Source organism: Henckelia pumila, chromosome 4 (assembly GCF_033568475.1).
Source record: "Henckelia pumila isolate YLH828 chromosome 4, ASM3356847v2, whole genome shotgun sequence".
Lineage (NCBI taxonomy): Eukaryota > Viridiplantae > Streptophyta > Magnoliopsida > Lamiales > Gesneriaceae > Henckelia > Henckelia pumila.
In genome coordinates, this window is record NC_133123.1 from 68787812 (window position 1) to 68851484 (window position 63673).

At 34.7% G+C, this 63673-nt stretch overlaps 4 protein-coding genes and 1 long non-coding RNA gene across 6 annotated transcripts; all 5 read right to left on the minus strand.

The window, feature by feature from the left end:
* Positions 1-30846: 30846 nt before the first annotated feature.
* LOC140861159 (serine carboxypeptidase 1-like) lies at positions 30847-33965 on the minus strand. Its single transcript, XM_073264169.1, has 8 exons — positions 33605-33965; positions 33414-33521; positions 33064-33335; positions 32720-32962; positions 32518-32636; positions 32336-32431; positions 31985-32090; positions 30847-30993 (listed from the first exon to the last, which is right to left on the minus strand). Exons 1-8 carry the CDS (start codon positions 33963-33965, stop codon positions 30847-30849), a joined length of 1452 nt encoding a protein of 483 aa, XP_073120270.1.
* A 1261-nt stretch (positions 33966-35226) lies between these two features.
* LOC140861160 (serine carboxypeptidase 1-like) lies at positions 35227-38081 on the minus strand. Its single transcript, XM_073264170.1, has 8 exons — positions 37724-38081; positions 37522-37629; positions 37172-37443; positions 36831-37076; positions 36631-36749; positions 36440-36535; positions 36027-36132; positions 35227-35373 (listed from the first exon to the last, which is right to left on the minus strand). Exons 1-8 carry the CDS (start codon positions 38079-38081, stop codon positions 35227-35229), a joined length of 1452 nt encoding a protein of 483 aa, XP_073120271.1.
* A 7888-nt stretch (positions 38082-45969) lies between these two features.
* LOC140866312 (uncharacterized) lies at positions 45970-50312 on the minus strand. Of its 2 annotated transcripts, none has more exons than XR_012144845.1 (6): positions 50035-50312; positions 48701-48858; positions 47952-48044; positions 47315-47370; positions 46518-46640; positions 45970-46420 (listed from the first exon to the last, which is right to left on the minus strand). It is a non-coding gene; the product is annotated as an uncharacterized lncRNA (long non-coding RNA). The 2 variants fall into 2 exon arrangements; XR_012144844.1 differs by having other exon boundaries at positions 47315-47394.
* A 568-nt stretch (positions 50313-50880) lies between these two features.
* Positions 50881-53062, minus strand: LOC140861161 (serine carboxypeptidase 1-like). Its single transcript, XM_073264171.1, has 8 exons — positions 52666-53062; positions 52467-52574; positions 52119-52390; positions 51788-52030; positions 51589-51707; positions 51407-51502; positions 51211-51316; positions 50881-51027 (listed from the first exon to the last, which is right to left on the minus strand). Exons 1-8 carry the CDS (start codon positions 53060-53062, stop codon positions 50881-50883), a joined length of 1488 nt encoding a protein of 495 aa, XP_073120272.1.
* Positions 53063-54437: 1375 nt separating this feature from the next.
* On the minus strand, positions 54438-56895 carry LOC140863928 (serine carboxypeptidase 1-like). The gene is made up of 8 exons (XM_073267728.1): positions 56429-56895; positions 56238-56345; positions 55876-56147; positions 55557-55802; positions 55368-55480; positions 55191-55286; positions 54845-54950; positions 54438-54742 (listed from the first exon to the last, which is right to left on the minus strand). Exons 1-8 carry the CDS (start codon positions 56787-56789, stop codon positions 54596-54598), a joined length of 1449 nt encoding a protein of 482 aa, XP_073123829.1. The 5' UTR covers positions 56790-56895; the 3' UTR covers positions 54438-54595.
* Between the last annotated feature and the right edge of the window lie 6778 nt (positions 56896-63673).

Here is a 63673-nt window from a genome sequence, read left to right on the forward strand (position 1 = left end):
TTATCAGTAGAGATGTGGTATTTAATGAGTCTAATTTTTATGCTAACAAAGTTGTTCCAGCAGCAGCCAGCTCTAAACAAGCTGAGCAGCCTTTTCACAATGAAAATCAGACTCAAACATCCAGCAATGCACTGTATAAGGATGAAGGTGGAGCTAACCAAGACTCACCCGAAGATTCTTATGATATATGTCACAATGAAATTCAAAAGTCAGAAGTCTCAAATGAAAACAAAGATGAACAAGATGTTGATACAGATTCTGAACACAATTTGGAAGAATATAAACTAGCAAGAGACAGAATAAGAAGAGAAATCAGGCTTCCCTCAAGATTTGCATCATCTGAGTTCACTGCCTTTGCTCTTAATATGGCTGAATTAATGGAAGTAAAAGAACCTACAACATATGAAGAGGCAATGAAAGGTAAAGATAGAGCACTCTGGCAGAATGCTATGCAAGAAGAGTATAAGTCATTGATCAAGAATGACACATGGACATTAGTCAATAAACCAGAAGATAAGAGGGTGATTGGATGCAAATGGATATACAAAAGAAAACCTGGAATCCCAGGAGTTGAAAAACCGAGATACAAGGCTAGATTAGTTGCAAAAGGATTCTCTCAGGTTGAAGGTATAGACTACCATGAAGTGTTTTCTCCAGTCGTGAAGCACACTTCTATCAGAATTTTGCTTGCCATTACAGCTATGGAAGATCTTGAATTAGAACAACTAGATGTTAAAACAGCGTTCTTACATGGAAATCTAGAAGAAGAGATTCTGATGACACAGCCTAAAGGTTTTGAGATTAATCCTCGAGCAGGACAAGTCTGTATGCTGAAAAAATCCTTGTATGGTCTTAAACAATCACCAAGACAATGGTATAAACGTTTTGATGATTTTATGCTCCAGCAAGGTTATGAAAGGTCCAAATTTGACAGTTGTGTTTATTTCAAGAAGCTTCATGATCAGTGTTTTATCTATCTGTTGATTTATGTGGATGACATGCTTATAGCATGTAAAGAGCTTAAGGAAATTCAGAAACTAAAGCAACAGCTTAATATTGCATTTGAAATGAAAGATCTTGGTCCAGCAAAGCAAATACTAGGAGTTGAAATTCAAAGAGATAGAAGGACAAGGATTTTGTGTTTGACTCAAGAAAGTTACATAAACAAGGTCCTAGAAACTTTCAATATGGCAGAAGCTAGATCAGTAACTACTCCTATTGGTGCTCATTTCAAGTTAAAAGCAATGAAGGAAGATCAAGAAGAGTTAGAGGCTTTGCATATGAAGAATGTTCCATATTCTAATGCTGTAGGAAGCATCATGTATATGATGGTTTCAACACGTCCAGATATTACTTATAGTTTGGGTCTTGTTAGTAGGTTCATGAGTAAACCAAGTCGAGATCATTGGAAGGCTGTACAGTGGTTACTAAAATACCTTAAGGGAACTAAAAGATTAAAGCTGAAGTATTCAGAACCTGCATTGAAACCATATGAAGTCACTGGTTATTGTGATTCAGATTATGCAGCTGATTTGGATAAACGGAGGTCAATTTCAGGATATGTGTTCACTTTTGGAGGAAATGTAGTGAGCTGGAAGTCAAATTTGCAAAGTGTGGTTGCGTTATCTACTACTGAAGCGGAGTATATAAGCTTAACAGAAGCTGTAAAAGAAGGTCTTTGGATCTCAGGATTTGTGACAGAAATTGGATTCAAGCAGAAAGGTGTTACAATATTCTGTGATTCACAAAGTGCTATACATCTATCAAAAAATTCTGTCTTTCACGAAAGGACAAAGCATATAGATGTAAGGTTGCATTTTGTAAGGGACATTGTATCAAAAGGATTGGTTAAAATTCTGAAAATTGATACAAATGTTAATCCGACAGATATGTTAACTAAAGTAATACCGGTTGGCAAGCTCAATCAAGCTTTGAGCATGCTACAGCTTGTGGAGTGATCTAATCTATGTTGAAATGGGAACTCATTGAATTCAATTTTGGGAGCAACGAATCTGTCAAAGGTGGAGATTTGTGGGATAAAATGTTGACTTGTTGACTTGAGCATTAGTTGTATTCAACGGCTTAGATCAGTCTAATGGAGTCAAGATGTTATTCAACAGATTAGATTAGCTCTGTTAGGGTAGTTAATTAGTTGAGTTAGTTTAAGTAGAGCTTGGATCTGGGGGTTAATCGACACAGAAAAGTAAAAAAGATCTGGGTGCTCTTCTCCTTCTTGATTTGTCGAACAGTTCTTATCCTTGAAGAATATTAGGGATCTTCTTCTTGATATTAGAGTGAAGATTGAAGGGTTCCTGATTGGAGCTGAAACTTCGGTGATTCTGTCTCTGCTGTTCTTGTTCGTTTTATGCCTTAATTACTTGTTTTAGTTTGTGGCATAACATCGATTGAGAGGATTGTATTGAACTGTCTTTTGTCTCGATTCTTAGTGAATTCTTTGGGAGTTTCCCAGAACCTTGGATGTAGGATTGATCTCAATCTGAACCAAGTAAATCGCCGTGTTGTTATTGTTTCTCTTGCGTGTGTTCTTATTCTTCGAATGTTGGATGGATTTTGGTGAATCGTCTATTGATAGTGGTTGCCATGAATGTTATAAATTGATCTCCTTGTGCTCTGAAATACAACATCGTCTCACATAATTAACCCATGAGACCGTCGGTCTCATGGAGTGTTTGTCTTTCAACAAAGGGATATTAGTTTATTTAATATAAAAATAAATATGTAACAAGAATCCAATTGTGGCAACTTACATATATACCACTTTCCCATACCTATAAACATGTATAACCCGGCCATGTCTATTTTGAGATTTCTTCCTTGATCTTCACCACTATTAATTTTTCAATTCAATTTATCTGGATTCGAGTAATTAAAGATCGATAATCTGGAAATAGACCTGATTGATTTTTGTTGAGCTAACTGAGGTATCCATAATTAATTTTCTTATCCAATGGACTAAAATTTGATTCACGTGTGATTTTGTCTTTTTGAGTAACACTCTTGTGAGACCGTCTTATACGTGAGACGGGTTAATCATACTCATATTTACAATAATAAGTAATACTTTTGGCATAAAAAGTAATACTTTTTAATGGGTGACCCAAATAGAAAACCCGTCTCACATAATTAACAATGAGACCGTCTCATGGGAGTGTTTGTCTTTTCTATGGGGTCTTAAAACTCTTAACACTTCAACTAACGGCTGGGACATTTGTAAAACATAATTTAAAAGTGACAAACACTCCCATGAGACGATCTCACGGGTTAATTATGTGAGACGGGTCTCCTATTTGGGTCACCCATTAAAAAGTACTACATTTTATGCCAAAATTATTACTTATTATTGTAAATATGGGTAGAATTGACTCGTCTCACGTATGAGACGGTCTCACAGGAGTGTTACTCCTTAAAAATTGAAGGGTATCATGAATTGCACACACAAAACTTGATGGCCGAAATTGAAAACGTGGCAAAATACAGGAATATAATTGTTAAACAGTTCTAGCTACCTAATACTTTTGGTCCCTAAATTTCATTTTTTTTAAAAAACAAAAAAGAAACGTGAAATAATATTTCTTGTCATTAAATTTTATGGTTTAATTTAACGATAGGGAATAATTTAGTGATCACAAAATTGAAATAGAGTGTTCTCCAAGTTAGTGCCATACAAGTTATTCGCATTGATTTAAAAAACATGCAATTTTCATTTTCAATGAATTCATTGGATTAAATATATTTTTTTATTTCAAAAGAAACAGCTTATTTGTGCAACACCCATGTACATGTACTATTGGGCTTTGGCCCAACTTAAATTTTAATTGTCCAGCCCATTTTCCTTGGCCCCTTATTTATGTTTTCCTAATCTGAGTGCGCCTCCTTCAGTGTGCGTTTGGCTTTCTGCTATGTGAGAAAGGAAGACGCCAGTGAGATTGAGAGAGAGTGAGGCGGCCGAGAGAGAACCATTGGGTGAATGATCGATTGAGTGAAGGTTACTTTGTGAGCTTCCTCCTTTTATTGACTGAGTGTCTTCTCCCCTTTCTCTTTGCTTTGTGCGTGTTGCTGCCCTTTCTCTCGTTCGTGGGTTGACCAGGGAATTCCTACTGTGTGTAGGCGTGAGTTGGGTTGGGAAGCCTTTGTGGCCTTCGCCGTGGATTGCCGGTGGTTTGGAGAGTCGTATCGTCTAAGCCCCAGAATCTCTCCTTTGTATTACTCACGTTATTATTGCCTTGTTGGTTTTCCTGTTTTGTTTTGTATTTTTGCAGGTGAAACGCATACAAGAACTGCGTCGGATCGATCGACGATTTTCCAACAGTGGTATCAGAGCAAGGTGGAGTCCGTCGTCGAAAGCTAGGTATTGAGTTCCGCCAGAGCCGCTGGACGCCGATGTCGATGCAGTCGTTGGATGCTAGGTGCTGTCCACCGTGCTGTCGTCTCTGGTTTGTTGGAATTGAAACTCTTGCGATGAGTTTCGCTCTGGTAAATTGGCTGGAACCGCTTTTTATCTCTTTAGTAGCATAACCGCTGGCCGCGGATTTATGTGTTGAGATTAGCATGTGTTGCTGGTAAAAGTCTAGGATTTATGTATGCGCATTTGATGCTGGTAGAATCCTAGGATTTTTGTGTGTTTGGTTACTGTCGTGTTTCCATGTTTTCGCGTCTCTTTGTGATTCATCCGCGCCGTGTCTTTGTTACCATGTGCGTCTTTGTGACTATGTGCATGTTTTCTGTGTGAAAATGTGTTAGCTTTGTGCTTATGTCTCTTTGTGAGACTTGTGTTTGTTTGACTATCTGATTTTTTATGTGTGAAATTTGTTAGCATGTTTTTTCTATTTTTCTGTGTGAAAAATAGTTATATTTTTTCAGAACTTGACTGGGCTCCAAGCGAGGTAGAGCATTTTCTTGGTTAGAGTCTTGTTTCTGAAAATGTTGAAAAGTTTTTTAAACTTTGATTTTTTGACAGATGTGTTCTGTTTTTCGTTATAGTGTTGTAGCTTACTTGGTGTTTGTTGCATATTGGTTTAAAGACTAACTTTGTGTTTTGTGTGGGGCGATGATGATGACTATAGGTGACTCTTGTAACTAGTGAACCGGCGTTGGGCCAAAAGGTGGAGATTGTTGGGCTTTGGCCCAACTTAAATTTTAATTGCCCATCCCATTTTCCTTGGCTCCTTATTTATGTTTCCCTAATCTGAGTGCGCCTCCTTCAATGTGCGTTTGGCTTTCTACTATGTGAGAAATGAAGAAGCCAGTGAGAACGAGAGAGAGTGAGGCGGCCGAGAGAGAACCATTGGGTGAATGATCGATTGAGTGAAGGTTACTTTGTGAGCTTCCTTCTTTTAGTGACTGAGTGTCTTCTCCCCTTTCTCTTTGCTTTGTGCGTGTTGCTGCCCTCTCTCTCGTTCGTGGGTTGGCCAGGGAATTCCTAATGTGTGTAGGCGTGAGTTGGGTTGGGAAGCCTTTGTGGCCTTCGCCGTGGATTGCTAGTGGTTTGGAGAGTCGTAGCGTCTGAGCCCCGAAATCCTTCCTTTGTATTACTCACGTTACTGCTGTATTTTCTTGGTTTCTCTGTTTTTCTGTTTTTGCAGGAACGGAACAATCAAAGAAGATGGTGAATCGAACGAGGTGGTTGGCGAATTCCCAATATGTACATATATAGTTCGTTAGAAAATAAAAAAACAACGAAGTTCGAATCTATTTTTTTTTTGAAAGTAAACCAAATGCATTACTTCAAAATGTTTGGATTTACAATACTAAGTAACTAAGGCTGTAAGGAATAATCGATTGCACATATACAGATTTAGGTATTATCACCAGGTGTTGACAACACCTTCAATAATATGCAGCAAAAAATATTAAAAGCGTGAATAAAATAAACTAGCAATAAAATAAATAGACTCATATATTTAAGCAAGAGTATACAATACTCTTGCAACGCCTCAGGAAAAAACTTTCACTAGAAAATAATCAAAGAGTTTACAAAACCCTAAAACTAGTGAATTATTATAAAAATCAATTTTCTCAAAACAAGTGAGAAAATAAAGAATAAAACATCTCATAAAAATTATATGCAAGATAGAATAAAGAAAATCAGAATAAGGAGATGAATCCTTGATGACTAAACATGAGAGCAACACAACGATCCAATTCTTCAATGCTCTCAAAATTTCCAAGTCGATCAAGTAAAAGAGCACGACCAAATGTTGTAAAATCAAGATTCAAAATATGATGTTGAATTATTTCAAGATGTACGCTCAGAAGCTCTTTTTAAGATCTTTCTTGGTCGGTCTTCTCTATCAAAGTGCACGTCCCATTTCCTTGATTTCCTTCACATATATAAAGCCAAATAATCCTCCTTATATTTGTTTTCTTGTAGATGTAGGATTCTTATTAAACTTGATCTTATTCCTTCTTGATCAAATCAAATCTACAAAAATAAGAAATAAAAATCAATTAGATATGAGATAATTAAATATTATGATAAAGACAATAATATCTCAAATCTACTAACTAAAGAAATATTTTAAAATTTATCTCAAGAAATTTTAAGTCCAAGAAAGACACAAGACTTTAAATAAATTTTTTTAAGCTTAAGGAATTTGTAGGAATAAATATTCCTTTCAAATGTGATATATCATTATTACACCATTCAACATAAGAAGAAGATTCATCGGCTTCAGGAATACAATGAGCTACTCTGTTTGCCGATCTTGATATATGTTGGACAGACACGAAAGCTCTTGACGAGTCCAAAAAATCTCTCGAATATATATCCATTATGATCACCCCATTTGGACCCAATTCGGTTTGCTGAACCATTGATAGATAGCCTTTATAGCTTGGAGCGAGCCAGAGAAAACACAAACAACTTTAGCACTCAATTTCAAGCAAAGCTCCATTCCATGTCTAATAGCAAAAAGCTCCACTCCTTTCACCGTTCCGGGATTACGGATTACACAAGACAAAGCACCACTAACCAGACTTTTTCATCTATGAGAAATGCCCTAACACCATACCTGTTTCTAGCTCTGTCAAACCCAATGTCAACATCTAGCCTCAATTTGTTAGGGGTTGGTGGTCGTATTAGTGTTTCTAAAGGAGTTCTTGTGGAGCATGTCATACTATTTTGTCGATGCAATGATGTGCTTTTAGGGATCATGATGAATCAGTGGAGTCTGTTAATCGTAGAAACTATATTGAATTGATGAAACTATTAGGAAGAATAATTCCACATGACAAAAAATGCCAAGGATACATCACTGACTGTCCAAAAAGAGATCTTACAAATTATTGCTGATATTGTAAGAGATAAAATCCGCAAAGAAATTGGGGATGCCAAGTTTGTATTCTTGTTGATGAAGAAGTTGATGAATCTAATAGAAAAAAAAATGGTTGTTATTCTCAGATGTGTTGATCGCAATGGGTTTATAAGAGAACCATTTTTTGAAGTTGTGAATGTCGAAAACACAAATGCATTAACTTTGAAGAAGGAGATATGTAATGTATTAAGTAAATACAATCTCTTGATTAAAAATTTAAGAGGTCAAAGATATGACGGTGCTAGCAATATACGTGGTGAATGGAATGGATTACAGGCTTTATTTCTTAAAGATTGCCCACATGCTTATTATGTTCATTGTTTTGCTCACAAACTACAACTTTCTTTGGTTGTAGTTTCTAAAGAAGTACATGATGTGTGTCATTTATTTTCAACTCTAAGCACAATTTCATATTTTGTTAGTGTTTCTAGTAAACGTCATTTTCAGTTAAAATCAATTTGAGAAGCTGAAGTTATTGATTTGATAGCATCAAGAGAAGTTGAGACTGGTACTGGAGCTAATCAAGGTTGTTCTTTGCAACGAGTTGGAGCTACTCGTTGAAGATCACATTTTAACTCTGTTTGGAGATTGATTGATTTGTTTGGTTCAACATTAGCTTCTCGAAGATATTATTGATAAAGTTTGAACAGTAATATTCGTGGAGAGGCTAAAGGTTTGTGTTTGAATATGAAATCTTTTGAGTTTGTATTTATCTTATTTTTGATGCGTGAATTTTTGGGAGTATCAGATATATTGTGTCAAAATTTGCTAAAGGATAACATCGACATTTTGAGTGTCGTGGATTTAGTCTCTACTACTAAGTTGGTTCTTCAACATATTCGAAATGATATATGAGAAAGTTTTTTTTTTTACCGTGATAGAGTTTTGTGAATATAATGATGTTGATGTGCTTGATTTGGACAACCATTATATGAAAGGTACAAAACGTTCATGTCAGCAGAAGAATGATATAACAGTACAAGATCACTATCATTTTCATATCTTCAATGTTGTAATAGATTTTCAGTTTAGGAACTGAACAATATATCAATTTCGGAGAGAACGATGGAACTTCTTACCCTTAGTAATGCATTGAATCCCGTAGATGGGTTTAAATCACTTTCTCCCTATGTTGTTTGTTCTCTAGTTGATTAGTTTTATCTTAAAGATTTTACTAAAGAAGAAAGAGAAGATTTGGAGAGACAACTGGATCATTATAAGTTTGATGTGCCTCATCATGAATGATTTCAGAAACTTGACTCGCTACCTCACTTGTGTCAAACATTGGTTGCAACCAGTAAACAATTTTTAAAAATTATTTTTTTTAAAAAAAATTTTAAATCTTATTTTAATATTTTATTATATATACACGTGATTATTTAGAATTTGTATTTCGTTAAAAATATTATTTTAGTATTATTAGAGTTTTTTTAATTAATTAATTATTTCTAAAAATATATAATTATAATTAATATTTTGAATATATTTATATATTTATTTAGTTTTCAAACTATGATAAATATATTTTTGTCTATTTATATACATCTTTTAGGTTTTTAAAATTTAAAACATATTATAATTATATTATATTATATAAAAGGTTTTTCGGTCCGACCGTTCGGTTAAAACGGTCCGACCGATTGAATCGTTTTTTCAAGGTAAACCGATTTGATTACCGATCCGATTATGAAAAAATTGCTAGTAAGTCACACATCTACCCCTTAATTGTAAGATTGATTCAATTGGTGTTGAGCCTTCTGGTTTCTACAAGAGCTACAGAGCGAGCTTTTTCGGGGATGAAACTCATCAGGGCGCCACTTCGTAGAAAATGGATAATGAGTTCTTAACCAATACCATGGTTATTTTTATTGTTAGAGAGATTTCTACTACTTATATTGAGTTCGTTATTGACAAATTTGATATTTTGAAGAATCGCAAGTTGCGACTCAGTAAAATTTTGTTATATATAGTTTTATTGTATGATCTTCATATTTTTCATTTTCATCCTTAATGTTAATTTAATATGCCGAATAATTTGTATGATTATAAGTGTGGTTTAAATGAAATTTTGCCCACCAGAAAAAAAGTTTCTGGCTACGCCCCTGCTTATTGTTACAATATTTTATTGTTTAACAATGCCGATGTTGCGTTTCGATCTCGGGGCGTGACATTTAAGTAGTATTAGAACTCGTCAGGTTCATAATTCGGTTGGGATTCCTTAAAACATTTTTGTCGTTCCTCATAATACGATCAATACTCATAGCGAAGTCCTCTTCGTGATGCCCAAAGCCTTGTTTTGGCACATCCCATCGTTTATACTTTCGAAACCGCACTTTTTCCATCTCAGAGAAGTTTTGAGACACTTATAAATTTTCATATGAAATTCGAAATAAAATTCCACCAACTATTTTGTGATCCCCATGAATCACGCTTTCAATCTATGCAAAGATCTCTGCAATTTATATTTTGAAAATTTTCGAAAAACCCCTCTAAACTCAAGTGATATGTCAAACGATCCTAGAACTTATTTTTTATGATTGTTTGATGTGATGACCATTTATCATTTTGAAACTATCTTGATGTCTTTCCATTTTTTTTATTTTATGAAATGGCTCAACGTGATCTCGCGTCCGTACTACCCTTCAAATACGTCATATTTCCTTAGGTAGCCATCAAATTAGGATCACTTGTTTAATAGCTAGGATTGCTAGTGAACGAAGTGAGACAGAAGGATGGAAAAATAAGACGAAGCATTAGAAAAAACTAGAGGTGATAACTCCAATCTGAGAAAAGACATTGGGCATCATGTCGGCCAGCCGGTCGAGGGAAGAAAGGAACTCAAAAATACAAAGGCTACATTAGAGACTTCCCTCAGCACCTATACAGGACTCGCCGAATTTAGTATTCATTTGACGGAACAATTCGACAGTGAGAGACATCTAAAATAACAATCAATAACTGATCTTGAGCAGTACCGCCAACAATCAGAAGCTTGAATTCAAGAACTTGAAAGCATTATACAAGTCCTTAATGATCGACACATGAAAAATGAAGCTAAACTCAAGAACTGCAAGACTCAATATAAGTCATCATCGATCAGAACCTGGTCCTACATGACTACACTGACCAATTGAAGCAGGCGTCAATGGACATTGAGAAAGAACCCGAGGAGAAACCGAGGAAGAGTCTGGAGAAAGTCTTGTGGAAAGAGAAGAAGAATTAAGAGAAGTCATAGAATAGGCTAGACTAGCTGAGTGCTTTGAGTAATTTTTCTTTCCATTAAGCTATTTATTTTTCGTTTTGTCCTTTCGAAAGTCATGTCCATTTTGGCCAGTGCCCGATTTCTTTGTATTTTCAAGTTAGTTGTTTGAATTTGCTATGTTCTGAATTTTATTATCAATAAAATAATATTTCGTTTACTCGTCAAATTTGACTTGGATTATGTAGTTGTTACCTCTTCATTTTTACCATCACACAACCATCGACAAATTCTTATAAGCTCTTGTATCTGTAGGATATGGACCGAGGAGAAAGGCGAGGCCGCAACCCTCGTTATAACCGCAACCACAATAACAATAATAAAAACGAAAACAATGGAAATCCACCTTCACCTCCTCCACCGGGATTCATCCTTAATCAATCAGATCTCATGGCCATAGCTACGTAGTGTCAACCACTCTTCAAGGAACGGGGATGAATCAACCGCCACCGCCCCCACCACCTGCTCAACATGGGATCAAGTATCACTATGACTAACTTAAGAAAAACCGAGTGTTGATGGAAATCCTGATCCAGAAGTCGGTCAGAATTGGATCAAATACATTGAAACCCAAGTCCGAATACTTGAGATTCCAGAAGAACATAAGGTAGATGTCGTAACACCATTCCTAGAGGACAAAGCAAGAAAATGGTGAGAGACAGTTTCACCAACTATGACAATAGCTGGACCAATTACGTGGCAACAATTTCGAGGAGCTTTCTTAAAACAATACTTCTCAGTGGAAATTTGGCTGCAGAAATTGATTGAGTTTGAGAACTTAGTTCAAACTCCAGATATGTCCGTGATGGAATATACATCCAAGTTTAATTCCTTTGGAACCTATGTCCCAACCATCATGACGAACGATATGCTTAAGATTCATCGTTTCAAGAAAAGACTGAGCATTCGAATTCAATCAGGATTGGCAGCCTATCAGCCCTCGAGCTTTGTTGATCTAATGGGAGCAGCCATCAGGGCTAAGACTGATATCAAACTGCGTGAAGATGAGCACAAAAACAAGAGACCTCTATTTGGTCAGGACAACCAAAGTGGACATAAATTTAAGAGGCAAAATAAGTTTAATGGTCTATCCAAAGGTCCCTCTTCGATCAACACAACTGTTAATTAAGCCATGCTCCACTTGGAACTTGAGACACACTGGTGAATGTCGTAAGAATACTGGTGCATGTTTCAACTGTGGAAGGATGAGACATCGTGCTGCTGATTGCCCCGATCCTAGGAATGTGGGAATGAGATCAAACACAAGTGCTACTCCAAGCAATCCGAAGAAAAACAAAACCAATGCTCGTGTGTTTGTCATCACTCAAGATGAGGTTAATTGTGAGACACCTATCCCACATGAGAAAAATGAAAGGTTTAAAATGAGTTTAAAATGTACTACAATGGACTTCTATAGCAACTTGGGTTAATCATTTTCGTAAAGCAATGACGAATACGAAGTAGTTGCTATAGGAGCCCATTGTGTGCAGTCGCGGGCCTGGGCCCGGGGCGTGATAGAATGGTATCAGAGACGGTCACCAGCCGACAGACCCCGGGAAATAAGTACTATGCGGGGCAAAGTGCTACATGCGTGGGAGCCACCTATTGAACCTGCGAGGTAAAGTGCTACACGACGGGAGCCACCTCTTGAACCTTTTGGAGCCACCTCTAGATTTTCGGTGCTGGTGGATCGAGAGTTCAGGTCGCGATGAGGACGTCGCATTCTGAAAGAGGGGTGATTGTGAGACCTATATCCCACATGAAAAAAATTAAAGATTTAAAATGAGTATAAAATGGGCTACTATAGCAACTTGGGTTAATCATTTTCGTAAAGAGAGGACGAATACAAAGTAGTTGTTATAGGAGCCCATTGTGTGCAGTCGCGCGGGCCTGGGCTCGGGGCGTGACATTAATTACGCAAATGAGTTCGTGACAGGTATCATCCCAATAATAAAATTACCCACTTATTTATTGTTTAATTGTGGTTCTACATGCTCAACTAGAAGAAGTTAGGAATCTAGAATGGAATTGGGGATTTATAGCTTGATTTTAGAAAGGATGTTAGTAATGTTATTAAACTATGATTCCTGGGATGAATATAAATGTGGTACCAGTTAGCTTGTATAGTGACTCGATTACAAATTATGGGCATGGTAGTTGAATGACAACTAGTTGAATTTTAGAGACAAATCAAATTCGAGTATGAAACTTCCAATAAGAATGGAGGGATGTGAGAACCCAATTTTCGAATAGGTAAGCCCATGCAAATTGGGACAATGAAAACCAAGATTTGAAACAAATTCGGCCCATAAAACCTAATTGTTGCAACCTTATTTTCAAAACTTGCATTCCAAGAAAAACGGAATTTTTGAAGGAAAAATTAAGTGTGAGTAAGCAGCCACGTTAATTTCTTGTTTAGGGCTGGTAATGGTCAAAAATTAAGGGCACAAATCCTCCTATAAGCAAAAAGAATCAAGGCTAATTCCTGCACATTATTCCGGCCCTTGTTAAACGTAATCAAGGTTGAAAAAAAGCTGTAGATTTATCTCCCCCATCAGTTTTTAATCACGTTCAAAATCTGCAAAGAAAATTCACTCAACCCTCAAGAAAAATTCTCAAAATTTGACACCTAGTATGCTGAAATTTCGAACTCCCTTTAGGCCAAAACTCTGCACAAGTTCGAGTACTAGGAGTTTCCTTTGATTTCATACCAAAAAGAGTAAGTGTGCTCATGTATATACTTTAAAATACTATGTATTTGCTTTAAACTTTGATCATACATCATGTAATTCGTGTCTTTGATATGTATAAGATTTATTCTACTCCATCTGATCCCTTCCTATGTTTTAATATGTTTGTTTCATTCGATCGTAATTCATGTGATTTCGTGTCCTCTGAATTGATAAGTTTCCTTGGACTCATTAGTCATGCTTTGAGATTTTGAAACGACGCTGTTATGATTTGATTTTGAAGTGGAAAGAAAACATGAAAGATAAGTTATGACCCTTACACGGTGGATATAAAACCGTTATATTGGCCTCTATATGATGGTATAAAACTGTTATATTGGTCTCGCCCCTTAGATGAGTAATATATAGGGGACAAATTGATATGACCCTTACACGGTGTTATACAACGATTATATTGGCCTCGCTCCTTATAGAAGTAACATATAGGAGACATAAAAACGAACCAAGAATAATGAAATGAAATTTCAGTTCCTTTCTGCATGCTAATGTTATGTTTCTGATATGACTTAATGCTTCGTTTTAAATTCTATCTTTGTCATATCTTGACTCATGCCGTGACACGTCTTATGATATAAATTAAGGGATATAAATGTACAAGCTTCAACTAACAGCTTCGACATTTATAATTACAATTTAAAAGTTGAGGGATATAAATTGCACAAGGGAAACTTGATGGAAAAAATCGAGAACAAGGGAAAAGTATAGGAATATAATTATTAAACAATTCTATCTACCTAACACATTTGGTCCCTAAAATATTTTAAATAATTATTTCTTGATGTTATATTTATGGTTTAATTTTAACGGCAGAGAATAATTGAAGAGTCAATTATGAATAAATCCCCAAACCCAAACCTTTCTTTCTCCCAACTCCCTCCCTTAAAGATTCTTTCTTTGCACTCCCTAAGGACCACAAACTTGATTATTTTAATATTTAATTCTTGTACTCAATATGGGTTGTTTTGTGCTTAGATCTGAAGGTTTTATACTTATATCTAAAGATCTCTGTGCTTATATCTCATGTTTTAATGCTTATTTTGGTACAAAGAATTATGTGCAAAATGGTATCAGAGCCTTAGGTTAAATATTCAGACTTAATATTATTCGTTAACTCATACTTTTTTTTGTTGAGGAGAAGATTTTTTACAAAAGATGACTTCAAACGAAGGTTTGAATCAAGAGGATTTTATTTATATGAAATCCTATAAACAAGTTAATCTGTTCACAATAGATTACTTACGACAGAAAGATGATTTCTAACTCTCAATTTTTAGAAATTACCCCAGATTCCTCTAAACTCTTCGGAGATCTTAGAAAAATTCAAAAGACGGTACAATATTAAAGCAATCAGCTGTATGAAATACCTCGGTAGATTGAAGGAATCCTTAAGAAACAAGAAGAAATTCTTGTAACCCTAAAGGATCTTCAAACTAAAATCACAAATCTAGAACAAACTTCAGGTTCTAGAAAAGAAAATACAGGAGGAAGGTTACCACTCTCGTTTGGTACCGAACCGTTGTTACATCAGAAAGGTAAAAATAAAATGGTTCAAAAACCTTTAACTGATGATGAAAGGATGATTAATCTTATAAAAGCAGTATCAGAGAAAAACACTATCTGATGACTACTTTAGAGAGATTAAATCTCGAGGATCTACAAGATCTTGCGGATTCTTTTGCGAATCTCAAAGTAGTAGATCTAAAAATGAACTCCCCTGAGGATGAACAACCCATAGGGAATCCCCCAAGATATGCGGTTAAAACAGAAGAACCACATAGTGAGTTTCAGGTTGGAGAAAATTCACATCCAGCAGGAACCAGATCAAGAAGGAGTAAAATCCCACTCCATCAAACTCCTTACGGAAAACTGTTTTAGATCCAATACATCCTTACGGGGTTATGTTAAACCTTGATGTTTTGGACTTCAAAAATAGAGAAGATCTTATAGATGATTGGACGTCAGCTATGAGAATTGCAGCAGGGACATTAGATCTCAATAAAGAAGGATACATTAAACTTCTAGAAATGGGTCTAATGGGATCTGTCAAGATTGCTTGGGAGATGACTATGCCAGATACAAAGGAATCAATCTTAGCAGGAGAATCCCTCAGCGAAATTGGAGAAAGAATGGCCACCCTTTTTAAAGCACAATTCATAGGGGTATACTATTTCAACAATCAAGATACAGAGAAAAAGAGAAGATATACTCAAACTCTGTATAGCCTCGAGTTACATGATATCTGTTTAGTTGATGAATACATTATGTTATTCACTAAATACAGATGGAATTCAGGAGTCGAGGAAAATGTAGCTATTCAGCTATTTTTCGCAAAAATGCCAAGTCCCTGGAGAGAAATGCTGATTAAAGAATACGTTCCAGGTCATCTTGACACTTTGGCAAGACGCGCGTCCTTTTTGAAAGGAAAATTGGCAGAATGGTGCCATATGACAACATTACAGAAGAACTACAAGAAAATAAGGGGTATAAATAAACGTACATCTTTATGTTGTAAAGATAATGATCTTCCAACGATCATTGGAAACAGATCACAGGGATTTAAAAGGAAGAAATTCAGAAGTAATCCCTACAATAAAAGAATGAGAAGTTCTTGGAAACCAAGAACATTTTGGTCCAAACAAAAGGCCAGATCTTATAGGTCAGGAAGAAGAAGTGGACCTACAAGAACATCCTCAGTAACAAGCTCATCACAAAGCAGGGGAAGAACACCATCAAGAAGAACTTTCAGAAGAACTCATACAAGAGCAAGTGAAAGTTTCAAGGATTGCAACTGCTGGACATGTGGAGCAAGAGGACATATATCTACAAATTGTCCAGAAAATGAGAAAAAAAGAGTTAAACTCTTTGAAGCAACACCAGATATGGATGATGCGGTCTTCTTTCAAGATCTAGTCCAAGTATATCAATTTGAGGATATCCCCTCAGATGAAAGCATATACGAAGAAGAGATATTGTTTAGTCAAGAAGATTCTGAGGATGGATCAGAATCAGAATCAGAATAAAGAAGAAGTGTTTCGGCATGAAACACATGAAAGTTTGGATGGATTCTTTAGCCAAACCACTATATCTCATAATATGGTCCAAAGGATTATGAGAGAAAATCCAACGTTACAAAAATACCAGGGATTTTCGGCAGGACAAGTAGAAAGAGTCTTAGGCAACCTAGGGCTTAGACAAAGAAGACATAATTTGATTTACAAAGTATCCAGAAGGGAAATGGCAATCCCCATGGAGTTAACAAGTAATCAAATAGAGATGCAGTTAATTCCTTTTGAAGAAATAAGAGAGGAATTGCAAAAGTTTAAAGGTGAGGTAGCAAGGACGATGTCTTGGATTCATATTGGAGCAATCCAAATAATGATCAAGGCAACTTTTAAAGAAGGAATAGATTCACCCATAGATATCGTAGTATGCGATAAAAGAATGGGGAATATTCAAGATGCTGTCCTGGGTACTATCTCAGGAAATCTTTGTGTAGGAAAAATTGTAGGAGTTATTTATCCAAGAATAGCCTACAATTTAGCTGACAGGGACTTTAGTCGAGCCTTGACGTTGCATCAAAACTTTAAGGAAAAGAGACTAATGAAGGAAGGTAATAGACAATATTCTATTACATATCAAATTTCATATGCTCTTTCTAATACTCATCATTCTAAATTATTTATTAGAAATGAGTTCATTGAAATTCCAGAGATCTTTGGGAAAGTTGCTCATGCAATATACCCAGAAAGAATCGAGTTTCCTTTAATTCAGGAAACAGACATTCAAATCCAAGACAGACCGGTTCTATACAGAGACCTTAAAATAGAACCTCGAAGGTTATCTTTTCAAGGAAACCGAATGACAAGTAGGAGATGGGACAAATCTCCTATTCAAGAAATTCCACCAGAAGAAAAAGAGTTTTCTATAATAGGAAAACTTAGATCTCCAGAAGGATGGAAAGAAGTGAAAATAGTATTCGATATTACAAGTCATCGGAACCAGTTCCCTTGTAACTCGATTTACTATTTGGAACAACATGAAAAAGGAACTTACCAAGGATTGATAAATATTGGAGAATTGGAAGTTCAAATATGTGGAATTCCAGGAAAAGAAGTGGATCAACACATTCTTGGCCTAGAGTTTTTGGAGGACCATAAACCATGGAAACGCCTTGAAAAAGGAATAGAGTTCATGACAAAAGAAAAGACTTGGAGGATTCAATAAGAATTCTTCGAAATGGAAAACCAAGAGAATTGGATAAGGGACAATCCCTTAATCAAATTCGAGAACTCTGTTTACAAACAGAGGAAGAAGCAGCTGTTGAAATTAGTAAGTCATGAACATGATTTACTAGATCGCATTGAAGAGGTAGAAAGGAGTAACTGTTAGAACCTAATGGAGGGGGATTTAGGTTCTATTGGCAACTTTAGCAATTTAAAGCGATTATGCAAGTACGCAAGCGGAAGACTTAAACAATCAAATAATAAGTGCAGTAATTAAATGCGTAATGTAAATAAAGCAGTAAAAGGGATAAGAGATGTTTATGGAAGTTCGACGATAAATTGTCTACGTGTCCCCTTCTTGGTTAAGTCGATTAACCAAGGATCCACTAGCACTTCGAACGTCTTGGCCTTGATGGCTCCAAGGATAGCCTTACAACTTGACACGATCACCGCGCCGATACAACTCAACACTCTTGGCCTTAAGGGCTCCAAGGATAGCCTCAACACAACACTTGGCTTCACACTCAAGTGCTTACAATGATAGCACAACACACTTGGTTTCACACTCAAGTGTTTACAACAATAGCACAACCAACTTACAAACTATTTTTACAAACACTCTCAAATATATCACACAAACACTTTGATAGTGAGAAATTGCTTGCAAAGGAGAGAAGAGATGAGTTGGGATGTCTCCAAATGAACTTGGATGGCCTCTATTTATAGTTGGCAAAGATTTGAATCTGATTTGAGTGCTTGGAGCGTGTGTTAAGAATTCAAGGAGAGACAAAAAAATGTTCGGCGCCGCTGCCATCTTTTTCCCAGCACTAAGCGGATTTTGTGGAAAAATCATATCTTCCAATCTAATCGTTGGATTGATCTGAAATTTGAACTTAAGCTTTAAACCATCCAGATATTCATTCTGAACGGTACAGATTTGATCTGAACGAGTAAAACATTTTCAGTAATTTTCTGAAGTCACTTCATCATGTTTTCGAACCTGTTCTGTGCAACAAATTTGAAAAATTCATATCTCTTAATTCATCCGTTGGATTGACCTGAAATTTGGAAAGAAGCTTTATAACATCATAATACTGAATTTGATTGGTGGAGATTTGATTTGGATTTCTAAAACAGTCCGTGTTATTTTCTGAATTCGAATCTTCATGGTTTCATTCCTTGCAGAAGTGGGTACTGTGCAGCATATATGGAAAAATTCATATATCTCATTCTAGCCGTTGGATTGCTCTCAAATTTGGACAGTACTTGTAAAACGTCTTTATCTAGATTATGACTGGTGGAGATCCGATTTGGAGTCATATAAAATTTCCAGTAATTTTCGGAAGTTGCTGCTCCATACTTTGGCTTCTTCTTGTTTTTTCTTCGTATCTCTTAACAATGTTCCATCCATTCAATGAGCAATACAAGACTTTATAAATACATGTATAGCTTCAAAATAACTTTCAATAATTTATTTTTCAATAAATCTAATCTGCAAAATCTCACTTTAAATGATTAGTAACAATTAACCGAGTTTTGTAATCATCAAAACATAATATTATGAGACTTGTTAATGCATTAAAAACATTAATCTCATAACACGAGATTTGTATGCGTTTAAGGCGTAACAATCTCCCCCTTTTTGATGATCACAAAACTTGGTTAAATAGGAGAAATAAATGTACAATATTAAATAAATAATTTAAATTTGCACAATATAATTGCATGAATAAAACTTCCCTAAATTAAACAATTAGTGAAGAAGAGTTTGTTTATCAAATAATCGATTTTAGTGAAGAAGAGTTTGTTTATCAAATAACCGATTTTATTCTTCATGCATTTAACCATACTAACTCTCCCCTTTAGTTAAAGTATTTAAGCAAACCAATTTCTCCCCCTTTTTGTGATAATCAAAAAGACTGGAAAAGTATGCAAAAACATGAGAATTGAAATATGATTTCTAAAATGCAACACATAAATTTCACATAAATAACAAAATATGAGCGTATAATATTGAATAAATACAATTAATTTGTATTATCCAAAATTAAGTTTCTCGAATTTTATATTAAGCTCCCCCTTAATATGTCATTATCTTTAGAATATGTCAACAAGTGATTACAACTCAATCATGCCAAGTTCACCATGCAAACGAATAAAAGTATTTTCATCTAGTGGTTTTGTAAAAATATCAGCAATTTGATTAGTTGTGTCAACATATTGAAGTTCAACTTCATTTCGTACGATGTGGTCACGAATAAAATGATGACGAATATCAATATGTTTGGTGCGCGAATGTTGAATCGGATTCTTTGTTAGACATATGGCACTAGTGTTGTCACAGAAAATAGGGATTTTTGAAAAAGAGACGCCATAGTCGAGCAATTGATGCTTCATCCAAAGAATTTGCGCACAACAACTACCGGCAGCCATATATTCGGCTTCGGTCGTTGATAACGCAACACAGTTTTGCTTTTTGGAAAACCAAGAAACTAAACAGTTTCCTAAAAAGAAACAAGTTCCACTAGTGCTTTTTCGGTCCACCTTATATCCACCAAAGTCGGCATCACAATATGCTTTTAAATCAAAGAAAGAATTTTTCGAATACCACAAGCCGAGATTTGGAGTATTTGAAAGATATTTGAAAATGTGTTTTAAGGCGAACAAATGTGATTTCTTTGGACATGATTGAAATCGTGCACACAGGAAAACACTAAACATAATGTCTGGTCTACTAGCAGTAGCATATAATAAGGAGCCAATCATACTACGAAAGGAAGATTGATCTACAAATTTACCATTTTCATCCTTGTCGAGTCTGATTGTTGTGCTCATTGGTGTGGATGATGATTTTGTGTTCTCCATCCCAAACTTCTTTAGAATCTCCTTGATGTATTTGCTTTGGTTCACAAAGAACCCATCTTTGCACTGTTTGATTTGCAATCCGAGGAAATAATTAAGTTCCCCCATCATGCTCATCTCAAAGTGATCCTGCATCAACTTAGAGAATTCTTGACAAAGAGTTTCATTAGTAGAACCAAAAATTATGTCATCAACATAAATTTGCACAATTAATAAATCATCTTTGTCATGTTTGGTAAACAAAGTAATATCAATATTTCCTCTTGAAAAATCATTTGAAATAAGAAAAGTTGATAGTTTTTCATACCAAGATCGAGAAGCTTGTTTCAAACCATACAAAGCTTTATTTAGTCTATACACATGATCAGGTAATAATGCATCAACAAAGCCATCAGGTTGTTCAATGTAAACCTCTTCTTTCAATTCACCATTAAGAAATGCACTCTTGACATCCATTTGAAATAACTTGAAATTTCTAGAGCAAGCAAAAGCAAGTAGCATGCGAATAGATTTTAGTCTAGCAACAGGCGCATAAGTTTCATCATAATCTATGTCTTCTTCTTGACTATATCCTTTAGCAACAAGCCTAGCTTTATTTCTAGTTATAGTTTCATGCTCGTCAAGTTTATTCCTAAACACCCATTTAGTACCAATGATAGATCTATCATGCGGCCTAGGAACAAGAAACCAAACATCATTGCGTTTAAACTCATTCAACTCATCTTGCATCGCAATTATCCATGCATCATCTAACAAAGCATCATCTATGCATTTAGGTTCAACATGCGAAACAAAGGCAAGATGATTACAAATATTATTAAGAGAAGAACGAGTGGCTACTCCCTTCGAAGGACTTCCGATGATAAGATCCATTGGGTGATCTTTGTGAAGCGTCCAATCCTTCGGAAGTGGTGTTTTCTCAACGGAAACATCTATATCATTTATGCTTGAGGAAGCCAACTCTTCTTCGAGTAATTCTACATCATCAATCTTAGTGCGAACAATAGTAGACATAGATTCATCAAAAATAACATGCATAGATTCTTCAACAAGTAAAGTGCGTTTATTAAAAACTCTAAAGACCTTACTTGAGGTAGAATATCCGAGAAAGATACCTTTGTCGGATTTGACATCAAATTTGCCAAGGTTGTCCTTACCATTGTTATGTATGTAGCATTTGGAACCGAAAGCTCGAAAGTAAGAAATGTTAGGCTTTCTCCCTCTCCATAATTCATATGGAGTTTTCTTGAGAATTGACCTTATTGATACGCGATTGATAATGTAACAGGCATGTTCATTTCTTCAGCCCAAAAATATTTTGGTAGAGAATGCTCACATATCATGGTCCTCGCAATCTCCACAAGTGTCCTATTTTTCATCTCAACGACCCCGTTTTGTTGAGGAGTCCTTGGACAAGAAAAATTATGACCGATGCCTTTCTCTTCACAAAAGTTTGAAAAACTCTCATTTTGAAATTCAGTTCCGTGGTCACTACGGATCTGCTTTATTGAAAGATTTTTCTCATTCTCAACACGTTTCACAAAAGTTTTAAAATAATCAAAGGCATCATTTTTGTGGGCTAAAAACAATGTCCACGTGAATCGTGAGAAATCATCCACAATGACAAATGCATAAAGCTTTCCTCCTAGGCTAGCGTTCCTCGAGGGACCACATAGATCTAGGTGAAGAAGCTCAAGGGGCATAGAAGTTGATATAAAATTTTTGCTTTTAAAAGATTCCCTTGTATGTTTGCCAAGTTGACATGCATCACAAATAGAATCTAATTTTAAATTGAGTTTTGGCATACCAACAACTAAATCAAGTTTAAAAAGTTTTTCTATGGTATTAGGACCAACATGACCTAGTCGTCTATGCCAAAGAATGTTGTCATCAACATTCAAGGATACAAGACTTTTAATATTTGATAAAGATAAATTGTTTAAAGAAATCTTGTAAACATTTTCACTTCTATATCCTTTGAAATTTATGGATTTGTCAGTCGTGAGTGATATAGTGCAGTGTTGGGGAGTGAATTTGACTTCATAACCTCTATCGCACAATTGACTTATGCTTAGTAGATTATGTTTAAGCCCTTTCACTAGGAGTACATCATCAATCAAGCAAGATTTAGATATACCTATTGAGCCGATTCCTTCAATGATTCCTTTGTTGTTGTCTCCAAAGGTTACAGTTCCCTTCTCCTTTGGTTTGACTGATTGAAGTAGCTCTTTGTTCCCCGTCATATGTCTAGAACATCCACTATCTAGATACCATATGCTAGGGAGAACAATTTTCCTATTTCCCTACAAAAAGAGATTTTGGTACCCTTTAGTTCTTTTGGGTCCACAGTGTTAGAAAAGAAAAATACAAAACAGATTTTCAAGAGTTCAGTCTCTCATAGCGACATCATCGCCACTTTCTAAAAGTGCTCCCAGTAGTAGGTAGGGCTATGCCTCTTTAACAACCTATTTTCTTGGACAGAGCAGCGTTCATCAGGAAGACCAGTCGCATCAAGGCAATTTAAACCGGTCTATGATGAACTCCCTTAGATCATGATCTCATAATGCCAACTGATGAGTTGTTAAGTACTCTTAGGCCTCCATTTCATATAGCTCTTTTTATCATATTGATATTTTAAAGATCTATACTTATGTCTAGCATGTCCTATTTTACAACAGTAAGAACATGCAGAGGGTGATCTCATTTTTGCTTTAGCAATTAGACTAGTGAAATCTATAGATTTCTTTCCATACCCTATTCCACCCTTATCAAAACTACATTTTTGCATACTTAGTAAATTATTCAAGTTATTACTACTTACATTGAATTTATCAAAATATTTCTCTAAGTGAGCTATGTCATCCTTTAATCTTAGGTTTTCATGCTCCTTAGTTTTTAATTCATGTTTGAGCTTTCTATTTTCTTTTCTAAGAGATTTAGCCATATCAAACATGTTTTTATATTCATGTAGTAGTTCGTCATAGGAAGGTACCTCATCATCATCGTCGGAGACGATGTCATCACTTTTAGCCATGAGGCAGATGTTGGCTTCCTCCTCGTCATCGTCGCTATCGCTCCAAGTGGCTAGAAGTGCTTTCTTCTTTCCCTTGTCAACTTTCTTCTTAAGAGGACACTCATTTGCATAGTGGCCTTGTTGTTGACAGTTGTAGCAAGTAACTTCTTTGTCCGGCTTCTTTTGGAATTTGTTTCCTCGCATGAATCGTTTGAACTTTCTTGCGAAGAGCGCCATATCATCATCGTCATCATCTTCTTTGGATTGGCTAGATAGAGCAATTCCCTTTGCCTTGGTATCTTCTTTCTTTAATTCCTTCCTTGTTGATAATTCCAGCTCATGGGTTTTTAGAGTCCCATGTAGTTGATCAAGATCGTAGGATGCAGTGTCGCCTTTGTTTGACTCGATGATGGCCGTCCTCTTGGCATCCCACTCCTTGGGTAAGGCGCGTAGAGCTCTCCTCCACACTTGTTTGGTTGGATATTGTTCCCCGAGTTGGGCTAGCTCATTGATAATTTGAGTAAGCCTTCGGAACATAGTATCTACATCTTCGTTTGATTCCATCTCGAATGTTTCATATTTGAGTTGGAGTAGATCGATCTTCGTCTCTTTGACTTGATTAGTCCCTTCATGGCATATCTCCAACTTGTCCCATATCTTTTTAGCGGATGAGCACATTGAGATCCGGTTGTACTCATTCATATCTAAGGAACAATGAAGAATATTCATGGCTTTAGCATTTTGAGAAATTAATCGCATGTCCTCCTTGGAAAAATCGTCCATTCCCTTGGGAATTTTGACACCCTCAACCTCTTTAGTAGGTATGTAGGGACCTTTTACAGTAACTTTCCAAAGATCATAATCTACGGATTGGATATATAGGGACATTCGGTTTTTCCAATATCCGTAGTTTATGCCATTGAAAAGAGGAGGACGATTTGTTGATTGCCCTTGAGCATAGTCGCTCGCTAGATTTGCCATAGAGCCTTTTTTGAAAATATTTTGTAAAAAAGTGGCTTTGATACCACTTGTTAGAACCTAATGGGGGGGGGGGATTTAGGTTCTATTGGCAACTTTAGCAATTTAAAGCGATTATGCAAGTACGCAAGCGGAGGACTTAAGCAATCAAATAATAAGTGCGGTAAATAAATGCGTAATGTAAATAAAACAGTAAAAGGGATAAGAGATGTTTATGAAAGTTCGACGATAAATCGTCTACGTCTCCCCTTCTTGGTTAAGTCGATTAACCAAGGATCCACTAGCACTTCGAACATCTTGGCCTTGATGGCTCCAAGGATAGCCTTACAACTTGACACGATCACCGCGCCGATACAACTCAACACTCTTGGCCTTAAGGGCTCCAAGGATAACCTCAACACAACACTTGGCTTCACACTCAAGTGCTTACAATGATAGCACAACACACTTGGCTTCACACTCAAGTGTTTACAACAATAGCACAACCAACTCACAAACTATTTTTACAAACACTCTCAAATATATCACACAAACACTTTGATAGTGAGAAATTGCTTGCAAAGGAGGGAAGAGATGAGTTGGGATGTCTCCAAATGAACTTGGATGGCCTCTATTTATAGTTGGCAAAGATTTGAATCTGATTTGAGTGCTTGGAGCATGTGTTAAGAAGTCAAGGAGAGACAAAAAAGTGTTCGGCGCCGCTGCCATCTTTTTCCCAACACTGAGCGGATTTTGTGGAAAAATCATATCTTTCAATCTAACCGTTGGATTGATCTGAAATTTGAACTGAAGCTTTAAAACATCCAGATCTTCATTCTGAACGGTATAGATTTGATTTGAACGAGTCAACATTTCCAGTAATTTTCTGAAGTCACTTCATCATGTTTTCGAACCTGTTCTATGCAACAAATTTGAAAAATTAATATCTCTTAATCCATCCGTTGGATTGACCTGAAATTTGGACAGAAGCTTTATAACATCATAATACTGAATCTGATTGGTGGAGATTTGATTTGGATTTCTCAAACAGTCCCAGTTATTTTCTGAAGTCGAATCTTCATGGTTTCATTCCTTGCAGAAGTGGGTATTGTGCAGCATATATGGAAAAATTCATATCTCTCATTCTAGCCGTTGGATTGCTCTCAAATTTGGACAGTACTTGTAAAACTTCTTTATCTAGATTATGACTGGTGGAGATCCGATTTGGAGTCATAGAAAATTTCCAGTAATTTTCGGAAGTTGCTGCTCCATACTTTGGCTTCTTCTTGTCTTTTTTTTCATATCTCTTAACAATGTTCCATCCATTCAATGAGCAATACAAGACTTTATAAATACATGTATAGCTTCAAAATAACTTTCAATAATTTATTTTTCAATAAATCTAATCTGCAAAATCTCACTTTAAATGATTAGTAACAATTAACCGAGTTTTGTAATCATCAAAACATAATATTATGAGACTTGATAATGCATTAAAAACATTAATCTCATAACACGAGATTTGTATGCGTTTAAGGCGTAACAGTAACCATACTCTACCTTCTGAAGCCTTAGGAGGACTAAAGGTTAATAGTCTTAATCGGATTACTGAGTTACAACACAGTCTGTTAAAAATGGCAGGGCCATTTAGTAATCCCTTTAAAAAATGACAACAAGTCCTTTCTCCATATACATTCCGATAGGGATGTTGTATGAACAATATAAGGCTGAATACTTTGCAGCTTATATTGATTCGGGAGCAGGAATTTGTACAGCAAAAAGAGGAGTCTTCCCTGAAAAATGTGAAGAAGATTTGCTGGACGAGATTTCTCTCGAAGAATTTTAATTCTTTGCAAAGGAATAAAACAAGCAGAGATCCTTATAGGAGGAGCAGGTCAAACACCTTGGTACAAGGTAAAGACACCACCAATCTATTTCCATGATACAGGAGCTGATATCCTGTTAGGAAATAACTTCTTACAAATGTTTAAGAAGTACACACAAGACAATGAGTCAAGAAGACTTATGTTCACTACAATTTGTGATCATAAAATTATCGTTCAAAGACTCAAAGTTGCTTTTTATCGACAATTGCCGATAATATTTCGTAGCCAGCGTGGTGATAAGGGACAACTTTTTCACCCAAAAATGAAAGATCCAAGAAGGTTTGGAGAAACCATGTTGAAAATAACAACAGAACAAGAACTCCAAACAGAGGATATGGAGCTTCTCAAGGTAACTTTAAATCATAGAGATATAGAGTTAGAAAATAAGGTATCCCTTGAAGATGTCAAAAAGAAGCTCAAAAAAAGTTATAATGAGCATCCTTTGGCATGGTGGGATAAAAATCAACTCAAAGCCAGTCTTACTCTATAGGAAGGCAAAGAATAATAATTCGTCAGATATAAGCCTATCCCAATGAACATAACAGATCAAAGGGATATGAGAATGATTATCAAGGAACATTTGTACCTTGGTCTAATCAAAGAAGGAGTTTCACCATATAGTAGCCCAGGTTTTCTGGTCAAAAATCATGGTGAAATAAAAAAAAGGGAAACCCAGGTTAGTTATTAACTACCAAGGTATTAATAAAATCCTGGAGTTTGACGGGTACTTCATACCTAGTAGAGAACATCTAATTAGCTATGTACGAAATGCTAGAGTGTTCTCAAAATTTGATTGTAAGTCTGGATTCTACCAGATAAGAATGGAAGAAGGCAGTAAGAAATTCACAGCCTTCTCTACTCCACAAGGACACTATATTTGGGAAGTTATGCCTATGGGATTGGCTAATGCACCCCAGATATTTCAAAGAAAGATGGATAACCTTTTTAAAGATTATTTCAACTTTATGTTTGTTTATATTGATGATATTCTTATAGCATCAAAAAATATAGACGATCACGTTAAACACTTAGAGATTTTCTCTAAAATTTGTAAACAAGAAGGACTGGTGTTATCTGAAAAGAAAGCAGTCATAGCAACAAGAAAAATTGAATTCCTCGGTATTGAGATTGATGAAACTGGAATAATTCTACAACCCCATATTGTGGAAAAGGTAAAGAATTTTCCAGATAAACTCAAAGATGTAAAACAACTCCAGAGTTTTCTTGGAGTAGTTAATTTTGCAGGGATGTTCATTAACAATCTAGCAATGTACAGAAAGGTGTTCAATCCTTTGTTAAAAAAGGATGCTAGGTTTATATGGACCGATGACCATACTAAAGGGGTAAACCAATTAAAAGAGATATGTAAGAATCTCCCAAAAATGGCTATACCCGTAGATGAAGATGATCTGGTATTATTTACGGATGTCAGTGACGATTGGTGGGCGGCAGTCCTTACCAAAATCACTCCAGATGGGGAAATACCATGCAGATACTGTAGTGGTCTTTTTTCAGAATCTGAGGCCATTAGATGGCATATCAACGAGAAGGAATTTTATGCGGTTAAAAGGGCTTTTGAAAAATGGCCATTATTTTTACTTGCTAAAAAATTCACTCTGAAGGTTGATAACACCCAGGTAAAAGCTTTCCTAAAGAATAAGATTGAATCTAAACCTGAGAAAGCTAGGTTATTAAGATGGCAAGCATTATGTCAAAATTATATTTTTGATATTGTTATTATTAAATCTCATGAAAATATTCTTGCTGATTTTTTAACAAGAGATGGAAGGCAGTGACGTTGATTCCATCCTGAAAATGCAGAGGCATCTCAGGGAACACCTTGGGTTGCTTCAAAACGAGTTCAACCAGTTAGCCATTAATGCTGAAATGGCCGGCAGGTTACAACAAGCTGATCGGATAAAAGTATCTAATCGAATTACAGGATGTATGCAAGCTCAAACACAACTATGGGCTGCTATTCAAGGGCCAATTGTGAAGGCTATAGAGAAACCATTGGTTTCTCATAAACAAGATATACTAAAACCATTGGTTTTACAAGAACAAGAAATACAACCACCGGTTGTGAAACAAGATGTTGAGGAATCTAAAACTCAAGAAACAAGAGCTAATCTATCATCAGCCTTTGATGATCTGGATGAAGCAACAATTGATGAGGATAACTCATCAAGTAAACCCTCCGCCTCTGGGGTAAAAGAGGAAGAGATCAATTTTAGGCCCAACACTGACAAGGGCAAATCTAAGATTGATACTAATCCACCTATTATTTCTCCATTCCAGGTTTATCAACAGAAGTGGGAGAAATTGAATACAAGGAATGAAATCAACCCGAACACTTGCAGGGTTGATGTTGCAGAAATATATCCAAGGGTTTGGCTAAAAAACAATATCAATCCTAAAGATGTAAAACTCTGGTATGAATTTGGGGCTTTGGCCTCAGTTTATACAACGTCACCAAGCTTTCTGGAGATATCACAGTTACCAAAATGGATTCAGGAAGCAGTCCAAGAAACATGGGCAAATAATGATCATTTGTCCAGAGGAGATGTGCTTGAGTTATATTTTTTCAGTGCAGCTCCAGAACCAACAGTGAAAGGATCACACGAACCCTTTCATTTTATCAAGCTGAGGAGACCTGATATAAACAGTCATAAATTTATCACGGATCCTAAAACTAAAGAAATACCCTTGGTGTCCACTTTCGGGGAAAATGAGATCTCAACCAGAAGGGCATGGGGTATTTGGGTCTGTCTTACTGAGATGGACAAAGTCAAGTTTCCATTCAAATTTTATCATAATTCTGTGAACGGATCGTTCCTGTTGAACACAATGACAGGAAAAACTACAGCATTTGCGGAAGAACTCTTCGAAAAGAAGAGAAATCTTTTGTGGAACAACAAGCTGCCGGGGAGTAAAGAAACTCGCCGAAAATTTTGTAACATGGCTCATATTGGACGATGGTCAGAGAATATCTGCCCAGAATGCCCAAATCAGAAGGAGCCAGAATTTGGAAAAACCTTTAGATCCCGAACGGATCGAAAGGATTTTTCCGAGACAAGCAAAGGTGGACAAGGACCACCAAAGATGCGTTTTCACAGGGGTTTACTTCAAAAGCAAAAGATGCCCCGACAACAATAAAGCAGGCATGTGAGGAGAATAAAGCCAAAAGAAAGTGGCAGGCATGTGATTCCTCCACTAGTAAAAGATGCCATCAATAATGGCATAAAAAATTCAAGACAGCTGCCTCCTCCACTAGTAAAAGATGCCATCAATAATGGCATAAAAAAATACAAGACAGCTGTAAGATTCCCTGAAGTTTCTCGGTGAAACGAGTGGAATTACAGCTATAAATACAGGCATTTGAGGAAGCTGAAGACATCGATCATTCCCTTCAGTTTTCTTACGAATAAAATTGTTGTAATATTTCTCTTTCTATTGTAATAAGTTTTCGTTTATGTATTTCAAGAACGAGGCTACTATGAGTAGCTAAACAAGTTGTCTTCTCCTCTTCAAAGGAGTTGTTTTATGTAATAATATTATGTCTGAATAAATTTTCTAAGGTCTCTTGTTCTTTCATGTTCATATTTTATAATTAAATTTATATATCATACGCCTTAAGGTAGAAAACGAATTAAGGCTGTGCTGGGTGTCGTTGAAGGAGCTTGTGTAGAAACCATCTGTTGCGACTGCGTGGTTGGAGTGTGAGGAGCACCTCGTAAAATTCGGCAGGTATGACCCGACGATATTATGGTCAAAGAGGTATTTAAATTTGATTTACTTTACGGAAGCATGTTGGACCCTAATCTAAAGTATATAGGCTGGAAACCTTGCGCAACCAACAGTTCTTCACGACATGAACTGGTTCGATAGGTAAAACAATGCCAAAGTACAAAAGATTAGTTAAATACTTGTTTAATCAAAATTGGGGACCACTAGGGAGTGCAAACTAAAAAATTTGAATGTAGGGAGTTAGGAGAAATTTATGTTTAGGTTTAGGGATTTTAAAATAATTACCCCATAATTGAATGAGCTTAAAATAAAAATATTAGGGTATTCTCCATGTTAGTGACATATTAATGATTAGTAATAGTATTGATTCAAAATAGGAAAAATTGCTTTTTTGGTTTTTTTATGTTTGTCACTTTGCGATTTCAGTCCTTTATATTTTCAGATTTCAGTTTTAGTCCGCTATCTTTATTTTTTTGGCAATTTTAGTTCTTTTTTCGACGTGGCGCTGACGTGGCACCGATTCAGTGCTGATGTGGAGCTGGCGTGTGCAGTTTCATGTAAGCATTTTCTAATAAAAAGGAACAAAATTGCAAAATGACAAACATACAAGATCAAATTTACAGTTTTCCCTTCAAAATATGTGCAAATGTCATTCTCATTCATTGGATCAAATAATTTTAGTTAAAAAGGAAATGCTTGTTTGTACAAAGCACGTGTACATTCTCATTTATTTAAAAATATAAAGCTGAAGTTTGAAAAATAGATTATAAAACGATGGCATTCCCCCAAGGAGATCATGAAATTCAGTCCTCTGCTTATCCATCACTTGGAGGAAGCTTTCCTTGGAGAAACGTAGAAAACAAGACAAGTGCACGTTCGGGCTGGTAACTTGGTACAAAATGTCCAGCTCCACGTACTGTCACAAATGTTACATTCTCATATTGCACCGCATAACCTCCCACCTGGTAAGTAATTAACAAATAAATAATATTATATTGGAATTAAACATTCAATGATAATAAATATGTTGAATTGTGTGTTTGTCAGTTTGCGATTTTGATTCTTTATGTTGTCAAATTTTATTGTAGTTTGTTATCTTTGTTTTTTTTGGACAATTTTAGTCCTTTTTTCGACATGATGCTGATATGATATCAATGCAGCGCTGATGTATGTAGTGTCACATCAGTTTTTTGACAAAATAAGACTCAAATTACCAAAAATCGAAACATGCATGACTAAAACAGAAATCTAAAATATAAATGAAATCACAAAGTAAAAAAAATATAGGACCAAAATTGAATTTTTTCCTAATATATATATCATCAACTTTTCAAATATCTGGAATTTAGTTGAAATGGTTTTTATATTAACATTTCAACGTGTGCTCGACATAAGATCTTGGTTTTAGGCTTACGACCAAACACCATATTTCTATATTTTATTTTGTGTTGGTCTCTTATGGTACGATGTCATGAATTTTTATTCGTGACACAGTTCAAACTCACCTATATTTAAAATAAAGTTTATATTTTTTGCATAAAAAAATAATACATTTCATGAGTGATCCAATTAGTAGATCCATCTCACAAAATTTACCGTTAGACCGTATCACAAAAGTTTTTGTGATTTTATATCTTTTGGCTCTTGAAATAAGATTATAAAGTATGAGATGATAAGATAAGGATAACATAACTAATTTTTTTTCTCAAATTCTTATAAAACTTGAGTCAAATTTGAAATTTGGGACGAAACAAAGACGTTAAATATCTTCTTTTTTAGTCTCTTATTATCATCATCGTTATTCCAAATTAATAGTTTGTGTGTAACGAAAACTAGTTTCAAGTGGTATCAACATCAATAATTATCCAAAATATATCGATATGAAATTAATAATATTTATTTCGTTTTTTTTAAAAAAGAAACAAAACCAAAATAATTTCATTTTTTTCTTACCTCGCCTTGGTTGTACCATGGATACCAAGGAGTCTTGACTGATGACCCGAGCCTCGGCATGGAGTAACGAGTGGTTGTAACTGGTATCACAAGGTCTATATCTCCACTGCAGACGATAAACATTTCATCATCTCTAACGGGTACAACTTAATTATTTATCTTAAATTACAAATTAATCTAGATAATATATATACAAACCATAAACATTTCATCATCTTGAATCTTTTTTTTTTAATTGATTGTAGATTATCTAAGTCAATGGGTATATATCCCAAGGAACATGATGGATATTCAAGAAAATCACAAATACTGATACACATGCAAGAAAAATTATGTCACTTAATTTTGTACCTATAGATCCAAACTCTTATGCCACTATCCATCAATTCCTTAATGATAGGTAATATAGTAGATGGCCAATCCTGCCAGTTAGAATTTATGGAGAAGCTGCATCAAAACCAAAATAATATCATGAGAAAATCTTTAAAAATTTAGACTAAAAAAGGAAAACTTTGAGTCATCAATCATAGTACTTGCAATCAGCCCAAGGTCCCGGAATTCCGGTGACATTGGCATGAAGAGCCTTCTGCACTTCAGGAGTATTCAAGTACACAGAGACATAGTTATCTGAGCATGGATCAAATCCAGATACCTATTTTTTAGTTTTATCACAAAAACAATAAGTAATATGGTTATGTTACACGAAATAAATAACGCATATGAATTAGCATATACCGGTGGAGAATTTGAAGATGAAGAGCACAGCGGAGCGTAAATGTTGTAAGGGTAGACATTGCCTACGGCATTATCTGCTTGATACACATAATCTAAACACACTTGTGTCACATTGGCGTCATACGACATATTACAGTTATCTACAATGCCCTGGTGGATCTCGTCGGATATGAGGGCGTGCGTCCATAGGAAATCAACCTGTCCTTTTTCTGCATCTTCACTATCAATTAAAGCATTTCCAATCTGAAACCAATCACATTCTGTAAGATTCTTGAAGTAATTTATGTTTTCTTTCTTCATTTTTTCTTTTTACCAAAAATGTGATTCTCTGTCAGACTACTCACCGCAATCCCCTTCAATTTTATGATAGTTTGGTTTGTTATTTTGTTGTTTTTAAGGATTAAATCAGCAAGTTGAGGTACGTAATGACCGGCATAACTCTCTCCGGTTATGTAGAAATCTCGGGTTTTATACTCTGGGAATCTTTCTAACCAGTTGATTAAAAAGGTGTAAGAATCTGCTGCTGTTCTTTTGTCTCCTGTTACATAATCAGACGATGTATTCGAGTACGAGAATCCAACTCCAGCAGGAGATTCCAAGAATAGGATATTTGCCACTGCATGAAATTCCTTCAAATTATAGTGATCATAAAGAAACACAAGAAATTGAAAAGAATAAACAGAATAGTACTTACGATTGTTCCAAGCATTATTGTTATACCATAGAGTTTTCCCATCTGGATTTACTCGAAACGGTCCGAGTTCTGTCATTGCTCCGGCTCCTATAGAAGAGCATCCAGGCCCTGGAATTTCAACAGTTTAGTACTCACTCAGTTTCTTATGAGAAAAAACAGAGAATCCAAAAGTTTAATACTGTTCCACTAACCTCCATTTAGCCACAACACTAGAGGCTTGGTAGACGAGTCTTCGGACTCTGTTAACCAATAAAACAGGGCTCGCCCTGCAGTGGGATCGACCGTGACATAGCCCGAATACTGAGAAAAGTTCACCGCCGGTTGACCAGGCAGCGCTAGTATTCGATCAGCATCCTTTAGTCCCTCCTGATCAGGTGCTACATATACGGGTGAATATTCAGTAGAAACATCTTCAAAATGGTAATTTTTCGAAACTTTCGCCCTCCTAAAGTTGATGAATGCTTCGACAACGTCTCGTTGCACCCCACCAGAGCATTGCACCGAAGCCGATAGATACAGAACAGATAGGAAAACAACGAAAACTCCATTCATTTTTTGCTGCGAAACAACATGCAGAAGCCTTGTTTCATTTTATATATATGCATTCATTGAACAAGAATATCATTGTTTGTTATTGTTTGACTTGTCTTTGATTGGTATCACACCTGGACTTGAAGACCACAGCAGGCCGCCCGTCTTCCCCAAATTAATATATATTGTTTTAAGTTTCTCCAAAAAATGTAAGTTTTGTCCCGTAATATACATTAGGTTCCATTTTGGTTCTTGCAGGCCTGCCATGCCATTGTTAATTTGAAGAGTACTTTCTTTTACATATTTATATTAAAAACAATGGCAGGCATGTCGTTTATTCGTCCTGTTTTTTAATTTTAAAATTATATATTTTTTAAAAAAATTGGAAATTTATTTATTTCAATTACCGTCTCATGTCGTATATATATACAGTGGCACACACGATGCGTGTGCATAAAAAAACCGCTGCTCGTGAAAAAAAAATGGACAATGAAACATTTTTTTTGAGAATATAAAAATCAAGTTTATCAATTTAGGAAAATGAAATCGGTAACTGCATAATATTTATAAGCAAATTGATAATCGGTTAAAAAAGTTGAAAGTAGAGTGCCAAGCAATGGCGGAGCCAAAAATATAAATTTACCCGGGCTACAATTTTAAGCTCTCCAATACTTTAATTTTTTGAATCCAGCTACCCGGGCTAATATCAAATTAATCCAAAATTATTGAAAATTAATATATTAAATTTTTTTTAAAAAAATTTTGCCACCCGGAATATGTGGCTCCACCACTGGTGCTAAGGGTATTTTTGGAACAAAAAAAAGTTTCACCAAAAGAAGTTTTTAAAAAGGACTGTCCCTCAATTAATAGTATATATATATTAATTTGGAAATGTTGAATAATTAATTTTGGTTCATAAAAATTTGAAAATGTTGAATAATTAATTTTTGTCGTTAAATTTTATGGTTTAATTTAATGGTATAGAATAATTTAAAGAGCATAAAATTAAAATCATTAGAGTATTCACCAAGTTAGTGGACATATCATGAGTGACTAGCATTGATTCAAAATATAAGCAATTAATTATCATTTTCATTCATCGGATTAAATATTTAAGTTCAAAGAGAAATGCTTGTTTGTACAACGCACTTGTACATTTATTTATAGTTCATTTAAATATATAAAACTGAATTAAGTTTGAAATTAGATTATTGAATTGATAAAACGATCGATGACATGATTAATTCCCCCATGCAACCATACAATTCAGTCCTCTGCTAGCTTATCCATCACTTGGAGGAAGCTTTCCTTCGAGAAACGAAGAAAATAAGACAAGTGCACGCTCGGGTTGGTAACTTGGTACAAAATGTCCAGCTCCACGTACTGTTACGAATGTTACATTCTCATATTCCACCACATAACCTCCAACCTGATAAGTAACAAATAAATAATATTATATATATTATAATATTAGACTCGGACAAGTCCTTAAATAACATTTTTATAAAAGTTTTTTCTACAAATTTTTTAAGAATAAATATGTGTTTGGTCAAATATTCTATAAAACTATTTTTAAAATATATATATATCCAAACGAAACTTATATCATTAGCATTTCAACATATCTGGATCGAATTGAGTTGAAATAATGTTTATATCAAGCATTTCAAGGTGTACTGGACATAATTAAGTTCTTGGTTTTAAGCTTATGACCAAACAACGTATATATTTTTATATTTTACATCTTTACCACATGTCTCATGAAATGAGAGTATGAGATGATAAACAGAAAGATAAGTATAACATAACTATATTTTTAGTCAAGTTAATATAAATTTGAGTGAAATTATGGATGAATCAAAGATGTTGAATATCATCTTTTACATCAAACATGTAATGTTTTATCATCATCATTAATATTCCAAATTAATAGTCTGTGTGTCACGAAGACTAGCTAATTTCAAGTGGTATCAATATCAGTTTTATCCAAATTAAATATCTCAATATGAAATAACATTTGTCGCTTAAAAAAAAAAAAAGAGAAACAAAACTAAAATAAGTACGTCCATAATTTCTTCTTACCTCGCCTTGGTTGTACCATGAATACCAAGGTGTCTTGACTGATGAAGCCAGCCTCGACATGGAGTACCTAGTTGCTGTAACTGGTACCACAAGGTCTATATCCCCACTGCAGCCCAATTCAAATCATGTTACTTAATTTGTGAATATTTGAATATAATTACTCATACAACTCAATTCACGAATTATTAATTCTCGATAAATATACAAATTCCATGCATAAGCATTTCATCATCTCTGATTTTTTTTTTTTAAAAAAATTGATTGTATGTTATCTAAGTCAATGGGTATATATCACAAGGAATATTCATGTACTATAGTGAATAATACATAAACTTAGAATGTCTTGTTTAAGCTAGATCACATGTACAGATGCAAGAAAATTATTTATGTCACTTAATTAATTTAATTTGTACCTATAGATCCAAACTCTAATGCCACTAGCCATCAATTCCTTAATAATAGGTAACACTGTAAATGGCCAATCCTGCCAGTTAGAATGTATGGAGTCACTGCATCAAAACCAAAATAATATCAAGCTACATAGCCTTAGCACTTGAAATTTAGGCAAAGAAAAGAAAATTTGAGTCATGATTAATGATAGTACTTGCAGGCAGCCCACGGTCCCGAAATTCCGGTGACATTGGCATGAAGAGCCTTCTGCACTTCAGGAGTATTCAAGTACACAGAGACATAGTTATCTGAGCATGGATCAAATCCAGACACCTGTTTTCCAGTTTTATGACAAACAATTAGTAAGTAATATGGTTCTGTAACACGAAATAACGGGTATGAATTAGCTTATACCGATGATGAATTTGAAGAAGAAGAGCATAACGGAGCATATATGTTATAATGGTAGATGTTGCCTGGAGCAACAATATATGCTTGATACACATAATCTAAACAGGCTTGTGTCAAATGGGCGCCATATGACATATTACAGTTTTCTACAAGGCCCTGATGAATCTCATCGGATATGAGGGCGTGTGTCCATAGGAAATCAAACTCGCCTTTCCCATGATCTTCACTGTCAATCAATGCATTCCCAATCTGAAAACAAACGCATTCTATAAGATGCTTGATATAATATATGTTTTTTTAAAATACTGAAAACGTACGTGCTTATATATTAATATCAAACTTACCGCAATCCCCTTTAAGTTTATGACAGTTTGGTTTGTTATTTTGTTGTTTTTAAGGATTAAATCAGCAAGCTGAGGTACGTAATGACCGGCATAACTCTCTCCGGTTATGTAGAAATCTCGGGTTTTATACTCTGGGAATCTTTCTAACCAGTTGATTAAAAACGTGTAAGAATCTGCTGCTGTTCTCTTGTCTCCTGTTATGTAATCAGATGATGTATTCGAGTACGAGAATCCGACTCCAGCAGGAGATTCCAAGAATATGATATTTGCCACTATATAAAAATTCTTTCAAATTATAGTCATGAAATGTAGAAAAACAAGAAATTGAAAAGAGTAAACAAAATACTTACAATTGTTCCAAGCATTATTGTTATACCATAGAGTTTTCCCATCTGGATTTACTCGGAACGGTCCAAGTTCTGTCAGTGCTCCGGCTCCTATAGAAGAGCATCCAGGCCCTGGAATTTCAACATTTTATGACTAATTAAGCTTAATATAAAAGCAAAATATAGTGACTCCAAAATTTTAAACGTCTATATTTAATTTATTAACCTCCATTTAGCCACAACACTAAAGGCTTGGTAGCCGAGTCTTCGGACTCTGTTAACCAATAAAACAGTGCTCGCCCTGCAGTAGGATCAACCGTCACATAACCCGAATACTGAGAAAAGTTCACTGCCGGTTGACCAGGCAATGCTAGTATTCGATCTGCATCCTTCAGTCCCTCTTGAGGTCCCACATATACCGGTAAATATTCAGACGAAAAATCTTCAACGTCGTAATTTTCTGAGACTTTTTCCCTTCTAAAATTGATGAATGCTTCAAGAGCGTCTCGTTGTACTGCGCCATAGCAGTGCACCGTAGCCGATAGATAGAGAACATAGAGGAAAAGAACAAAAGCCCCTTTCATTTTTTGCTATGAAAACTCCACAGCAGAAGCCTTGTTTCATTTATGTGCATGTTTCTTGGGCATTTTCTGAACAAGAATATCATTGTTGTTATTGTTGGACTTATCAATGATTTATGGGATAATATAGCCAAAATGCATGGTCCATGAATTTGCTGATTTTTTTGTTTTGGTTCAGTAAGTATCTGTATTATAAATTAGGTTGTGTTTTAACATTTAATCTTTGTTATAGAGGCGGCGTCATATACGTAAACATTTTTCGATGACACATCAACATTATAGTATCACATTAACATTTTTCGGTGCCACATCTTCAATTCAGCAAAACCAAATGCCAAAACATTATGTCACTTAAATGACCAAAAACCAAATTTGAATACTTACATGATCAAAATAAAAAACAAACAAACAAACTTAGAGGACCATTTTGACTAATTTTTTTTTTTTACACCAGCTGGACTTGGAGACTAGGGGTGTATATGAAAAAGTCTATTCGTCATCTTTTCGAGACGGCTTGAAAAATATTTTTTCTTGTTCGAATTATTGAATTCAAGTTAAACTCGAACATGTTTGAACTTTTTTTGAGTCGAACTTGAACCCAAATTATTTTGTTCGATCATTTGGGCGCTTTAATATTTTGTTTATATCATATAATTATCTCAAGCCTTTAGTTTCGAATAGTTCGTGAAGTTACTCAAATATTTCGAGACTCAAACTCGAGCTCGAATATATCAAATGCACGCAAATAGAATTCAAGCCTTAAAATTTTCTTCATTATTTCGTTTACACCCCTACAATTGAGACCACAGTAGGCAGGTCCGCCTCCCAAATAAGTAGATATTATATGTAACTTTCTCTATAATTTATAAATGTTAGTTTCGTCCCGTAATTTACAATAGGTTTCTATAAATGTCGACTTGAAGAGTCTTTTTTTACATATTCGTGTTGTAGTGCCTTCGGTAAATACCTTCGAGGACATTCAGAAATATTGACACAAGTCCAAAGAGGGTGTACGGTGGCAGGCTTGCCGGTCTTGTCCAGTTGTTATTTGTTTAATTTGAACCAAATTATGACAAGAAATATATATTTTTATAAGAGTAAAATTTAATTTGGTACACGAACTATTAGTTAAATGTTAAATTGGTACACAAATTTTTGTGTAATGGCTTAATTGATACATGTTCGCCGGATTCCGATCAATTTCTGGTGACATTTATGTAAAATGTCCAATTTGCCCTTTATTACCAAAAAATTCACATTTTATTTTTAATTTTAATTAGATATATTTGTATATTATATTTTATACGTAAAAATTGATTTGATTAAAAATTTTATTTTTACTAAATATTTATTATATTGGATAGATTAAATAGATTATATATTTCAAAAATAAGAATTAGATAAATTATATTAAGGCATACAATATTTAAATAATTGTAAATAAATAAATTGATATCACAAAAATTAAATAAATATTTTTTAGCTAAAATTTTGATTTTTATATACATAATTTTTCTCGATAATATTTTGAAAAAAATATTAAATAAATAGTGATTGTGATAAAATATTTTTTAATATTTTAACTATGTAAAAATTTATTGAATATATTATTTTAATAAAAATATTAGGTAAGTTCTACTAAAAATTAATTTCAAATTTCAAATTATATTTATAAGAAAAACTCATCAAAACACCAATTAAACTTTGCCATAACGTGCCATATGTTTTATAATAAAAAAATAAAAAATTGAAAGTTATTTAAACACAATAATTTTATAAGAGAACATGATTAATAAAAAATTGAAAGTCGTTCTCGGTTTTTCTGACGAAAAAAAATGATGAAGCTGGTTTTGAAACTAAAATAATATTATTGTTTTAATTAATTTGTATTATCAAAATACTATTATAACATTTTCTTCATCATAATTTGGTCAAAATCAAGTGGACATGTATCAATTAACCCATTAACAAAAGTTCATGTATCAATTTGACATTTAACCAATAGTTCATATACCAAATTAATTTTTACTCTATTTTCTCATTGATCAAGCATCCACTTTTAGTTTCAACATTTATTTACAAGGTTTCATGGATTTTAATGAAAATGTTTTTATGATATATCTTAAAATCATGACGCTCTACTTAATTGATAATAAATAAATCCATTTTTATTATGGTTGAAATTTTTAAATTTGTATTTCAATTTTAAAACTTTATATTTTTTGGAACTTGAAAATTTATTCATTTCATCTTCAATAGTGAAAATTGCAATTTCTATCTTGTTTGTGTGGTTGCTCTTTTGTGATATTTTTTTTGTTTTTTGCATTGTCGAATTTCAATTTTAGCCATTTATCTTTTAATTTAAAGCAATTTTAGTCTTTTTTTTCATATAAAATGTTGATGGAACATTGTAAATATAAACGTCATGAGTGTGAGAACCCGAAATTTCAAAACTGAACTGGGGTAAACTGAAATGAGGTAGAATGAATTGAGGTAAACTGAAATCACCAGTTGATCAAGACCAGTCTAGCTTCACAAGACTTATGAGTAGCTAAACTGAAATTCCAGAAGGCAGTTACTCCAAATTTGTAACTGATGCATTAACTCGAAATTATGACAATTAAGGGCAATAAATAGGAAGCTTAACAGTTAGAATTCTACTTATAAATATCAGTCAAATTATGAGAAAAGGTTACACAAACTCTAACAAAAAACACAGCATAAAACGAGAAAATAGACTGCCAAGATATTTAGTCGAGGGAGTCCAATTGAGCGTTCAATTGGGCAAGTGAATAAAAACTCCAAGGCAACCGAAATATTTTAACAATATCCTGTAAGTGGGCGTTTTAAAGTATCAAATTTTTATTTATATGTTTTAAAACTGATTCCAGCGTGTTACTGTATACAAAATCTTGATTTTACAATTACTGATGAACTACTGATTTTTGATGCACTGAATCTTGTGAATTAGTGATAAGAATACGTATTCTAAATACTACCGATTACTGATTATAGATTAATGACCTCACTCTTTAGAGGTTAACATATAAGAGACTGATATAAATTAACCACAAATTCATAATACAGTTTAGTACATAAAACCGATTTCTATCATTACCGATGAACATCGAATTTCTGTTCTGTTTTATTCTGTTTGGATATATTTTTGTATATGAGACTACTTGTAGTAGCCCGTACCCTAATTGAGTAATTAAAGGATTAATGCTAATTAATTGAATTTGGTATTGGACGGATCGGAAGCTCCGAAGGCACGATCGGAAGCTCCGAACAGGATCGGAAGCTCCGATGAGCGATCGGAAGCACCGATGTTATTACGTCAGGCATGACGTGTGGTTGGATCGGAAGCTCCGATCAGGACCGGAAGCTCCGATCACCCCTATCCGGAGTCAACAAGTGATATTTTGACACGTGGCAGATCAGGATCTTCGGAAGCTCCGATGGCAGGATCGGACGTTCCGATCGAGGTTCGGACGTTCCAATCAAGAATCGGAAGTTTCGATCGTTGTCTATAAATAGAAGGCCGAGACTTCATTTCTCCTTGCCAATTCCGGGATTTCCTCTCTATTTCTAGTCATATTCGAGTTGTTCTAGTCTTCTTAGGCTTGGTCCGGAGGTCGGAGAGGCGTTCGGTAGTCGTAGCGGAGTTGTGCCCAAGTTCTGGAGGCATCGACATCAAAGGGCTAACGACGGACGAAGGTATAGCTTTTGCTTCCTATAAATATTTAGGAGTATGCAATAGCTTAGTTAAGGCTTTTAGAGCACTTTAATGATAGTAGTATCATTTGGCAGTGTAGAGCAGACTATAGGCGTGGACCTAGAGTTGGTAGAGCTTGCACTGTATTGAGGTACGAAAGTACTGTTCGAGATATCCTGACTGAGTATGCATGTATTATGTGACTTCATGATTTATATGCCATGATATTATGCTGCATTCATTTGCATCTTGCTGTATCTCCTTCGAGATGTCTGTTAGTAGGGTTGTACCCTATCCTGTTAGTGGATGGACTTCCATCGATTTGGGTCCGGCGTATCCACGGTTATCTCGGTATGGGAGCCACCTCCTGAAGCGACGGCACAGCGTGCTACATACCAGGGCCCGGTCTGTCTCTGTTATCTGATCCTTGACCTCGAGTCTATAGGGAGTTCACTTTGCATGCATGTATACTCATACTCTCGTGCTGAGCGTTTTATGCTCACGTCTCGTACTCTGTATTTTCTGGACACCCTATTCCATGGGGCAGGTTTGCGATTGGACGAGGAGGGTGGATCCAGGAGGGGCTAGTCAGCGGTTGGCCGGCTGGAGCTTCGCTTAGGTTTTATTACTGTTGTTTGGGTTTATACAGCTATTCGATTTGGTTGTATATTATTGGATAATTACAGATTCCTTTACTTGGGATTGTGTAATGTTATTTGGATTTCGCAGTTTCTTTCTGATATCTGTTTTATTAAGTTAATTTCATGCCTAAGTTCTGTTTAGTAGGTGATCCGGGTAAGGGTCACTACACTACTGTTAAAATGATTTTAAAAGCTGGGAAGATTTTTCTCATTTACTAAGTGACACCTATATCACTCACCCACCCAAAACCATATCAGATAAGAACGAGAAAGAACTAGATGAAGATGAGTAAATTCATTTTTGGGCTGGTGAAGAAGAGGAAGACTGATTAGATTAATTTTATGTCCGCTGCCTTAAGACTCAGTTATTGATCAGTTATGGATCGAATTATGTTATTCGTTTATGCATTGTAAAGATATTATAAATTCAGTTTATGAATGACAATGCATTTCAGTTTTCATGAATGAATAGACTGGTAATTTATAATTTAATGAAAACCGAGAATTGTTGTTTAATGTAAAAATGTTAAATAACGACAATGTCAACTTGACCCAGTTTCGGGGCGTGACAATGAGTTCGTTTGGACAAGTACTTTAAAAGTTTTATAAGTTAAAAAAAACTTAAAGTATGTGTTTGGATAAAAAAAATTTAAAATATTTTTGAAAAATATTTTTTAAAAAAGAGTTTTTCAAGTGTATTTTTTAAAAAATAAACTAGATTTGTTTTATGTATTTTTAGAATGTAAAATAATTATGGAAAACAAAACATACTACTTTTAAATTGTAAAAACGTATTATTGAATAATTTTCCAAACACATTTATTGATTTTAAAACAACTTTTAAAATATTTTATAAGCATTTGCCCGAATAGAACACATATGTCATGGTGCTTCAGTAAAATTAAATAAGTAAAAATGCAAAAGAAATAAAAACAAAAATAACAGACTATTACTTAAATTTGACAACATGAATGACCAAATTAAACCTCAAAGAGTCAAATACACAATACCATAATTGTAATATTCCCTTTTAAATTTGTGGTTATATTTATATCTATACTAATTATAAAAGTGTGAACCAATGTCAAAGTTTTACATTGTGTATTGTCAACTTTATCATTTATTTATACATATTTGAGATATTTGGCGAAGATATTTTTGTAAAACAACTTATTATGATGATGTCAAAATTATCAAATTACGTGCATACTAGATAAGGATCCAATTTTCACTTGAAATTAAAAAAAAATTTGGTTTTTAATTATTGTTTGTAGATGGATGAATTGAACAGATTTTTGTGAAAAAATCTTAATTAATTTGAAAATATTGAAATTCCAAAATTCGTTGGGTTTTTTTTTTTTTTTTGAGAATAAAATTCGTTGGCTTTATTTGCTTGTAGATGAAGTTAAATTAAATTTTCACAAAACACCTTAATTTGTAGGAGATTGAAATATCGAAATCCTTTTGTTTTATTTGCTTGTATATAGAGTTAACATATTTTTTCCAAAAAAACAATTTGTTTAAGGACCTAATGTTAATATCCTTTATTTGACATGAACTATGATTAATTATTTTAAAACGGTGAATTAAAATAACAAATTCAAATAATTAAATTGTGCGTTACCCAGGTTGGTGCCATGTTAAAGTTTGACAAGTATTTACATTTCACTAAAGTGATACATGTATAATCGGATATAAAAGAGAAATAATTCTTATAAATACTTCGTGAGTATTTATTTTATCTACATTTCTTTACAATAAAAAAGAGAGTCAAATAACATATTTCAAAGGCTTAATTTATTATATAATTTAACAATATATGATTGAATACATATAGTTTATTAATTTTAACTATTTTTCTTCTTTGTAAAGACCAAAAACTATTACGGTTACTTCATGAGGATAATCTTATAACTAACGAATTGAATGAGTATTTTTACAAGACATAAAGATGGACAAAAAGAGAACGTCCAACAAATGTATCGATCATAAAGATATTGACATAGAAGAAACAAAGACGATAACAACAAAAGAATATACATTGAGAATAGTAAATTTTTTGCTACTATTACAAAAAAAGATTTTCAGCATGAAAAAAGCCGCCCAACAAAAGAATCACTACAACAAAAATTATAGATATAGTGACATTTGTGGGATGATATTTTTTACATAATGTTAGCAAAAATTCATTTTAATGACACTTGTAAAATAAAATTAATTTAATAAAATATGAATCATAATAACGTATCTATAGTGACATTTTTACCACAATGTCATTAAATAATTCGCTATTCAACTTTTTATTATTTTTCCCTCCTTTGTTTTCAGAGTTCTCTCCACCTTTTCTCACTCTAATAAACACATATACATTTAAAAATAATGATAAAGGTATAACAAATATTTTGTACAACAATATTTACAATAATAATATCGTGATATTTGCTATTTGATCGCGAGATTTTGTGTTTAATGTATCGTGAGATTTTGATAAATTAATCTCTGTATTAAATTTTTTGTGTTGTAAGATTTGGTGTACCAACTTCGTTGTACATGTAGCATCACTCATACATTGTTCCAGCAGACCCAAGCCTTGAAGCTTTTGATTATGTCCTAATCTCAAGAAAGAAGCTCGAAAGTATATATACCCTTGTATCGCGACTGAAGCGACACATTTGCTTCCCCATTCAATAACTTACGTTCAATTCCACGTCAGTTGAGGGCGTAGTCACTCTCACTCTGGAAGGCGATGGTCAACCAACCGTCTATTTCTCTATGTTGCTATTTTTTTCTAAGGTACAAATCCTTTTAATCTTTCTGTTCGTAGCTTTATTTCGTTGAAGATTGCAGCTTTTCTGCTTAATTTTACTTTTCAGACGGGATCGAAAGTTTCGATCTCTCCTTCTTGTAAAAAAATTCAAATTCAAATTTGATGAATACCGGAAGCTCCATTTGTGGATCAGAAATTCCGATCTCACCCGATTCAGCACTATAAATAGAGGCATTCCGAGGCCATTTCAAACACAACACAACCATCCAATTCTCTCAAGCATTCAAAGCATTATTTGAGCGTTTATTCAAGAATTTCAAGCCTATTCAAAATTCCTCAATATATATATCTTTGTATCGAGTTGTATAAGTGTCGCAGCGTGCAAATTAGCTATCCGCAGCACGCATCGCATGCTGCATAGCAGTAAGTTGTTGAAACTCATGGGGTATCCGCAGCTCGCCGTGCACGCTGCAGAAACTTACATCCGTTGCGCGCAATGCATGCTGTGGAAACTAACATCCACAGCGTGCAGGGCAAGCTGCGGAAACTATCATTGATGGCGTGCAAGATACGCTGCGGATATATTATTGACAGCCTACAATGCACGCTGCGGAAAGAATTTAAATGCTACAAGAATATTTTCCACAGCTCAACGCACGCCGCAAAAAAAAATTCAACCAAATAAAAAAAAAAGAAAATGAAATGAAAAACTAAACAAAATATTCCAATTTCATTTATGAAAACAAGGAAAATAAGATCTTTACAACATACTGCGTGCAAATTTAGCTCCAATATATACAAAGTTAATAAAAACAACTTATTTGTTCATCTTACCAACATAGAAGTTTAAATAAGATACGAAATCCCTCATAAACTAACTACATATGAAAATGTGTAGACTTTCAATCCACGTAAATCGGTAGAATGCATATCAATCACACAAGACAATAAATTTAGATAACCAAGCTACCGTACTTCCTATTGCATTCTCGAAAAAACGCATTCATGATTTGGTCGAATCAAGTCCACCTTCTCCTAAAAAACATATCAACCCAAACTTTCCAACAAGATCCACCAAGAACAACATGATGCACTTTTGCATTTTGATTGTAGATGCAATTCAACCTTTTGCAACAGTTAATCCATCAACACACCAATTAAGCAGCTTACATTTAGTACTATCACGAATTTCTCCACGACAGACATTCTTCAAATTGGACTATAAATAAAAAATAAAAAAATATCAATTCTACCATGCATGATATATTAACTTTGTGGTTTAGAAATACATAATTTAAAGATATATAGTTTGTTACCTGAGCAATAGCTAGATGTTTGTTAAAATTACCAAAATCACCATTTTTTTTGGCACCAATGTTGTTATCACTACTGCTACCAAATTCATTCTCACCACCGCTACCAATGCGACCACTAGCAACCTAAGTTTACAAAAAAATTGTGTCAAACAATGTCATCATGATATATATATATTTAAGCTCAAACTGCAATTTCAGTAACCCATTTGTCACCAAAAAATCAGGGTCTATTAGTAAGACACTGTTAACTTTCCTGCAAGTTAATTAGAGGCAATTAAAGAAGAAACAACTATTAAAAAAAAAAAGAAATAAAGAAATAAAGAGAACAGAAGGGAAAGAGAAGACTATAAATTATTATCATGGGTTCTTCCATGGACATTTATTAAAGAGCGTAAGAATAAAACAAATACTCATATTCTAATTTTTATATTAGAATAACAATATTTATAACCCCTTAAAAGAAGATTTAAATTGTTTGTATCGTATTAAATTTTTTCTGATTTTTAAATTAACCATCTTACATTTAAACAATCTGCATCAGTTATGGATTGAGATTAGAAAGTCATATGCTAAGAAATGAATGGATGATAGGCAATAAATACTTGAAATAAATCTTATCAGATGGAAAAAGGTAATAACAACACATTGAAAATATAGACAAAAAAATCAATCATATTTTAAAATAATTTAAAACACAATGCTTAACACAAATAATAATAATAAATAATAAATTAGAAAAGTATTAAAATTAGTATAACACCGAGAAATAAAAATTACACAAGGCAAAGTAATCGTACCACAAAATAAATATATGTCGATGATGGTCTTTGCTAATTGTTTTGTGCTCTGGACCCTGACATCAATTAGATAAATATGGCTGAAAATATGTTAGAAGTGTGACCAACATAAAATCTCTAATCCTTGATTTAAAACCAACATTACATAATTACCTGAATAAGAGATGAAATTGTGTAAAATTGTACTTTTCCCATTCCCATTTTGGAGAGGATAAGCAATTATGCGCACAAATAAGATGAGAAAAGGTGACATGTACACTAAGAAGTTAATTCAACCATCTGAGCCACGTTTTTCGTTTTCTATTTTTGGGTTAAAAGAAGACATTTGTGGGAGGATATGGGAAGGAAAAAAATTAATTACCACACTAAAATTTATTATTTTGTCCTACCTTGAATGCATAGGAAAGCAAAAAAAAGGCAAAGATAAGATCCGAATTTTTATATATATATATATAAGTCATATTAATCATACCAAACAATTAGTAGAGTAGCAAGATCTTTAATAAAATAGAAAATATATAGAAATATATATATATATATATATATATATATATATATATATATAAATGGTTATACACAAAATTCAAATGATGTATCATTGCTTAAAAAATAAAATTTTGAAAAAAATAATATTTACCATAATGTGAGCCAAATGAGCATAACCTCTTCTGCTCATTGTATGAATGTGGTCTTGTTTTACCCTCATTGCTCTAAATTTGGCACTCTTTTCCTGATATTTAAAAAACAAACCAAGACATTAATATAGAGATTACAAAAAAATATAATTAAAACTGAAATATGAAAATTACTTAGTACCCAGTACCCATTCTTGAACTCTATAATCATATTCCAAACTTATTGATAAATGTATAAAATAACACTGGAATATCAATTTCCCTTTTTAAAAAAAGACAAATATTTAATTTAAATAAGCATCCAACTTTGTGTTTGACCAACTATATCGGAATTTCAAATGCGCAGCCAACTACTTTGAATCTGATGATGTGGGGACGGTATGTCCAATAAACAGGAAATTGGTGTAGTTTATTGAAACACAAATGCCTCAAAACAGTACAAGTAGAATATGTATTCGATAAAAAAAAAATATATCACATGTTTTGGCTCCAAACATTTATCTTAGTGTTACTTTAGGACACAAAATCAATGAAACCCCAAATGCCTCAAAAGCTATTAAAAATATATCAGATAACAATGTCCTACTGTAAAAAATATTGAATTTTCTACAGTGAATCAATATATTGACAAAAATAGATGTTTAATGATATAAAAAACATTATTGGTCAAATAAATATATTTTGGATTTTCATTTAATTAAATAACAAATTTGTTGTAAATAAGAGAATAAGGAACATGTAGACTCAGTACTTGTATCTGATAAATTCTGAGAATTAACTTCAGATCTTGCTTGCCTCATTTCTTGATCAGTAAATGAGGACAAAGCTGAATTTGAAGGTGTGATCTTCCCTTCTTCCTTCTTCTCTTCATTGCGAAATTGGAAACATCAAGGGATTAAACAAATCCATCTGCGAAAAAAGAAAAAGAAAACCTTCTTGAAGATATCTTCAAGGCATCGTTGCTTACCCCAAAAAACAAAACAGAGGAACTCAAAATTTTAATAAAGTAGGATTTATTATTTGTTTAAACTAAAGTGTGAAGTGTTGATAGCACAATCACGTTATTCAAGCAAATCTCCATTCATATCATAGTTGAGTTAAAAAATATAAAGAAACCATCGGTCGTGCCATCACTGGTTCTGGTTCAAGCTATAAACGGCAAAGTACGATGAAAATTCGTACCATACGAGTTAAAAAGGTCGGGGAAAAGAAAAATCCTGAGGTAAATAGATACCATTGGCATTATGACAGTTCCAATAACAATAATTTCAGTAATTTTTGAACAGATTCTCTATCTCACTAGTTAAAAAGGAACAATGACAAATATTTTACTTAAAACAGAATAGAAGCAGCACAAACACCCAATTTCATCCGATGAATTAAATTTCCGTTACCATTTACCATGATCAACGTTCATATCTGGAAACACACGGGGTAGATTAATCCTACGGGGTAGCTTAATCCTACTGAAAATAGGATATCTAATACGAGTGGTGGAGCCATAAGGGTCAATACTATACGAGATCAATCTTACACAATATTAACTCTTGATCAAGTAACCCTCGCATTGTCCAATAGCATCAACACAGAGTGTATTTAGTTTTATAAAAATCATTAATACTATATCAAAATGAGTCTTACGTTTAGGCTTCTCAGTCTGATTCCAAGAATAAAATCTTTTCATGACTCCTAATCCAGGCACTCAAAGAAAATTAAATATTAGGAGAAAGGAGACGTGGCCATCTGTGTGAACTTAATAAGTCACAACTTGAATGACACTTGAATATGAGAAAACAAGGAGACGTGGCCATAATGAATCCATAGAAAACAACAAAATTCAATCAATTTCAAAAGAACAAACAAAGGGCCAGTTTTGGCTTTCATCGGCTTGTGCAAGATTAATTCTCCAAAACAGAAAACAGCAAGAAAAAATAATAGGGCAACCGATCCTTTCATTTTTCAAAAGCTAACGCGCATGATAATTTTCATTCAAACAACTAACATACCTCTAATCTGAAAATACAGCAATAAATTACTTGAAAAAAAAATTTTAAACCAAAGTTACAATCAGGCATAGGTACGCACCTCTGCGAGGAAGAATCGAGTGAGAAGGAGAACAAATCGTTTTCCGAGGCTGAGATCGATGAAAAAGGAGAACGAATCTGCCAATTTCAGAGACGGGAGGCGTTGCAGACCTGACATAAAGGGCGCCCATGGAATCGAGGGAAATAGATGGAATTGTGGAGATAGGTTTTGGGGATTTGGCGGAGGCTGAGATCGAGAGAGAAGAAGACCCGAAAAGCGACGAAAGGTGTTGAAGAAGCAAGTGAGACGATCTAATGGAAACGGCGCGAACCCTTCGGGCGTCACACAGTATTAACAGCATTCTTTTATTAGCATGCTGTTAAAAATATATTTACATCATGCATTAATTAAGATATCAATATATTAACAGCGCGTACAAATGCACGCACTGTTAATAATATCATCAACTGCGTGTTTTAATGTGCGTTGTTGATGTCGCGCTGCAAAAAGTCATATTTGTTGTAGTAACAGTAATCGTGTTGTTGTAGTATCGGCTAACTTGGAGCCATCAAGGCAAGACGAAGTGCTAGTGGAACTTTGGTTAATCGACCTTAACCAAGAAGGAGAGACGTAGACGATTTATCGTCGAATTTTCATAAACATATAATATCTCTTTTACTACTTTATTTATTTTACGTCATTTACTTATCGCATTTATTTTTGATTGTCTAAGTCTTCCGCTTGCGTTTTTGCAAAATCATTTTAAATTGATAAAATTGTTAGTAGAACCTAATTCACACACACCCCAACATGATATCTATTCCTTTGAAGAATAAAACCAATGCTTGATGGGGATGCGAAAATACAGATGAAATTTCCCAATTCATTTCATTTGCTTATCCATGATCACTTGGAGCCTGGAGGAAGCTTTCCCTCTAAAAAGGATGAAAACATGGCAAGTGCCCGTTCGGGTTGGTAACTTGGTACAAAATGTCCTGATCCTCGTACAGTCACAAATGTTATGTTTTGATATTCCACCACGTAACCTCCCACCTGATAAGTAATATGATAGATTAATTTATCATTCCAAATTTATAGTCTGTGTGTCATGAACGTACGGCAGTTTCAAGTAATATTTTTTCTCACGAAATAGCTCGTAAGATTTTTTCGTTAGATTCTCATTTGTCTTAAAAATCAATAAGAAGCAACAACAAAATAATTTGGTATTTTTCTTACCTCGCCTAGGCTATACCATGGATACCAAGGAGTCTTGACTAATGACCCCAGCTTAGACAACGAGTACCTAGTCGTCGTAACTGTTACCGCACGGTCTGTATCCCCACTGATGAGGCGAATTCAAATCATGTTACTAATTGATTTGTGTACAAACTTTGAATGTAATGATTAAAAAAAAAATCTATCGATTTTGTACCTATAGATCCAAACTCTAATTCCACTGGCCATCAATTCCTTAATGACAGGTAATACTGTGACTGGTATATCCTGCCAGTGATTACCTACGTAACCGCTGCATCAAACCAAAATATATATAGTTACATAGCTTTAATACTCGAAATTTTGATTAAAATAAATCATGAATCGAGTCATTCGTACTTGCAGTTAGACCATGGCCCCAGAATTCCGGTGACATTGGCATGAAGAGCCTTCTGCACTTCAGGAGTATTCAAGTACACAGAGACATATTGACTTGAGCATGGATCAAATCTAGGCACCTGTATCCATGATTATTATAGAAGATAAGCAGGCAATAACGTTTTGTAACATGACATAATGAATTTGAATCTGCCTATACCGAGGAGGAATTTGAAGATGAAGTGCACCAAGGAGCATAAATATCATAAGGGTATATGTGTCCTCTAGCAGTATATGCCTGATTCAAATAATCTCCGCAGACTTGAGTGACATTGGCGTCATACGACATATTACAGTTTTCTACAATGCCCTGGTGAATTTCATCAGATATGAGGGCGTGTGTCCAGAGGTAATCGAATGAGCCCTTCGGTTGATCTTCATCATCAATATATGCATTCCCAATCTGGAAAAAAAGAAATCACATTTTATAAGATTCTTGAATAATTATGTTTTTTTTTTACTAGAAAAATGTGCTTCTCGATCAAACTTACAGCAATCCCTTTTAAGTTTATGACAGTTTGGTTTGTGATTTTGTTGTTTTTAAGAATTAAATCAGCAAGCTGAGGCACGTAATGACCGGCGTAACTCTCTCCAGTTATGTAGAAATCTCGGATTTTATACTCGGGGAATCTTTCCAACCAGTTTACTAAAAAAATATAGGAATCTGCTGCTGTTTTTTTGTCTCCTGTTATATAGTCAGATGATGTATTCGAGTACGAGAATCCAACTCCGGCAGGAGATTCCAGGAATATGATATTTGCCACTGCACGAAATTTTTTCATATCATAATGAGAAATGTACAGAAACAAGAAATTGAAAAGAGTAAACAAAATACTTACAATTATTCCAAGCATTGTTGTTATACCATAGAGTTTTCCCATCTGGATTTACTCGAAACGGTCCAAGTTCTGTCAGTGCTCCGGCTCCTATAGAAGAGCATCCAGGCCCTGGAATTTCCACAGTTTACTAACTCAGTTTAGTGCAAAAACAAAACATAGCGACTCCAAAATTTTAAACGTCTATATTCCATTAATTAACCTCCATTTAGCCACAGCACTAAAGGCTTGGTAGCCGAGTCTTCGGACTCTGTTAACCAATAAAACAGTGCTCGTCCTGCAGCAGGATCGATCGTCACATAACCGGAATACTGAGAAAAGTTCACTGCCGGTTGACCAGGCAACGCTAGTATTCGATCTGCATCCTTTAGTCCTTCCTGAGGTGCCACATACATGGGTGAATATTCGGTCGAAAAATCTTCAACGTCGTGACTTTCTGAGACTCTGGCCCTCCGAGAGTTGATGAATGCTTCAAGAACGTCTTGTTCCTGGCCGCCGTAGCATCGCACCAAAGCCGATAGATACAGAACACAAAGGGAAACAATAGAAGCCCCTTTCATATTTGCTACGAATCCACCGCATTGAAAGCCCTGTTCCATTTATATGTACGGCGCTTGGGAATGCATTTCTTGATCAAGAATATCATTGTTTGTTATTGTTGGACTTGCCTTTCATCGGTGTTATCGATTGTTCTAGGACAACTGGAGACGACACCAGGAAGGTCGCCCGCCCCAAATAAAGAAAATATTTTATTTTACAGCAACTTTATTTAAAGGTGCAAGTTTTGTCACATAATATACCATCAAGTTTCCCTTATTGATCTGGACCTGCCATTGTTAATTTGAAGATTTACTTTTTCATTGTCCAGTATGTCATTTATTTCAAAACTTCTATCACCAAAATCGCTCCGAAATCTTGAAATCCTCCTCCGTGAAAACACCGCAAAACTCATATATAATAAGTCACGATTGTTTTGTTTTACCATTTTATCACGTCCAGGGCCACGATACTGCCCGTAAGGAGCACTTGAAACAATCTGCTCCTCCACCAACGAGTTCGAGTGTTTCTTTTAAACCAAACATATGAGAAAAACTCATCATGCGGAAACAAATCGACAACTTGCTATGAGACTAGCAAGTGTACAAAGAGTTATACATGGAACTGAGTTTATCGTTGATTTTAGGATTTTAATTAATTGTTTAAATCTTAGTTGTATATATAGAACATAAAGAAAATGAGAAATTTGATTTTTTATTTAAAAAGATCGATGTAGTATATAAATATACATGTGGCTAAAAAAATTCAGAAGGATTTTGAACAAATTGAAAGCAAGAATTAAAGAATGACTAATGTACACATCGGTATCTAATTTTGTTATAATGTTTGAAATGTAAGTCCAAATAATCGAACCAAAAGATGCTTGCTTAATTTATGATGGAAGTTCCTAGAATAGTTTTCCCGTGGAACTAATAAATATATTTTTGTCTAATAGTCTATGGTATTTCCAAGAGAATTTAATTGGGATTTTTCATTCACCATCCCCGTTTTCGACATACATTTATCTCCTTTGACATATTGCAATTTTTGCACTTGATAAGGAGATAAGTGTCAAAAACAAAGAATATTGGGTAGATCAAAAACTTAGATAGTTGTTGATTGATATTTTGAAAAAAAAAAAAAAAAAAAAAAAAGGGAAAGTTGCAATTTTTATGTTCCGAAGAAAGTTGCAATTTTGATCCTCTCTATTGATAAATTTCATTTTTTTTTTTCAATTTTAGTTTTTTTTCCGGCGGCAAAAGTACTAATGTCGGTTGTGATCTTACTTAGCCTTTCTTTATCGTCATACACGATTAATTCCGTGATCTGTTGTCCCATACAAGGGGACATTTGTGATCTCAGAGAACGAGTTTAAAATCATAATTGATGACTAGACTTTTATGTTCTTGAAATTCAAAGAGGTACTCAATTGGAAGAAATATTTGTTACGTTGATAATGAAAGTAGTGACAATACACTTAGTATCAAATACACCATAGAGTAGTGTTTCGGTTACATATGAAGATAGCTGTTGCTTGTCTGAGGGTACTTTTTATAGCTTTCTTTGGCGTTAGATTGTCGATGCTTGCCTCATGACTAGTTCTGACCGGGAGGCAGCTTTCCGTTCAAAAACGACGTGAAAAAGGCAAGCGCGCGTCCAGGCTGGTAGCTCGGAACAAAATGTCCTGACCCTCTTATGGTCACAAATGTCACATTCTGATACCCGACCACATACCCTCCAACCTTGCAAAAATAATGACAAAATTAATCATCAAATACACCGAAAAATTTGTCGTGAACACGACTTGTAGAGACCAATAAGCCGCGTAGTTACTTATCCCTCACCTCGTGTTGATAGTACCAAGGGTACCATGGCGTTTTCACGGGTGCGCCAAGTTTAGGAAATGAATACCTTGTTGTTGTCACTGGAATTATATTGTCTGTATCTCCACTGCACTCAGAAATTCAACAGATGGTTAATAAATTATCCATTTTACATCATTTTAGCTAAAATGGTGTCCCTTTTGCCGCTTTAGAGATAGTTCATATGATTTTGCACAAGAGCATCAATTGATATTTTGAATTCAAATAAAAATATCTTAGGGTGGCATTGTTGTATAATATCACAAAGGGACACCTGATATAGCATAGACCGAGTCTACCGATAGTTAACAAAATGATTGTCATGTACCTGTAAATCCAAACAGTAATGCCACTAGCCATCAATTTCTTGATCACCGGTAATACCGTGTCCGGCTCATCCTGCCAGTCGAAATGTATGTCGTAGCTACGCAGAAATGGACTATTTTTAGTGCAAGGAAAAGATATAAAAAACAAAAATATTATAGAAATAGGCATATTTTAGTACTTGCAATCTGCCCAGGAGACAGGAATTCCAGTAACATGGAGAGCCTTCTGAACCTCCTGTGTGTTCAAATAAGCGTCTACATAATCGCCTGAGCATGGATCGAAATTGGATATCTGCAAGTGCACGAGTAAAGTTGTGTGATCTTATATATAGACATCGAAACGAGACGTATAGAAGCAAGAATCATACCGAGGGTGCTGTTGAAGGGGAACCGCATAATGGTGCATACACGTCGTAAACGTACACGGTCCCTACCTCTGAATCAGCTTGACCTTCATACTCCACACAGGAACCTGATTCAGGAAAGTCCGAAGAAGAAAAGTTGCAGTTCGAGACGATTCCCTGGTGGGTTTCATCCGATATGAGGGCACTAGTCCAGTAGTGATCGTATGTGCCCGTCCACCTATCCGTATAGTCTATGTAGGCATTTCCAATCTGAAAATTCATGTTACAACTCGCTTGTTTCTATAAATGGATATTATGTATATAACAATATATATGCACTTACTGCTATTCCCTTTAAGTTAATGACTGTCTGATTTGTGATTTTGTTGTTTTCGAGGATCAGATCAGCAAGCTGAGGGACGTAGTGACCAGCATAACTCTCTCCGGTTATGAAGAAATCTCGGGTTTTATACTCTGGAAATCGATCCAACCAGTTAACTAGAAAGGTGTAAGAATCTGCAGCGGTTCTTTTGTCTCCTGTAACATAGTCTGATGTTGTATTCGAGTAAGAAAATCCAACGCCAGCCGGGGATTCCAAGAACAGCACATTTGCCACTTCATAAATTTCAAGAATCAGAGTGTTAAATTAGTGTCGCTTGTCTGAAGAAATATTTTGTTTCAAGAAATAAAACAACTACTCCTCACCATTGTTCCAAGCATACTGGTTGTACCATAATGTTTTCCCGTCAGGGTTCACTCGAAACGGCCCGTTTTCGGTCATTGCACCAGACCCTATTGATGAGCAACCAGGCCCTGGAATTTTCAAGATTTTTACTGATGAGTTTCTTGAAAAAACAGAGAAATCAAGTATTAAAATTTCACATGCATGCATCAACCTCCATTTAGCCACAGCACTAGTGGTTTGCTGGAAGGCTCCTCGGCTTCAGCAAAGTAATAAAAAAGTGCGCGACCCGCGGTTGGATCGACCGTGACATATCCTGAATATTGAGAAAAATTAACTTTTGGCTGACCAGGCAAAAGTGATATTGCATCAGCTTCTTTTAGTCCCTCCTGAGATGCAACATAAACCGGCGAATACACGGTTGGGGAGGCGTAGTTAGTAACATGATTGCGCGATTTTTTTAACCTTTGAGCCTTCAGAAACTTTCCAAGAGGATCATACCCCCTTCCACCGTAACACTTGACAGAATCAACATAGCACAAAACAAACAAAAGCAAAATGAAACCACCTTTCATAGTTTCAATTGACAGATTGATTTACATGTTATTTCATGACTTCTTACTATATATATGTTCCATGTGACTTCAAACAACAGATCGAGAAATCGTTGAAAATATCGTGCTATGCTCGTTCTTGTCTGGTTTATGGCTGGTAATTGATGATCACTATGGTTCTGTTTTAACTATTGTGAGATAGAAGTGTCTTATTCAGAAACCTTATACAATTCTTGGGAATGCCATTGTCATGACATATAATGCAATTTATATAATGATTTGGCTCTTCATCGCTGTCAACTTGCTGAAGTACTCGAGCAAAAATGATCCATTTGGACAAAGATGGGTTAACACTTAACATATTTGCTCGGTTTCATTAAGCAAATTAGGTGGCTTGCCTTTGTTTATTGCATTATTATGAACTCAAATAATATTTTCAATGTTTGTACCCATGCATAATCAAAACCGGAGCCATGTGTTCGAATAGCATATAGCCAGGGCCGTTCCTATTTGTAGGCCGAAGAGTCGTCCGACTCAGACCCATTTTTTTTCGGGGCCCATAATTTTGAAAAAAAAATTATTATATAAAAGTGTAAATTGATCCAATATAAATTAATTATTCTTGGATTTTTTTCATTCATATCTCAGGAAATTATTTTTTTTTTGCCTACTGCCTAATATAATTTTTTTTTTTAATTTCTGGGCTTTTTGATAAATTTATTTATGAAGTTTATTATTCCTATGTCTCTTGATAATTTTTTTTAAATATAAATTATTTTTCTCGTATCCAACATAAACAAAAAAACATTTTTATTCCCTAAATTTATTATATATTAGCGTAATTGGACCAATATAAAAACATATTTTCTGACTCATAAGGTTGTTCTGATATTAATGAGCACGATTTATTTTCGGAGTTGACATTCTTGAAGTTCTTATTACCAAGAGAAACAAAATCGACAATGGATGTAGTGAATTACTTGAAAAAAAAAATTGATGGATATTTCTCAAATACTCATATTGCTTATAAAATCTTTTTGACTATACTTTTTTACAGTTGTAAGTGAAAAACAAAATTTCTCAAATTTAAAGTTTTTCAAAACATTTTCTCAATAAACCATGTTATATGAAAAGATTGAATGAATTGGTTATGCTATTAATTGAGAAAAAAAAAATTTGAACAATTTGATCAATATTGTTAGCTCTAAACTTTTAGACGAGTTGTTTTATAGTAATCATTTTGTACATGTTTGATCTTATTACTCAATTAAAATAGAAATATTTTGACTATTGCACATTTCTTAAATCGAAATTTTTTTTATTAGTCTAAAAGAATATGAACACGCATTATGATTTAGGGGTCTCTTTTAATAGTTTGACTCAGGCCCAAAAATTGTTAGGATCGGCCCTGCATATAGCATGAGGGGCCCAGTTTTTTTTCCATTTTAATATATTAAATTTAGTTCAATTTGTCAATAATCTGATGGCTCAATTTTGAAAATAAAAGGATCACGGTTCAACCCATAAAAAGACAGGGATTAAAAAATTATAGCCTTTATAGAAATTATTAAAAATAAAAATAAATCGGCTCTGCCTGTCGTTTTGTTATATGAGCTCAGTCAAAATTTCTTTTAAAAAATTGTAATAACCCAGAACTCATTTTAAGATAATAATATGTTAAACATGATTAAGGGTTGGTAATTAACCAATTTCGAGATTTAATCGGACTTCAGAAGCAAGAAATGAAATTTCATTGTCTGAGCCAGTTCGGACGATCCGAAGAGGACTTCGGACGGCCCGAACTTGACCACCGGGGGCTCCGAAGGTGAGCTTGTTGACTTCGGAGTTAAGGCTGATTCGGACGATCCGAACTCAAGTTCGGACGGCCCGAACTTGTTTGTGCCAAGTAGGCAGGATTACTCAGCAATGAATTTTGACAAGTGTCGGACTTAGAGCACTTCGGACGACCCGAAGTAGAGATCGGACGATCCGAACTCGACGTGTCTCGCATGCAGACAGTGAGTTGGATCAGACGATCCGAACTCAGGTTCGGAGGGCCCGAACTCGTCCGAAACTTTTCCTATAAATAAGACTCATTCGATTTCATTTTGAAATACGAATTCCCGAGGTTCCTTCTTCAGTTATATAGTGTGAGATATACACTTGAGGGCCCTATCGGTTATAATATAGGTTCTGGAATAACCAAGGAGTGGTTATAGTCATCCGAGACTAGCGACTCCAAAGGGCTATCTACGGACGAAGGTATGATCCGGGAATCTATTTAAGTTTTGGGAGTACTTATTTGCTTAGTTAAGGCTTATAGAATTTATATAGTGATACGGTGAACTTTTGAATATAGGCTTGGAACCTAGGATCCTACTATACTTGAATTAGCCTAGAGGTACGTACACATTGACTGAGATTGCCAGCGAGTATACATGTTTATATGTTGCATTTTATTTGGCATTATTATATGGCATGATATATGATTTAACTCTTTCTATATGTCATGTGCATATACTCGTTGAGCCTATACCTTGATATACCTGATTATAGAGCCGCTCAGCTCTATACTCGATAGTCTGTCACTGAGAGTACCGCGACGGCGGGGACATTTATGTCTGACTACTCTGGTGTACTTGACGAGTGTGGTTGCACCCAGAGGTTGATCCGTGCGGTGGCAGCACTCATGTGGCGCCGGTACTGAGCATGACTTTTCAGATGACCCTTTACCAGTCATCATGTTGCATGCACTATATACATATGTTTACTCATATTTATGTACTGGGCGTTAGCGCTCACGTCCTAGTTGTTATCTTGGACACCCTATTCCACGGGGCAGGTCGCAGGATGGACGGAGCTGGTAGTTCAAGGCAGGACTAGGGAGCAGGAGCCTTGAGGAGTTTATTATACAGCAGAATTCGATATAGCTATATAATGCTTACTTTTAAATTTTTCGATATGGTTGTATCACTACAGTATTAAGCCTGGATATATTTTACTAAGCTGATATGTAATTTATGGATTATGTTTCCGCACGTCTTACTCTGTTAAGTATTTTGCTGTATTAAGTTTAATGCATGCTATTAGTTGCCAGTTAGTAGGTGATTCCATGTAGGATCACTACAAAAATTGACATTCCCCGATGTATTGAAATACACTCATGAGGCGGGTCGGGTCAAATTTAAAAGTAAATAAATAAATAAATGACCAATGCCACAAAACAAAGTCTTCTAGAGCGGGATGTGCTATATTCTACTTCATCATAGTTGTCAGTGTTGTTGTAGTAACTCATATCCTGTTTTAGATAATTAAATGTTAAAGATGATTAAGGGTTGCTAAAGACATTAATCAAGGGATTGAATGGGTTAAAATATGAATTCTGGACTTCGGAACTATCGGGCAGTTCAGAAGATCCGATCTATTCGGAAGATCCGAACAGTGTATATTTCGGAAGCAGTGAAGTCAATATGGTTAACTTCGGAAGCAATGGTGCAGTTCGGAACGTCCGAACTAACGATCGAAACTATCGAACCCTTTCAGCCAAGTTGTCCATGAGTAGCCACGAGATGAACTGACATGTGGCACAGTCTGAACCATCCAAAGTGACAGATCGGAGCATTCGAAGATATGGCACGATAACTAAGCCATGAAATTGGACATGTGTATTGCATGCAGAGATCGGAACCACCGAAGTCATGATCAAAACGTCCGATCTCCGGCGATCAAAAACGTGGCGAGCATGCAGAGATCGGAAGGTCTGAGCTCCAGTACGGAACTACCGAGCTCCGTCTATAAATAGGGGTCTCGAGTCTCAGATTTTAGACATAATTCACAAGTTTCCCTTCTTGATTCATTCTATAGTTGAGGGCCCGATGATATAAGTGAGGTGCTTCTGTAATAGCATCCAGTTGAGAGTAGAACCAGGTTATCGGCATCAACGGGCTAACGACAGAGGTAGGTATGGTCCAAGAGTCTTAAAATATAAGAGTATATGTTAGCCTAGTTAAGGATTTTAGAACATGTTTAGTGATATGATGAACATTTGAATATAGGCTTGGAACCTAGACTCTGCTAGGCTTGATCTACTACTAGAGGTACGTAAGTACTGACTAAAATTGTCAACTGAGTATGCATGCTTATATGTTGAATTTATGTGACATGATACATGTTTTACCACTTTAAATATATCTTGCATGTGCACATACACGTTGAGTTGTGTCTTCTTCGAGATAGCATTTCTCGTAGGGTCTCTCATGTAACGTCTCAAACCTTCTGGAACGTTACTCAATATATATACTTAAAATTGTTGCGAAAAATAAAAATCTCCTTCAAAAATAAAAATAATATTTCAAAATGCATCAACGGAAACGTGAATAACTCTTTGTGGTAATGCCAACACGGCCATCAAAAGAAAGTATTGAAACTTGTTCTTCCTCTCATCAAAACAAAAACATAAATTGTTTGCTCAAAAACTAATCATATATATAACATCGCACTTATGTATCCCCCGCCGGACCGACCCCCGGCTCCTCTTCATGCCCAGCTACAAAATCATCAATGAATGCATCAACTTCCTCGTTACCTGCACCATTCAAGTATAGTGAGTCGAAAGACTCAGCAAGAACATGCATAAAAAAAAAATCTTATTTAAACTTGAGATGGGGAAAGAAATAACATTTAATTCTTCATGCAAAGACATAACATGAACATAACTTAATGAAACCATAACATAAAACTTTTGGGGGTGATGAAATATGTGTATTTTTGGCAACCGTCGTAAGAGCACGTCATAGTTTTCCGTGATCACGATCGTTGTACAACAAACATATGACTTTCGCCCTTAAACTTTCAATCTTTGGATAATGTTCCGAAGCTCATCTCGAAGTGCATATCCCCGCATAACCAACCCGTGAGTCATAGTTGGATAGCCATTCCGGAGCTCATCTCGAAGTGCATACCCCGTGTAATCACCACAAAACGCATACAACATCAAAATATTTTTCATGCATCATAACATATCATGCTTCATGGACATAATCACCATTCTTTCATGTTCATAAACTTTCATAAAACAAATGTCATGCATGTATAAACCAATGTGAGAACCATTCGTACATAAAATACTTCCTAACATTTCATGATTTTCATGAAAAAATAGTGTTCATGAAGGTGAAAGACATAAACATACAATACATAGCTTAACCGATCTACGTGAGTCATTCCGTACATCTCAAACATTGAAAACTCGAAAATTTTTCATAAACATTCTTTAAAATACTTAAAATACATTAATATATCATAAACATAATTTTTAGGATCCAAAAACCACGTTTTAAAAAGCTCTCATTCGAACTGCGCTGCCTCTCGCGCTGGGGCACCAGAAAACCGGCGTCCCAGCGCAGCAGCAGCGTGGGGGCGCTGCTGCGAATACCTGCGCAAGCAGGTTGTCGCACGCAGGGCGCAACTCCACCTATTTCGATCTTTTCTTCAACTTTTCTATTCCTTTATCAATTTTGAACAATTTCTCATGAAAAATATCATCAAACACTAGAAAAACTCTAAAATATTCACACATCACAACCCAAATTGTCAAAGATTTGCATAATTAATGTTTTGTTTATATTAAGCTAATGACATGCTTAAGACTGCTAGTTAGTAGATGATCCAGGCGGGTCACTACAGTTCTACTAATTTAATCTAATAAATTATGTTTTGGCTTATTTTATAAGTTGTTAAAAACACCTTGTAATCTCTCAAAGTTTGTTCGGCAAAGTTTTTAAAAGAGCTTATAAGCTGTTAAAATAAGTTTTCAGACAATTTATAAACACTTTTTTAAAAAAATTGTCTCAACTTATTTAGAACTACATTTTTTCTTCTGTTATTTGCACTTTTTTCACTTTTGGTCCTGTTAACGGTGAATTTTTTATTTTCACTCATGTAACTTACATGTTTTTTTTTTTCATTTTTTGTCATGTTAGAGTGAATTTTTATTTTTATTCATGTAACTTATATATTTTTTTAAATTTTTATCTTTTAAATTGTAGTTATTTTTATTTTTGATCTTTTTTATCAGTCATAAATGAGTAAAAATGAAAGAAAATACGAGTTATAGGATTAAAAACACAAGTTACGGGACTAAAAATAAAAATTTACTGTAACAGGACCAAAAATGAGGGAAAAAACATGCGAGTTACAAGACTAAAAATATAAATTCATCATTAATAATATCAAAAATAAAAATAATGCAATAAAAATAAGAGGACTAAAATTATTGTTATCCCTATTTCATAATATCTAATTTGAACATCTCTAAAAACCAAATTATATATCTTCATTCATGTTATCATATCTCAAAAGTCAAATCTACGTACGTACACTTTTTGAAATAATAATGATCATCTATATTTATATTTATATCTATGTAAAAGGCTAGGGTTGCTTCCCATAGCGAATTTACACTTTCGTCTTACTTTATCTTCTTTTTTTACGAGAGATTATATGTTACATTGGGAGAAATACTCCTTTTCAAGGTATTTTTTAGATGTTCGCACGAACATCACGCTAAACACATCAGATATTCGCGCGAACATCTCACTGTAAAAAAATATATGTGTGTGGACCTCATCAGTACTTTTTTTTATTTTTTAAACCTGATGTTCGTGCGAACAACTGCAAAAATTGGGATGAAGCACATCCGGACCAGGGGTGTCAATTCGGGTGGGTTCGGGTCGGGTTGGGCAGCCGAAAATAGTTTTTAAAATTTCTCGACCCGAACCTGAACCCGACTAACCCGATCAAGCCGAACCAACCCGATTTTATTTATTTATTTTAAAATTTTTAACAAAATAATTAAATAAAAATTCAAAACACACAATAATAATAGTAATATTTAATTTAATCAC

Excerpts from the sequence above, each read along its gene's own strand:
- LOC140861159 (XM_073264169.1), bottom strand. The coding sequence starts at position 33,965 with ATGAATGGAGTTTTCGTTGTTTTCCTATCTGTTCTGTATCTATCGGCT. Across the intron at positions 33,336-33,413 it reads CAATAATGCTTGGAACAATC|TGGCAAATATCCTATTCTTG; the intron begins GTAAGTACTATT and ends AATTTCATGCAG. Across the intron at positions 32,091-32,335 it reads ATAAGAGTTTGGATCTATAG|TGGAGATATAGACCTTGTGA; the intron begins GTACAAAATTAA and ends TATCGTCTGCAG.
- LOC140861160 (XM_073264170.1), bottom strand. The coding sequence starts at position 38,081 with ATGAAAGGGGCTTTTGTTCTTTTCCTCTATGTTCTCTATCTATCGGCT. Across the intron at positions 37,630-37,723 it reads AGTGTTGTGGCTAAATGGAG|GGCCTGGATGCTCTTCTATA; the intron begins GTTAATAAATTA and ends TTGAAATTCCAG. Across the intron at positions 36,133-36,439 it reads ATTAGAGTTTGGATCTATAG|TGGGGATATAGACCTTGTGG; the intron begins GTACAAATTAAA and ends ATTGGGCTGCAG.
- LOC140861161 (XM_073264171.1), bottom strand. The coding sequence starts at position 53,062 with ATGGAACAGGGCTTTCAATGCGGTGGATTCGTAGCAAATATGAAAGGG. Across the intron at positions 51,503-51,588 it reads GGGCCATGGTCTAACTGCAA|CGGTTACGTAGGTAATCACT; the intron begins GTACGAATGACT and ends GGTTTGATGCAG. Across the intron at positions 51,317-51,406 it reads ATTAGAGTTTGGATCTATAG|TGGGGATACAGACCGTGCGG; the intron begins GTACAAAATCGA and ends TCGCCTCATCAG.
- LOC140863928 (XM_073267728.1), bottom strand. The coding sequence starts at position 56,789 with ATGAAAGGTGGTTTCATTTTGCTTTTGTTTGTTTTGTGCTATGTTGAT. Across the intron at positions 55,481-55,556 it reads CCCCTTCAACAGCACCCTCG|ATATCCAATTTCGATCCATG; the intron begins GTATGATTCTTG and ends GTGCACTTGCAG. Across the intron at positions 55,287-55,367 it reads GTCTCCTGGGCAGATTGCAA|CTACGACATACATTTCGACT; the intron begins GTACTAAAATAT and ends ATTTCTGCGTAG.